Source organism: Aquarana catesbeiana, linkage group LG11 (genome assembly GCF_042186555.1).
Source record: "Aquarana catesbeiana isolate 2022-GZ linkage group LG11, ASM4218655v1, whole genome shotgun sequence".
Taxonomy (NCBI): Eukaryota; Metazoa; Chordata; class Amphibia; order Anura; family Ranidae; genus Aquarana; species Aquarana catesbeiana.
This window is the reverse complement of record NC_133334.1, coordinates 131,595,290-131,667,378: the sequence shown is the minus strand read 5'-3', so window position 1 is coordinate 131,667,378 and position 72,089 is coordinate 131,595,290.

Here is a 72,089-nt window from a genome sequence, read left to right as displayed (position 1 = left end):
GTCATTTGAGTTGGTAAGGAGCCTCATTACTCACTCGGGTGTGCTAAACATTTGGGAGGTTGGACCTATCCTTACCATATTTCTGGATTAGCATCTTCACCATGTTTATGGACTATTTTTTCTTTTAATTTTTGCACAGCTTGTGATGGGACTTTACATACTTTTATTGTTTCATTATGGTGATAAACAGTGCTTGGATGTCATTTAGTGATTTAATTTAGCTGTTTTCACCTATTATCACCATTTTTGTCCTTTTTTGTGGTGGATTAATTTCTTTTTTGTGACACTTATTTTTGATATGATGCTTTCTTTTATATCACTATATTAGCACAAATTTATGTATGTAAAGAAATTAATTTATTTCATGTTTTTCATTTTTTGATAGCTGCTTTAGTTTTCCTTTGTGAGATCATTCACATTATTATTCAATTTATTTTATATTTAGCGCTGCATCGTTTCTCTACTATTGTGTATATATACACATTCTAGTAGGGAGTACACACGGTCGGACATTGTTCGGACATTCCGACAACAAAATCCTAGGATTTTTTCCGACGGATGTTGGCTCAAACTTGTTTTGCCTACACACGGTCGCACAAAGTTGTCGGAATTTCCGATCGACAACCACGCGGTCACGTACACCACGTACGACGAGACTAGAAAAGGCCGGTTCAGAACCAAGCGCGGCACCCTTTGGGCTCCTTTTGCTAATCTCGTGTTAGTAAAAGTTTGGTGAGAGACGATTCACGCTTTTTCAGACTCGTGGCTTTCAGATCGTTTTCTGCCGTTCAGTTTGTGCTTGTGGGTTTGTATCTGCTCTTCAGTGCGTGCAGTCAGTTCGTATCGGAGTTTTCTGTGTGATCTTGCCTGCTCGTTGCTGTTTTTCAGGTCGCTCTTCACAGGCCTTGCTGTTCTTCAGTGCATTCTGTTACTTCGTTCTGAGCAGCCGACCGTTTTCTAGCCATGTTTCATATGCGTACTCCTCGTAGAGTTCGTGCTGTGTGGGGGCTTGGTGTTGGGGTCCTGACCTTGACACAAGTCCAGTCCATGAACAGGGTGAGGAGGAGTTCATGGACCAAGAATTGGTTGCTTCAGCGTGACCAGTTCTGTCATATGCCTTTGCTCCGTGAGATCCGTGAGAATAATCCTGATGATTTCAGGAGCTTTCTCAGGATGACGGACCCCGTGTTTCACCGTTTGTTGGCTTCGCTGACCCCCTATATTAGCAGGCAGGATACCTGCATGAGGCAAGCCATCACTGCGGAGCAGAGGTTGGTCGCTACCTTGCGGTATTTGGCCACAGGGAGAAGCCTGCAGGACCTCAAGTTCTCGAGAGGCATCTCCCCCCAGGCTCTGGGGATCATTATCCCAGAGACCTGTTCTGCCATCATCCAGGTCCTGCAGAAGGAGTATATGAAGGTAAGATTTTTTTCCTTTTATATCACATTTTATTGTATTGAATGTTTGCTAATATATTGTATTTCTTTCCTCATTCCCTAATTACCATGCTTGTAATATGCTGTGAATGTCCCCTTTGTTCTCATGCATGCTGGATTTTTATGTAATTATTATTTTATGTCCTTCATACATATTTGCCCTTCAATAACCTCTCCAGCATGGTGTCTCCTGCCCCTATATTCACCTCATGTAGTCACTTAACAATGTATTTTATCAGCTCTATAGTAGTGCTTTACCCCAAACACCCCCTAAAATGTTTGGAAATGTTATTTTTTATTTAAATTCAGGCAGAGTGCCAGAGGCTTTTTTTGTGGTGTCCCCAAATTTTTTGTAACCCTCCCTCCCCCAACTGCTAAGTCAGCTGATCCCAATTCTCTATCCTCAATCATCTATCTGCTGACTTTGCCAAACCCATACACACTATACCCATCTCTTTAGTGCTCAGATGTATGGATGAATTCCCCAAAGCATGTAGTGCAAGGGCCTGCCTGTATACTTTCCAATGGTACTGTTTAAAGTTTTTGTATCCTATTATTATCTTGATAGGTAATAGCAGAATGTTCAAATGTGCTCAAATGTGTACAGTGTGTATTTATATCTTTGTATTATGACACTTCTTACCTGTCCAGTGGTCTGCCAATAGTGTAACTAAGGAGGGGCTGTTCCAAGTAATACCCTGTATTTAGGCATTCATCTCTCAATGAAGTGAAGAGGGTTACCTGTCCAAGAGTTCCCCCCCCTATAATGTTAGAAATGGCCCATGAGGGGGGGAGGAGGAATATGATAGGTGTACCTTATACTTTGTTGTTGTTAAATTCCCCTTAATAAATGCTATCTGGAGGTTGCCCCATAATGTTTGTGTATAATCTGCTTGCCATGTTTCTGTGAAAAAATAGTAATGTTTATTGTTTTTTCCTCAACAGTTTCCTTCAACGCCACAGGAATGTCAGACTGTGGCCTCCCACTTTGCCCAGCGGTGGGACTTTCCTAACTGTGGAGGGGCAATTGATGGGAAACACGTCCACATCGTCCCACCACCCAACTCAGGGTCATACTATTATAATTACAAGGGGTTTAATAGTATAGTGATGTTGGCGGTGGTGTCGGCTAATTACGAGTTCTTGTATGTGGACGTGGGGAAGAATGGCCGGATGTCCGATGGTGGAGTCATCGCCCAGACGGAGTTCTACAGGCGTATCCAGAATGGCAGCTTGGACTTGCCACCTCCAGAGGACAATGTTGAAGGTCTCCCATTTGTGTTCGTTGCTGATGAAGCATTTGCGCTGGGGGACCACCTGATGCGGCCATTCCCGATAAGGACCCTCACCCCGGAACAGAGGGTTTTTAATTACCGGCTGGCTAGAGCCCGAAGAGTGGTGGAGAACACATTTGGAATCCTGGCCAGCCGGTTCCGATTATTTCTGACACCCATCCATATGGCGGAGTATAAACTGAACCATATAATACTTGCCTGCTGTGTTCTCCATAACTTTTTAAGAAAAGATTCAGCCAACTATGCTGGCTCAGTTGGTCCTGAGGCCGGAATCCCAAATCCATCAACACTGACGGCGCTTGAAAGTGGCCTTCCTGGCTTGCCCTCCCTGAGTGCCCGTGATGTCCGGTTACGATACCTGGAGTTCTTTGCGGGTAGGGGGGCTATCAATATGCCAGACAATCTGTGAAACCTTTTTCAAATAAAAAACAACCCAAAGAAATTCTTTGTGGACATTTACTGCTTGTGTTTGTTTTAGCTGACCCTGACAGAAATGTGTTGAGTGCAGAAAATGTCGTGATTGGGTAACCTTATAAAAAACAGTGTTGGCTGGTACTTCCTAAATGCAAAAACACATTTCACTACAAGTGAACTGCACTGAACCTGCACTTGTAGTGCAAAGTGGATTTGCCCTTAGGAAATAACCCCCATTTTTGCATAAAACAGCAATTACATCACCCCAAAAGTGTTGTAGTGTTGAGACAATAATCCACACATTCTTGAGTAAGCCACTTTTTTATACCTGCACAATCACATGTGCATTTACGAAAGGTTTTTAAAACAAACCAACATGTTTGTTGTATAACAATTTTTGCAGTAGCATTATCAAAAATCGAAATATCCATTTCAGATAAAACAGGCCTGTGTAAAACCAACAAGAAAGCCAAAAAACTTGAACTTACAAAGTTCACATATGGTAAAACCTGAAGGCTATATCAGACATCAGTATTTAGGAACTGGGTTTGATATAGCGTTCAGATGGGTGGAAATCACCCCTGGAAAAGCCAAATTTGGAAGATGCACACCAATTTACGATTGTCAACATGTGCTATCTGCCATCAGGGGGGATCAAGGGACGTGTTTTGGGGGAGCAAGCCCTTCCTCAACGCGACTTTATAATTGAGGAAGGGGTTGCACCCCCAAAACGCGTCCATTGATCTCCCGTGATGGCAGATAGCACATGTTGACACACTGTGTGCATCCTCCAAATTTGGCTTTTCTAAACATTGAAAACATTTTTGGAAGATTGGACCACAATAAAACAGGTGATTTTGTGGGGTTTAAATTCGCCCCAAAACATCAATGATGTTATTATTTTTTTTAATAACATCACTGTTTTGTTGCTGTATGTTGTGCAATTCGAGATTACACCCCATGATCTCCCCGATCAGTATCTGGGCACTTTCAGATGTGAAACGTTCTCTCTCCCTCACATCACGATCACCTAAAAAGAGATAAAGAACAAAAAAAAGGTCTCAAAAATCTGCCAACATCCATCTCTTTTACCTGAGCCTGTGGTCGCAGACACTCACCTGTTGTGGTGCCAATCTCCACCACATCTTCTTCTTCCTCCTGCTCAGCTTCTTGTGTTGGTGTTATTTCCCCTTCTTCCAGAGGTGGGGGGTCTGTGTTCTCCTGGGATGAGGGGTGTCCTCCAAGTCTTTTCTCCCCTATGTAAAACAAAAATGGTATAATTAGCACACAGATATTTGATGGCAGAACTAGAAATAGGAAACATTGCTTGGAAGTGGGGTACAATTGTCTATTTTAGCCGAGTTCCAAGATGTATATTTTTTATTGCCCTTTGTCAAGCTGCAATACTTTACCTGTTTGGTACAAGCTTCACAGATGTAGCCCCCCCATAGTATACACTGGAGCACCTGTGTGCCCCCCCTAATAAAAATGGTGTTCTTGTGTCCCACACTAGTGCTCCAGTGTCCAGATGTGAAAACAGCTGCTCAGTGTCCTCTCCTTACACACAATCTAGTTGGCATTTCATTCTAGTAACAAACCCATCTACACAAACAAATATTTGGCATCCAAGTAGGCCCCAAAAAATGTGTGAAAATGCATATGGCCTAAACAATGGTGTTCTAGAGGCCGAAAGAAAAATGTTTGATACGAACGAATAATGGGCCCTTGAACATTAAAGTTGCCCTTTTAAACGTTACAATTAATAAAAGCATATGGAGCAGAACGAACGGAATAAAGACAGAAAGAATAGGAACACAGCACAACTACTTACTTTTTTGCAGCACTCTCTGGATCTTTCGGTACTGCTCTGGCTCTCTCAACTTCAGGTCCGACCACCGTTTCCTGAGCTGATCTTTAGATCTTCGTACCCAAAATTCCTGTGAAGGCTTTTGATCACTTTAGCAATGATTTTTGCCTTTCGGATGTTGCGGTGGGGGTAAGGCCCATATTTTCCGTCATAGTCGGACTTCCTCATGATGTCGACCATCTCCAACATCTCCCCAAACGACATATTTGTGGCCTTAAAACGTCTCCTTCTGGATCGGGACGTGCCTGGATCCGGGCTTTCCTCCTCCTCCTCCTCGTTGCTAGAATTAGCATGCACCTGCTGTAACTCCGCCATCATGTCCTTCACCCACTGCGCCGAACGAAAAGGGGCGGGGAATAGACTAGAAAGAACGTCAGGGGCAGGCGGAGTTACACGCATGCGCAGTGTGTATAAAGCGTAACACGCGTGCATATTACGTACGATCTGTGAGCGGAGGAAGGAGCATTGGACGCGCCGATCGTAAGAACTAAGGTAAGAGACAAACTTGTGCCTATACTGCTTCTAGATTGAGGCCTATATTGTAACAAGATTAGGAGAGTTTTGTGTGACATTAGGCTTTGTCTTGTGTTGTGTCTTGCAGTGAACATGGATATCTTAATGAAAGACAATGACTTCATGTCAGTATTCGTAGAGATGCTAAGTGAGGTGCCCTGTCTGTGGAAGATTACCCACCCCCATTTCAAGAACCAAGCAAAGAGGAAGGCAGCACTGGAGCAATTGTGTGCAATTGTGAAGCAGGTGATCCCCACGGCAGACATCACCTATTTAAAGATTTTCATTGGTGGCCTGAGGAGCACATATCTGAGGGAGCGCAATAAAGTCCTGGATTCGCAGAGATCCGGAGCAGCAGATGACATCTATGTCCCCAGGATGTTGTACTACGACAGGCTGCACTTTCTGGCAGGCCAGACTGAACCCAGGCCATCCCTCTCCAGTCTTCCTTTCACGCTTCCTTCCCCCCTGGCTGAGGCTTCTGACGCCCAACCTGGGCCTTCCAGGCGATATGTGGAGGATCCCAGCTTGAGCCAGGTATAGCATTCTTCTAAATATTTCTGCTTGTCCAATCAATGATGTTAACTAGATGTTAGTTGGGAGTACTAATTTAGGATTGTGATTGATGAAGCAAAACATTACAACCATGTCCCTTTTTCATACACAGGGAAGTCTCAGCCAGGAGGTGGCCGGGCCGAGCCGGCTGGCTGATCTGCAGGTCCCTCCACCCCCCCTGAAAAGAGAAAGTGGCAGTAGGAGGAGTACCCTAGAGGAGGCTGCTATAGCATTCTTTTGGAGGGCTACAGAGGTCCTGGGAGCACCCCACACCATGGAGGAGAACATTGCTGCCTTCATAGCCTATAAAATGCAGAGGATGGAGGAGGGCCAAAAAGTCTTGTGTGAGGCCCTCATATCGGAGGCTCTGGAGAAAGGTATGAGGGGCCAAATTACACCTCAGACACATCTTTGGGATGGTCCTCCTCCTCCTCCTCCCTCTCCTCCAGGTCCTCCCAGTCCTCCTCCAGGTCCCCCCAGTCCTCCTCCTCCTCCAGGTCCTACTCCTCCTCCTGCCACATCTCCAACTGCACAGCCACAGCCCGGAAGGAAGCATGGAAGGAAGACCAGACAGTGATTGCCCTGGGTTCAGTCTGGTCGGCCAAAAGATGCAGCCTCTTGTGGTACCACAGCCTGGGGACACAGATGTCATCTGCTGCTATCCAGATCTCTGCGAATCCCGGACCAGACTGCCCTCCCTTACATATGGACTCCTCAGGCCACCAATTTTGATGTTGAAGAATTGTTGTCTGCCGTGGGGGTCCCAGGCTTCGCTAATTTCTGCTGTTGATCCAGTGTTGCCTCCCTCTTTGTTTGGTTCTGATCCCTTAATAAAGGATTTTTGTTTTGAATTATACTCTCCTATGTGTTTTACTTCAAAAATGACAGTTGGTTTGTGAGGATTCAGGTACATTTCAAATATACAATGTGAAATGAACAAGGGACACCAACACCAAACAATCTCCTTGAGATTAAGTAATAAAAGATATCAATGGTGTTGGGGTAACTTGACACACAAAACACACACAAAAATATTCGGGAGTAAAAATAAAAATAACGATCGGATTTTGTTGTCGGAAAATATTATCTCCTGCTCTCCAACTTTGTGTGTTGGAAAATCCGATGGAAAATGTCCCATGGCGCCCACACACGGTCGGAATTTCCGACAACACACTCCGATCGGACATTGTCCATCGGAAAATCCGACCGTGTGTACGGGGCATAGGTGTTGTGTATATATATATATATATATATATATAAATATATATATATACACATTGTATTCAGTTTAGCTAGAACCATTCCTGCTATTCTCTTCCTACTGACAGGCAAGCAGGTGTTTTTACAGTATTTACAGCTACCTGAAGAAAATTGCTGGTGTTCTTCTGATCCTATTAGTCCTATTAGCTACAGTATTTACAGTTAGTGTAGTGCGTCCTCTGCTCAGTGTGCACCTAAAGCTACCTGAAGACAATTGCTGTTGTTCTGATCCTATTAATACCACAGGCAGGCAGGTGCAGTATTTACAGTTAGTGTACTGCGTCCTCTGCACAGTGTGCAACTAAAGCTACCTGAAGAAAATTGGTGGTGTTCTTCTGATCCTATTAGTACCGCAGGCAGCTGTAGTATTTACAGTTATGCCCCGTACACACGGTCGGACATTGATCGGACATTCCGACAACAAAATCCTAGGATTTTTTCAGACAGATGTTGGCTCAAACTTGTTTTGCGTACACACAGTCGCACAAAGTTGTCGGAATTTCCGATCGCCAAGAACCATGTCCGACGAGACTAGAAAAGGCCAGTTCAGAACCAAGTGCGGCACCCTTTGGGCTCCTTTTGCTAATCTCGTGTTAGTAAAAGTTTGGTGAGAGACGATTTGCGCTTTTTTAGACTCGTGGTTTTCAGATCGTTTTCTGTTGTTCAGTTTGTGCTTGTGGGTTTGTATCTGCTCTTCAGTGCGTGCAGCGAGTACCATTGACTTGTCATTGTGTTCTTGTTCATTTGTTACTGTTTTTCAGGTCGCTCTTCACAGGCCTTGCTGTTCTTCAGTGCGTTCTGTTACTTCGTTCTGAGCAGCCGACCGTTTTCTAGCCACGTTGCGTATACGTACTCCTCGTAGAGTTCGTGCTGTGCGGGGGCTTGGTGTTGGGTTCCTGACCTTGACACAAGTCCAGTCCATGAACAGGGTGGGGAGGAGTTCATGGACCAAGAATTGGTTGCTCCAGCGTGACCAGTTCTGTCACATGCCTTTGCTCCGTGAGATCCGTGAGAATAATCCTGATGATTTCAGGAACTTTCTCCGGATGACGGACTCCGTATTTCACCGTTTGTTGGCTTTGCTGACCCCCTATATTAGCAGGCAGGATACCTGCATGAGGCAATCGATCATTCCGGAGCAGAGGCTCGTCGCCACCCTGCGGTACTTGGCGATGGGGAGAAGCCTGCAGGACCTCAAGTTCTCGACAGGCATCTCCCCCCAGGCTCTGGGGATCATTATCCCAGAGACCTGTTCTGCCATCATCCAGGTCCTGCAGAAGGAGTATATTAAGGTAAGATTTGTATCCTTTAACCTCACATTTTATTGTATTTTATGTTTGATAACGTATTGTATTTCTTTCCTCGTTCCCTAATTACCATGATTGTAATATGCTGTGAATGTCCCCTTTGTCCTCATGCATGCTGGATTTTTATGTAATTATTTTTTTTGTCCTTCATACATATTTGCCTTCACTTACCTCCCCAGCATGGTCTCCTGGCCCTATATTCACCTCATGTAGTCACTTAACAATGCATTTTATCAGCTCCATAGTAGTGCTTACCCCAAACACCCCCTAAAATGTTTTTAAATGTGATTTGTGCTTTAAATTCAGGCAGAGTGCCAGAGGCTTTTTTTAGGGGTCCCCAAATCATTTTGAACCCTCCCTCCCCCCAACTGCTAAGTCAGTTGATACCAATTCTCTATCTATCCTCAATCATCTATCTGCTGACTTTGCCAAACCCAGACACACTATACCCACCTCTTTTGTGGTCAGATTTATGGATGAATTCCCCAAAGCATGTAGTGTAAGGGACCTTGCCCTTATACAGGCAAGGGCCTGTATACTTTAAAATGGTACTGTTTAAAGTTTTTTATCCTATTATTATCTTGATAGGTAATAGAAGATTGTCCAAATGTGCTTAAATGTGTACAATGTGTATTTATATCTTTGTATTATGACACTTCTTACCTGTCCAGTGGGCTGTCAATAGTGTAACTAAGGAGGGGCTTTTCAAAGTAATACCCATTATTTAGGCATTCATCTCTCAATGAAGTGGAGAGGGTTACCTGTCCAAGAGCTCCCCCCCCCTATAATGTTAGAAATGGCCCAGGAGAGGGGGGGGAATATGATAGGTGTACCTTATACTTTGGTCTTTAAAAATTCCCATAAATCAATGTTATCTTGATGTTGGCCAAGAATGTTTGTGTCTAATCTGCGTTTGGAATCATGGCCAGCCGGTTCCGCCTATTTCTTACACCCATACATATGGCGGAGTATAAACTGAATCACATTATCCTGGCGTGCTGTGTTCTACACAACTTTTTACGGCAACATTCTTCCAACTATGCTGGCTCAGTTGGGCCTGAGGTCAGAATTCAAAATGAACCAACCCTGACGGCACTTAAAAGTGGCCGTCCTGGCTTGCCCTCCCTGAGTGCCTGTGATGTCTGGCTAAGATACCTTGAATTCTTTGTGGATAGGGGGGCTGTCAATATGCCAGACAATGTGTGAAACCTCTATCAAATAAAAAAAAAACATTAAGCAAATCTTTGTTGACATTTCCTGCTTGTGTTTGTTTTAGCTGACCCTGCCAGAAATGTGGTGAGTCCTGAAAATGGCGTGATTGTGTAACCTTATACAAAGCACTGTTGGGTGTTATTTACTAAAGGCAAAGACACTTTGCACTACAAGTGCACTTGAAACTGCACTTGTAGTGCAAAGTGGATTTTCCCTTTGGAAATAACACCCATTGTCACAGAAAACACCAATTAGAGCACCCCAAAAGTGTTGTAGCGTTGAGACAATAATCCACACATTCTTGATTAACAAGCTTTTTAATACCAGCACAATCACATGTGCATTTAGAAAAGGTTTTTTAAAACAAACCAACATGTTTGTTGTATAACAATTTTTGGGGTGGCATTAGAAAAAGTAGAAATGTTCATTTAAGATAAAACAGGTATGTTTCAAACCAACAAGAAAGACACAAATCTTGAACTTACAAAGTTCACATTTGGTAGAACTTGAAGGCAATATCAGACATGAGTATTTAGGAACTGTGTTTGATATTGTGTTCAGATGGGGTGAAGTCACCCCAGGAAACGCCAAATTTTAAAGATGCACACCAATTTACGAATGTCAACATGTGCTAGCTGCCATCACGGGGGATCAAGAGCAACCCCTTCCTCTCAGCTACTTTATTATTGAGGAAGGGGGTGCACCCCCAAAACGTGTCCATTGATCTCCCGTGATGGCAGATAGCACATGTTGACACACTGTGTGCCTCTTTAAAATTTGGCTTTTCTACAATTCTACAAAAAATGTTAAAATTGTAGCACACCATAAAAAAGGGATTTGGAGGGGTTTTAAACTCTCCCCAAAACATCAATGATGTTATTATTTTTTTGAATAACATCATTGATGTTTTTCTTGATATTTTCCAATGCAACATTACACCCCATGATCTCCCCAATCAGGATCTGTGCACTTTCCGAGGTGAAATGCCCTGGATCCACAACATCACGATCACCTAAAAAGATAGAAACCAAAAAAAAACATGTATTATAAATATGCCGGCATCCATCTCTTACCTGAGCCTGTGGTCGCAGACACTCACTTGTTGTGGTGACTAGTTCCACCACGTCTTCTTCCTCCTCCTGCTCTTCTTGTCTTTGGGGGATTTCACCTTCTTCCAGAGGTGGGGGGTCTGTGGTCTCCTCGGATGAGGGGTGTCCTCCGAGTCTTTTCTCCCCTATGTAAAAAAAAATGGTATACTTAGCACACAGATATTTGAGGGCAGAAATATAAATATGAAACATTGCTTGGAAGTGGGGTACAATTGTCTATTTTGGGAGAGTTCCAAGATGTTGAATTTTGAGTGTCCTTTGTCAAGCTTCAGTACTTTACCTGTTTAGTACAAGCTTCACAGATGGAGACACCCCTATAGTATACACTGGAGCACCTGTGTGGGCCCCCTAATAAAAAGGGTGTTCTTGTGTCCCAGACTAGTGCTCCAGTGTCCAGATGTGAAAACTGCTGCTGAGTGTTCTCTCCTTACACAGTATCGAGTTTGCATTTCATTCTAGTAACAAACCCATCTACACAACCCAATTATTTTCATACAAGTAGGCCATAAAAAATGTGGGCAAATGCATAATGCCAAAACAATGGTGTTTTATAGGCCAAAAGAAAAATGTTGGATACGAATGAATAATGTACCCATGAACATGAAAGTTGACATTTTAAACTGTACTGTAGTGGATGTGATTATGAGTGCCATGATGAAATGCCTATTTCTAATATAATCGCATAGATATAAGTGCTTATCTCATATAACCAGCTAATAGCCTTAACCATGCTCAATTAGATATCTGCCAGCTTCCCCTTTTTGTGGAACAGAATTGCAAGAGTTAAGGGCAAGTTAAAAGAAGATTGCGCCTGTTTTCAAGAACTGGAAACAAGACACCCTATTTAGCTATGATAGTCTGCTATTCCCTTATATAGATTTAACCCGGCTAAAAGCTTATACTTTGTCACAATAATGAATATGTATATCTTGTGGTCTGCATATGCTTGTCTTATTTGATATGTGATTTGATAACAAAATATCCGGCTCACGGTATATTAGCCGGGGTCCAGGAAGTAATAAAAGCAGAAGTAACAATTTACTGAATGTTGTACGTGTCAGTGATTTTTGTCTAGTGTGCACACTTTTACATTGAAGGTTAATTTGGCCAGGGGGACAGAAACAAAAGTACCGAACGATTCTGGTTCGGTCCAAAACATTTGGCACCCAATGTGGGGCTCGAGATTGGCCCAAAAGGAAGCCGAACTAAGAGGACACTGAAAGAGAACCAAAATACAGGTGGAGCAGAGCCTGATCAACTCTGGAGAAAACGGTAAGACATGTTCCTTAATAATTTGTCTGCTGTTTGATCCGCATCCATATTTGGTTAATTTCTGTCTCTGCATTGGCTTCCTGCAGTCCACAAAGACGGGTATATATCTTGTCTCGAGCCTATTTATATAGTATGAACCTGCAATTGTTTCTGACCCGCCTGTATTTGGAGTATATTGTGTTTTGTTTTGTTTTGTCGATCGATCTTGTGTTGTGTGACGGCTGTTGGGAATGAGGGATTGATTATATAGTCACGGATGGAATAACTGACGTGGTTAAACTTCTCCTGAGGATTGACATCGGGAGAGGGCGTCAGGACGCGGTTAAACTCCTCCTGGGGGAAATAATTGTCGGTGCGGTGAAGCACGGGTTACCAGGAGGGGGCGTCAGGAATACGCCCAGCGGTGGCATGGGGATCCCGTGAGGATCTGATTAAGTCCAGAATTCACTCCAGTCGTCACATCAATTGTTGTTGGTAATGTCATGTCCTAGATGTGTCTGTGGACTGTTGTTTGGCATTAATGAGGATGCCTGGGGTCTGGTCACAAAGGTAGAGCCAGGTTATAAGAGATCTATTCTCGGTTACAAACCTCTAATGCCAGTGGTCCCCCAAGTAATGGTATTCAGATTGAATGTACATTATCCAGCAAAATTTTCAGTTGGTAAGAAATTGGAAGTTATTGAGGCTGAGGCTAGGATAAGAGGACAGGGAAGTAAAAGTTGTCCCCTACAACCTCAGCAGCCAGAAGACTACGAGGAAGCAGAGAAAGCCAGAGTGAGGAGTTTGGGTCTTGAGTTGGGACGTGTAGAAGAAGTTTGAAGTGATTAACTGAATACCAGCTGTTGATTCTCGTTTTGTGTTTCCTCTCATGTCTCCTCATTAACAGATTTACTAGAGATCTCTTCACTTCCTCATCCTCCACATCACCCTGTCTCTCTATAGCTATGCTTAGTGAGGCGTTCACCCTCATTTCTTTTCTGTTTTGCCTCGATCTTTCTTGCTTTTCCTTCCTTCCACTTAAGTCCAAGAATAGTGTAAAATGGGAAACAAGTTGACTAGGCCCACAGAGGGCAGTCTGGCCTGTGATTTGGTATTAGAACGGGAGCTAGAGGGGGCTGTGAAAAAGGGAAAGAAATTAGCAAATTGTGTGGAATTGATATGCATTTGGGTGGTAGATTACAAGTAGATGAATGGCGTACTGTTTTTTGAAACGTAAATAAGGTCTGTTGTCAGATTATGGGTTGCTACGAGCAGCAGATGCTTGGTTTAAAGTTGCAAACTCTATTCATGAAGAAGAGGGTGGATGGAACAGGAAACAAACCAAAATGGTTGCATTGTGTACGTGTACAAGAAACCTAGAAAAGAGGAAGCTAAGTAGTCAGCCACTGCCCTATAATGGCGTCTGGTCCCCAGGAAGTAGACACTGCCGCTCCTCTGTTCTAAGTGACACTTCCCCTGTGGCAACACGCCCTATGCCACCGCCCCATGAACCGCCCACACCAAAACCCACCCACATGTTTCCAGTGATGGAGCATAGTAGCAACCAATGTAGCATTTTAATTAAATAAATAATTTATGTATAGGATGTATTGAATATTTCTGAATATTTCAGTCAGAGTCTGAATTTAGTTGTAATTGCTTACCCTTGTATTATTGAAGCTAAAAGGTGTTTCTTTTGGTTTTAATTGTGTTTAAGCTGTATTAGCAATAAAGAGGAAGTTTATGTATTCTAGGCGTTATGCCAGAAGAGCAAAAGAGGAAGTGCTTTATTTGCTTAAATTTATGTGCTAGATTTAGGTAGGCCCCATTCACAGCTGAGCGTTTTGTATTCTAAAAAAAAAAAAAAAAAAAAAAAAAAAGACTCAGTATCTAATTAGAATGTTTAGAAAGAAAAATAATTATGTATGTTGTGGAGATCGGCTGGAGCGAGGCTCCCTATAAAAAATTATTCTGTATGGAGATGGTTCACATCTCCACTCTAAAACGCCTGAAGTCAATATGTGTACAAGAAGTTTACTGATTTGGGTTTTAGCGTTCTGAACAGAACGCATAGACACATGTTAGCTGCCGCATTTATTTCAGGTCTGAAAGAGTGATATGACTGATTTCTGATTGGGACTCTAAAACAAAGTTAATACTGCAGCTGCAGGAACAGATTCACAGGACTCAATCACTGTGTTTAAAATGTCCGTTCAGTGAAAAATGTATTATTACATGTTATTTTATACATAGATAAGAAAGGGGTGGTGTGAGATGTTATTAAAAATGAACAAATAGCAATATGTTATTAAAAGCTAACAAATAGAAATATATTATTAAAAACTAGCGAATAGAACAATTGCAAAAGTAAAACCTTGAAAAGGGAGGGGGGAGTAGAGAGCGTTTAGTAGGAGAAGTGTCTGTGTGTTAGGTGAAGGTTACAGAACACATTTCAACAGTGAGAACAAAATGGATTCTCTTGTGCTTAAATGAACAGTACAATGAATGTCCATGTCATTTCCCCCCTTTTGTTTATTTGACACCATTCTTCTCCGCGTTATATTCAGCCGATTGCTGGTAACTCCTGTTACATTGGCGCAGAGAGACGGCGTCCTGTTCAGCTCTCTCCTAGCTTTCTCACAATAATGGGTTCATCAGGGCTGGTGGTACATTTGTTGGTACAGCGGGTAGTCACACAGAGGCATAGCCTGATGAGGAAATAAATAACAAACATGAGAAATAGGAACATCACAATGTAAGCGCCTAGTTTCTGTAACCATGTTGCTATGCCATATAAAAAATCACCAAAACCTCCTAAACCCTGAAAGGGGTTCCATCCATCTTTAGCAATATCTCTGGCCTTATTCTGTAGTTCTCTTATCTTAGCAAGATGCCCTTTAATAATGTCCTCATTATCAGAAATGTATATACAACAGTCAGTGCGAAATATCTTACACATCCCACCTTGAGCTGCAGTGAGATAATTTAGCGTTAATCTGTGCTCTAATACTACTTTTTTAAGCTGAGCCATTTCTTCATTTAATAAACCTATATCAGTGGTAGTAAGGTTAATAATCTCATCTACAATTCTAGTGTAATTATTTAGTCTTTTCATTGCTTCAATTCCCTATCCTGTCCAGGAAGGGAACCATGACCATGGCATGTCACCTTCAGTGAACAGCTCTCTTTTGAACACTTAGGCCTCTTTCACACGGGGCAGATCAGTCATGATCCGCCCCGTGAACACACGCTGGCTCAGCGGGGATCGCTCCGCCGATCCCCGCTGAGCAGGAAGATGACAGGTGCATCGCTGCACGCTGTGCAGCGACGGACCTGTCAGAGCGCCGCTCTCCCCTATGGGGGGATCGGATGATGACGGTCCGTAGTGTCCGTCGTCATCCGATCCGATCCGAAAACGGAGGGAAAAGTAGGTTTTTCCTCCGTTACACTTTTCGGATCGGAGCGGGGTCGGATGTCAGCGGACATGTCACCGCTGACATCCGACGCTCCATAGGGATGACTGTATGTCCGTTTTTCATCCGAAAACGGATGGATGAAAAACGGACATACGGATCATCCGTGTGAAAGAGGCCTAAAGGGTATTCTGGACTTTGATCTGGTCACACTGTATCTTTGCGAACAGCCAAAGCAGGTACTAACTTCCCAATATAACATGTACCTGTAACATTAGTAGGAAGCCAGGCGTAAGCTTTATTTCCACATATATAATATAACCCTCTACGTATGGACGGTATGCCTGCTCCTAAAAAACTGGAAGCAATAACATGGAATCTCAGGAAACCGATATTTTCACATATTGGAAACTGTGAGCAATTTGTACTATAAAGGGTTCTATTTAGTTCTGGATCTGGGATATAATAATATTGACCATAGTTTCCTCCATAAACTGTTACTGATCTGTGCTCATTAGCTGTGGAGACGATGTATGAGCCATTTATTCTGGTCCTGTTTAGATCAGTGAAATTGAGAGGCATTGCTATCATGGGTATTGTTCCTGTTTGGGGATGTAAGTGAGAACACACCCAGCAGTTACTAGCGTTGCTATGGGTTGCATACAATTTTAACATTTGGATGAAAGGGTTATTTTTCCATGTCTCAGTTCTCACAAACAACAAAAAGAAAAGAAACATTATCATCATTTTTTCAAAGGATATCATCACTTCAGGATTTTCTTGCAGTGACTGGCGTGAATCCAGGTGGGCTTTCCTTCCAACTTGACAGCAGAACCGGTTGTCAAAAGCACCAAATGTGGTCCGTCAAATTTTGGTTCTAGTGGCTTTCTGACGTGTCGCTTGACCACCACCCAGTCACCTGGTTGGATTCTGTGAATACCTGAAACAGAATCTGGGTCGGGGATAGATTTATAAACACCTTCATGTATTTTATTCAATGTTCTTTGCAAAATCTGAACATATTCTAACAGATTAGAGTGAGAAGCCTGCAACTGTTGGGGAAAATATAGCCCTGTTTTGGGTGGCCCTCCAAATAAAATCTCATAGGGGGACAGCCCATGTGGTTGTTTAGGGGTAGTTCGTACAGAATATAGGACTATTGGCAAAGCTTCCACCCATCCTTTTCCTGTATCTGCTTTAATTTTTGCACATCTGTTTTTCAAAATTCCATTAAGTCTCTCAACTTTACCACTACTTTGTGGATGATAAGGTGTATGGAAAGCTTGCTGTATGTGAAGGGCTTCCATTACCTCTTTCATTACTTCCCCAGTAAAATGGGTTCCTCTGTCACTCTCAATAGTTTCAGGAACTCCATATCTACAAACTATTTCATTCAAAATTTTCTTTGCTGTTGTTTTTGCATTTGCTTTGGCTACTGGCCAGCTCTCGGGCCAACCTGAAAACATGTCAACACACACTAAAGCAAACTCGTAGGTGCCTATTCTGGGCATCTGAATGTAGTCTATTTGAATTCTTTGGAAAGGGAAATCTGGCTTTGGAGAATGCCTTTGGGGAACATGAACAGGCCTCCCTGCATTGTACAGAGCACAAGTGAGACATGAAGCACAAAACCTGGCTGCAAATGCACTAAATCCAGGTGCTATCCAATAGCAGTCAGTAAGTGCCACCATCGCGCCCTTAGCAAGATGACTGACGCCATGTGCCAGCTGTGCTAAAACTGGGTACAAACTCCTGGGTAGACACCACCTGTTGTCAGCGCTCCACAGGCCCTGCTGATTTTGGGTAGCATTACATTTGATCCACTTATCCTTCTCTTCATCAGGGGCCTGGTTCTGCAACTGAATTAGAGTTTCTACATCCCACTGCTCTTGATGAGGGGAAACTGTCCCCGCTACCTGGGCGACCTCTACAGTGGGTGTGACTCCAAATGCCATAAGGGCAGCATCCTTTGCCGCTTGGTCCGCTAAAGCATTTCCTCTGGCTGTCATGTCACTTCCCCTTGCATGCCCTTTTACCTTCAAGATGGCAACTTCTGCTGGTTTCTGAAAGGCCTCAAATAGCCGCTCTATGACTTTTGCATGTCTCACTGGCTTCCCTGCACTAGTCAGAAAGTGCCGTGCTTTCCAGATAGGCCCAAAATCGTGGGCTATTCCAAATGCATATCTGCTGTCAGTGTAAACATTTCCCCTTTGATACTCTAGGAGATGACATGCTTTGACTACAGCATACAACTCCGCTTCCTGTGCTGACATCTGGGGTTTCAATGCTTCCTGATGTAAAATGGTGTCTGTAGTGGTTACAGCAAACCCTGTGTGTGGCTGACCATCATCAGTGTAAAATCTGGAACCATCTACGAATAAGTGTGTGTCACAATCTGATAAGGGCTCATCTTTTGCTGGTGTGACAGAGGCCCTTTCTACCTCCATAAGAGCCATACAATCATGAGAAAAACTCTCAGGTTCTACATCAGTACCATTTGTTGCATCTTTCTCATCAATTATAGGAAGAAGAGTAGCCAGATTTAAAGTAACACATCGTTTGATTGTTAAATTCGATTGAGCAAAAAGAGCAGACTGGTACTTGTCAAATCTACTGGCAGACACATGTCTAGTATTTACTTGATTCATGATTTCCTGTACTGCATGTGGCACATACAGGATCAGAGCAGAATCTAGTACAAGCTCCGTTACTTTGTCTAGCAGCAAAGAGCAGGCTGCTATGGCTCGCATACAACTGGGGAAGCCCTTGATGACAGGGTCTAATGAGGCTGATACATACATCACAGGCCTCTGTTTGTCTCCATGTAGCTGGGTGAGTACACCTGCAGCAAATCCATTGACTTCATGACAGAACAACGAGAAAGTCTTAGTATAGTCAGGAAGTCCAATGGCGGGAGCTTCAGACAAAATTTTAATAAGCTCCTTCATCTGCAATTCATTGTCCCATGTGAGTTTGAAAGGGTTTCTAGTGGTAGCCTCATATAGAGGAGCCATAAGTTCTGATGCATTTGGAATCCAGTCCCTACAATATCCCACTAACCCCAGGAAGGCACGTAGTTGCCGGACATTTCTTGGCTTTTCAAAGTTTTGTAGAGTTTTAACTCGATCTGGGGTTAGGTGACGGATTCCATGTGAAATGCAGTGACCCAGGAAGATCACTTTCTCTTGGCAGTATTGTAGCTTATCTTTGCTAACTTTGTTGTTACTGTTATAGAGAAACAGGAGAAGGCTTACTGTTTCTCTGCTACAAATGTCCTTTGTATCAGAACAAATAAGCAAATCGTCTATGTACTGAAGCAAAACTGTGTTTGGGTGTAAGGGGGACCATTGGTCCAATACTTGCTTTAACGCAGTATTATATTCAGAGGGGCTACTCACACAGCCTTGGGGCAATCTTGTCCATGCTAACTTTTGGGCATCATGGGTAAATGAAAAAAGGTGCCAGCAATCTGGGTGCAGGGGCACCGAAAAGAAAGCATTTGCAAGATCAATCACTGTAAAGCAGGTGCTGGAGGCAGGTATTCCACTTAGTAAAGTGCGGGGGTTGGGCACGATCGGGGTATCTGCCTCTATTATATTGTTAATGGCTCTCAAATCATGCACCATGCGATATGTCACCTGCCCACCCTTCTTGTCTGGCTTCTTTGCAATTGGGAACAGGGGTGTATTGACCTGGGACTTAATTGGTACAACAACCCCTGCTGCTTTCAGTTGAGTGATTTGATCCTTTATCCCCTCAGTCTGAGCAATACTCAGTGGGTACTGTTTAATCTGTGGGAGATGGGCTCCTGGTTTAATTTTTATCATGACTGGGGTGCAATCCAGCAGACCTACATCATATTTACTGGTGGCCCATAATTCAGTGGGAATCACTTTCAATTCTGGTGGAAATGGCAGAGTGGAGTCTTGGATTAAAAATACTCCACAGGCAGAATTTAAAACTTCTCCTGATAGACTACTGACCACTTGGACTCCTGTAGGAGTGTAGTCTATGTTTGCTAAAATTTGGTTCAAAATGTCAGCTCCCAAAAGATTGGTAGGAACTGTGTCTGAAACTAACACTTTAGTGACAATTTCTGTTTGCTGTCCTAGCCTGAGTTTAAGTGGCTTGGACTCAACCAAATCAGTAGAGGTCCCGGTTAGGCCAACACCAGAGATAACATTTGTAGATAATAATCCTGGAGGTAAGTCCTCTATATTAAAAACACTTTGGCTTGCACCAGTATCAATTAAACAGGTTAATTCTGTTTCTCCTCCAGGATAGGGGAGTTCTTGTAAAAATACTTTTACTCTGGCCTCGGGACCATTGTCTCCCCTATTTAACATGATTGATACTGGCATGCCACTTTCCTATGCCTGATCCACTGCTTTTGGCAGAGAACTGGGATCAGCATGAGGGGCCTCTAAGCTCTTTCCTAGTCTACGGTCAGGAAGATGGCAGAATTTGGCTATGTGTCCTTCCCCATCACAATTGTAGCATATAATTGGTCCCCGATTGCCATGATTTCTGAAATTGCCTTTGCCTCTTCCTCTTCCTTTTCCTCTCTGCTTCCCCATGTACATTACCTTGGGTTTGCTGTCTTTTTGGTTAATCCTGTTTTCTATGGACAACAGGATAGGCAGGACGTCTCGAATAGACATATTGCCTGCCTCAGGCCTTGCTGTGAACAACTTTTCTTTCAACTGGGGTATTAAACCATCAAGAAACCTTTGTTTCACCAGTTGTGTAGATGGACTTGCAGTTTCTCCCGCCTTCTCTTCCTCTATTTTAATGCCTGCTTCCTCAGCCATATCACTTAACCGCCTCCAATAGGCCCCTGCTGCTTCCTCTTTCCCTTGCTTAGCATTCATAAATTCAGCATGTCTGGTTTGTCCATATATTTGGGGCAATTTTTCCTTCAATTTCTCACAAACCTCCCGTCCACTAACCATCTTACCTAGATTTTTGATGTCTACACCACATTCTTAAAGTATATAGCCAGACATGTTGCTTCCCACTGCTTTAATAAGAAGCTGATGAATGTCAGTAGCAGAAGCCTTATATGCTTCCTGTGCAGCACTAAGTTTGTTTGCAAACCCAATTGGATTCTTTCTAGGATCTCCCAATCCCTCTAATATGGCTCTCATATCTTGGGGACTAAAAGGTACATGCCATTTAATTTGAGACTTACTGTCAACAGCATCACCTTCAAAAACTAATTGGGTTCTGACAGGATAAACTGCAACAGATTTCTCTATGCCAGGGGCAGAAGGGCTGGCATCTCCCTTCCTTCTCTCTTAATCTTGCTGCCACAATTTGGAAATTATGGTTTGCTCTGGAAGTTCAGACTCTATCTCTCTTTCTCTGGCCAAAGCCTTAAGTTCAGAGAGATCTAGGTTTGCATATGTGCCTTTTGATTTATGCCAATCATCTGTTTCTAGGATACGAGCCAAATCCCTCTTTGTAGGTTGATATGGGGCTGTTAAACCTCTGCTCTCTACTATATTGCATAGCTCATCTTTTGTGTGTTCCATGTAATCTAATTCTTTTGCTTTTGTGCGTGGAACCCTTAAAGCCAAACTGGCAGCCACATAAGGTGGGGGGTCCTCCTCTACAGAGTCTTCTGGCCAAACGTAGTAAATTTGGGCAGTACTTTTATTAAATATCTCCGTCAAGCCAGTTTGATTTGCTACTTTAGCTTCTGTCTCCCATGTGCAAGCTATTCTCCACGTTCCTTCACTGCACAGTAGTGGGCCATAATCGTGCAGAAAAGTTTGCCATACTTTTAAATCAAAAGTCCCTTCAGATTTTAAAGGTTTAGCTGTTCCCTTTGTCCATTCTACCCATTTATCTAGGGGCTCAGTATAGGCAGAACCGTACCTTCGGTTCATATATTCTCTAGCGCTCATCTTGCGCTGGGCATTTTCTGAAGGCCTCTCTCCCTTCATTCCCTTAATTAATTTAATGCCCATAATGACTGGCCAGTCTTCTCTCTTCTCTACTTGTGCCTATACCCTCTTGCCTCTAAAACAAATAGTACAGCAAATCTGCAGATTTACAAGAATAGTCTCCACTTATCTACGTGGATAGAAGGGGTTTATGACAATAGACAAAACACTCATTAAGAGACCCTCCTCGTCTCTTCTCTTCTCTGTGAGTTTTATCTGACCCTACCATGCGCCTCTGACCCAGGTCGCCCACAAGGAGTCAACGCAGGGAACTGCAGAGGATTTTCCCTATCCACACACAGTCCAACCCGTGAAGGGGGACACAAACACATTCACACACACACGTTACCCAACCAGAAAGGTCCGAGAGTGGTCTGGTTTCCTTGAGAACCGACAGATAGGATACATAGGAAAAGGCAGAAATATAGCAAGCTTAAGGGCAGCTTACCTAGCCGGCATTTGAGGTCTGCGTTTCCCGATGATCCCGATCGAAGCGCGGTTCCTTCTGGAGACTCTGCCAAACTCCTGTTATGACTCGCCAAGACTGATATGACTGATTTCTGATTGGGACTCTAAAACAAAGTTAATACTGCAGCTGCAGGAACAGATTCACAGGACTCAATCACTGTGTTTAAAATGTCCGTTCAGTGAAAAATTTATTATTACATGTTATTTTATACATAGATAAGAAAGGGGTGGTGTGAGATGTTATTAAAAACGAACAAATAGCAATATGTTATTAAAAGCTAACAAATAGAAATATATTATTAAAAACTAGCGAATAGAACAATTGCAAAAGTAAAACCTTGAAAAGGGAGGGGGGAGTAGAGAGCGTTTAGTAGGAGAAGTGTCTGTGTGTTAGGTGAAGGTTACAGAACACATTTCAACAGTGAGAACAAAATGGATTCTCTTGTGCTTAAATGAACAGTACAATGAATGTCCATGTCAAGAGTCAATATGAAAAGGTCTGAGTATAGAGAACCCACAACCTTGGAGCTTGAGACGTTGTTATTAGTAGTTATTAGGTCCAGAATCCTCACAGAGCAGTAGAGAGTAGCTCCTCTCATGATGGACTCTGACACACCCTATCTGCGCCCACCAGTACCAACTCCATGTGTCTGCTACAACTGCGAAAGACCCAGCCACTCCAGAAGGGAATACCGAAGCCCATGGAAATTCACCCACAGTCAACCAAGCCCCAACCATGGTCCACATGAAAGCGCCCAGTACCAGGGACATGACACCTCACCTCGCCTACCTCTCCGGATCACATGGACCTTCTCCACAAGGATTCAGGCAAGCCTGTTTCACCTGCCAGCTACACCTGGACTGTTATGCCCCAAGGTGCCCAGAACTCCCCCTCCCAATTCGCCAAGGCAACAGCCCTCATTCTGGACACCTGGATGAAGTTACACCCAGACATTGTACTCCTTCAGTATGTAGATGACCTCCTGCTTGTGATTGCCTCAATCTACTCTGAAAGCCTCCTCCACTACCTGGTTGAGCAAGGTTGCAAGGCCTTAAAAAGCAAAAAGTCCAGAAAGAAGGTGATTTTCCCAGGCCTCTGCATCTCCCAAGGCACCTGACATCTCACTGAAGAAAGAGTTGCTGCAATCAAGGGCGTCCCTTTGCCTCAAGGTCAAGAATCCCTTTATAATGCCCTGAAATCTGACCCTTTCCTGCTTTCTCCAGAAGCTGTGGACAATTTTGAAACTCTGCTTTGGGACTAAAAGACTTTCAAACTGTTTGTCTCAGAGAGGCAAGGACATGCCACAGGAGTTTTGCCTCAGGCCCATGATAACAGACTCAGGGTATCATTCCTGTCAACTGGACTCAGTGGCCAGGGGGGGGCTCCTGCCTTAAAGCCGTCTGTGCAGCCCAATGCCCCTCATGACATAATTGCCATACTGAACCAAGTACAGCCCAAACACCTGTCCTCAGCAAGACACCTCAGACTTCAGTGTGCCTTGCTTCTCCCCGATAACATCACCATCCTCCGATGTGATACCCTTAACCCATCCACTCACCTTCCTATTCTCGAGGGGGGAACCTCTTTGGAAAATGATTCTCATCTCACCGCTCATGACTGCTTCGAAGTGATGAAGATGGACACAACACACTTACCGACAGTCAGTGAAACAGCATGCAAATTGGCAGAAGGAAATTTTGGGATCATCCGGAAAACCAGAGGGTTCCTGACAGCAGCAGGAACACCTGTAAAATACAGTGCAGCTATCAAGGACTTAATGGATGCCCTACTCCGCTGGGAAACAAGAATGCACCTATCCTAGATGACCCAATAGACACCCCTGAAGAGACTGTACAAACCAATATGATTCTACAAAACCTTCCTGTAAACAGGACTCACCTCAAGGAGCAACAAGAGACAGCTGACAAAGAAGAAAAAGAAGTGTGGATCAAAAAAGGAGCCACAGAAGTTGAAGGAATCACGGAATTAAACAAGAGACTGCGTCTGCCACGTAGGCCGGAAGCCTATCCCGTTACCAACATGACAGTGAAGACTACAGCTAAAAGACTTTTAACAGAAATAGTGTGCAGATATGGTGTTTCAGAGGTTATAGAGAATGATCAGGGGGCGGCTTTCACGGCCTCAGTAACCAAGGAGATATGGACAGCCTTAGGGGTCACACTAGCTTTCCACACTCCATAGAATCCTCAGAGTAGTGGGAAGGTGGAAAGACTGAATAGCACAATAAAGTCTAGAATGCTGAAAATGTCTCAGGAAACGGGAATGAGTTGGCCAGACAGCCTACCCATTGCCTTTGCCATTGCCTTGTTCAGTGTTAGGTACACCCCAAGGGGAAATCATGGTTTGTCACCCTATGAGATATTGTTTGGCTCAGCCCCCAGACTGGGTTGTTATTTTCCAAAACAGTTGCAACTTCAATCTGATGTATTAACTGATTATGTGACTGCTTTATCTCGAGAATTAACCTGTATCCATGCGCAAGTGTTTTCTTCCATTCCAGATCCTGAGTTAGACACAGGATCGCACAAGTTGGTCCCTGGTGATTGGGTCCTGGTAAAGAAGTTTGTGAGGAAACACACCCTTGAACCCAGATATGATGATCCTTTCCAAGTCCTTCTGACAACTACCACATCAGTAAAAGTGGCCGGAAGGAACTCGTGAATACACGCCTCTCACCGCAAGTCCTGTGCCCGAGGAAGAGGCTGAGGAGACCATGATCCTGTTTATCCTTTTTATTGTGATTGTTGTTCAGGCACAATAAGTAGCCATCAAACAGAAAGATGGCATAACCCAATTCTGGTATAGTTCATCCAACACACATGTTGCCACTTTCATATCCCCTTATAGTAAGATACTTCCAGGTACTGATTACAGTGTCAGGTCCAATGAAAGAGCAATAGGTCCCATGACTGTGTATGTATGTGTCACTGACACATATTGAAGTCACTCATTGATAGAATGACAATCAACAAGCACACAGATCAATACTTCACCAAAGTTTATTGTGAGTCTTATAGTGAGGTGTCTGCAGATCTAGTGCAAAATAAGGTCCACTCCTCAGGAGACGTGTACCGGATCTGTGGAGACATGAAAATTAGAAGTAGAATGACAGGACAGTGAACAGGAGAATATGCACTGGCAAAAGCCATAATGCCTCTGCATATTCTCTCAAAAACCCCAGAGCCGGAAGCCAAGGATGTACCCAAACCCAACAAAATACGCAGGAGTGCCCCAGCAGGAAGTTTTGACCCCCACGTATACATAGACGCCATAGGGGTCCCAAGGGATGTCCCAGATGAATTCAAAGCAAAAGACCAAGTAGCAGCAGGTTTTGAGTCGCTGATACCCATTATCACTGTAAATAAGAATGTAGACTGGATAAAATACATCTACTATAACCAACAAAGATTTGTCAATTACACCAGGGATGCACTCCAAGGTTTGGCTGAACATTTTGAGGCAACTTCACACATGACTTTCCAAAACCATATGGTCTTAGACATGCTCCTAGCTGAAAAGGGGGGTGTATGTAAGATGATCCCCGAGACAAGTACATGCTGCACTTACATCCCAGACAACACCGGCCCAAATGGTAAAGTGACTTTAGCCATCCAGAAACTAGAGGACCTGTCCAAAGAATTAAAACAGAATTCAGGGCTCATCAAACCCTGGGATCAGTATTTTACCTGGATAAAGGGAGGATGGCAGGGACTATTGACCTAGATAGGGATAGCCATCCTGGTAATAGCTGCCATAATCTGTTGTCTTCTCCCCTGTATTAGGAAGTGTTTAGAAAAAGCTGTCGATCAAACTACCCCTACGTTCGTGAACCAAGAGATACCAGATGATGATGACGATGTCTATGTAAGGCTTGATGAAAATTATGATGATAATTATGTGTTACACTCCGTTACAGTCAGCCTCCCCCGAGATGCAGCACTGTAGGGCTATAGGGACAGATAGCACCTGGCTACATTTCGCCAGCTGTATCGAGGGGGGTGGTGAGCTAGTCACTGCCCTTTCTCTAAATTCAGCTTAAAAGAGTTGCAGAGGCAAATGGGCCGGGTGGTTATAGGTGGTTTATTAGTGTTAGGGACAGTTTTTGGGAAATAAGTAAATAAGCATTTCAAGGGGGGACTGTAGTGGATGTGATTATGAGTGCCATGATGAAATGCCTATTTCTAATATAATCGCATAGATATAAGTGCTTATCTCATATAACCAGCTATTAGCCTTAACCATGCTCAATTAGATGTCTGCCAGCTTCCCCCTTTTTGTGGAAGAGAATTGCAAGAGTTAAGAGCAAGTTAAGTTTGCAGCACTCTCTGGATCTTTCGGTACTGCTCATACTCTCTTAATTTCATGTCCGACCACCGCTTCCTGAGCTGATCTTTCGATCGTCGTACCCCGAAATTCCAGTGCAGACTTTTGACCACTTTTGCCATTATCTTGGCCTTTCGGACATTGGGGTTGGGGTAAGGTCCATACTTTCCATCATAGTCGGCCCTCTTCAGGATGTCGACCATCTCCAACATCTCCCCAAAGGACATATTTGATGCCTTAAATCTTTTCCTTCTGGATCCAGACGTTTCTGGCTCCGGGCTTTCCTCCCCCTCCACCTCGTTGCTATAATTAGCACACATCTGCTCTGACTCCACCATGTGCTCTTCCCCCACTGCGCCGAATGAAAACGGGCGGGTAATAGACTAGAAAGAGCACCAGGGGCGGGCGGAGTTACACGCATGCGCAGTGTGTATAAAGCATAACACGCGTGCATAGTACGTACGATCTGTGAGCGGAGGAAGGAGTATCGGAGGCGCCGATAGTGATAACAAAGGTAATATCTAAACTTGGGCCTATACTGCTTCTAGATTGAGGCCTATATTGTAACAAGATTAGGAGAGTTTTGCCTGACATTAAGGTTTGTCTTGTGTTGTGTCTTGCAGTGAAAATGGATATCTTGAAAGATAACGACTTTATAGCAATCGTCATTGATATGTTCAGGGAGCTGCCTTGTCTATGGGAGATAAACCACCCTGAATATAAGAAGGTCCAGGATTCCCAGAGATCCGGAGCTGCAGATGACATTTATGTCCCCAGGCTCTGGTACTATGACAGACTGCATTTTCTGGCAGGTCAGACTAAACCCAGGCCAGCACTCTCCAATCTTCCTTCCAGGCTTCCTTCTCCCCCAGCTGAGGCTTCTGACGCCCAACCTGGGCCTTCCAGGCAGCAACATGTGGAGGAGCCAAGCTTGAGCCAGGTATAGCATTCCTCTAAATATTTCTGGTTGTCCAATTAATGATGTTAACTAGATGTTAGTTTGGAGTACTAATTTATGATTGTGATTGATGATGCAAAAACTAAAACCATGTCCCTTTTTCATACACAGGAGGTGGCCGGGCCAAGCAGGCTGCCTGATACCCAGGTCCCTCCCCTACATCTTCAAAGAAAAAGTGTCAGGAAGATGAGTAACCTGGAGGAGGCTGCCATAGGCCTCTTTTGGAAGGCTACAGAGGCCCTGAGAATCTCCCATACTGTGGAGGAGGACTTTGCTTGCATAACTGCCTGCAAAATGCTGCAGATGGAGGAGGGCCAACGACTCCTGTGTGAGTCCTTATTTTGGAAGCTCTCAATAAGGGGTTGAGGGGCCAAATAACATGTTCTACCCACATTTGTGACCTCACACATAGTCCTCCTCCTCCTCCAGGTCCTACTATTCCTCCTCCTCCTCCAGGTCCTACTCCTCCTCCTGCCACATCTCCAATACCAGAGCCACAGGAAGGAAGCGTGGAAAGAAGACCAGAAAGTGTTGACCCTGGGTCCAGTCTGGTCTGGCAAAAGATGCAGGCTCTTGTAGTACCACAGCCTGGGGACACAGATGTCATCTGCTGCTTTCATGATCTCTGGGACTTCTGGAACAGACTGCACTCCCTTAGATAAGGACTCCTCAGGCCACCAATTTTGATGTTAAATAATTGATGTCTGCCCTGGGGGTCCAAGGCTTCGCCAGTTTCTGCTGTTTCTCCAGTGTTGTCTCCCTCTTTGTTTGGTTCTGAGCCCTTAATAAAGGAATTTTTGTTTCAATTCTACTTGCCTATGTGTGTTTTCCTTAAAAAAGGACAGTTGGTTTGTGAGGAGGCAGGTACATTTCAAAAATACTATGTGAAATTAACAAGGGACACCAACACCAAGCAACCTTCTTGAGATTAAATAATATAAGATATCAATGGTGTTGTGGTAACTTGACACACAAAACATGCACAAAAATATTAGGGAGTAAAACTAACCAAAAAATAAAACAAAGATCAGCCTTGAAAAAAATACAAACCCCCCCCCCCCCCCCCACAAAAAAGCCTTTAAAAAAAAAACAAAAAAAAAAACAAAAAAAAAATAATTTTGTCAGATGTGACAAATCAAAATATATTGAGGGAATCCCGATAAATAATAAAGAAAGAAGTTTCAGAGAAGTCTGTGTGAATATGAGCAGCAAAACTACTTCATTCTTCTCACATTATAAAGAAGAAGAGAGTGCGCTGTATTAAACCATTTTTTACATTGCAGCGTGACGAAAGTGCTGTATCCATTCCAAACGCTAATTTTACAAGACCGAGCTGTTCCGTCTCGGAATTTTCTTCTGAGCATGCGTTGCACTTTGTGCATCGGAACTTGCCACATACGGTCGGAATTGACGAGATCGGATTTTGTTGTCGGAAAATGTTATAGCCTGCTCTCAAACTTTGTGTGTCGGAAAATCCGATGGAAAATGTCCGATGGAGCCCACACACGGTCGGAATGTCCGACAACACGCTCCGATCGGACATTTTCCATCGGAAAATCCGACGTGTGTACGGGGCATTAGTGTACTGTGTCCTCTGCACAGTGTGCACCTACAGCTACCTGAAGAAAATTGGTGGTGTTTTTCTGATCCTATTAATACCACAGACAGGCAGCTACAGTATTTGCAGTTAGTGTACTGTGTCCTCTGCACAGTGTGCACCTAAAGCTACCTGAAGAAAATTGGTGGTGTTCTTCTGATCCTATTAGTACCACAGGCAGGCAGCTACAGTGTTTACAGTTAGTGTACTGTGTCCTCTGCACAGTGTGCACCTAAAGCTACCTGAATACAATTGCTGTTGTTCTCCTCCTATTAAAACCACAGGCAGGCAGCTACAGTATTTACAGTTAGTGTACTGCATCCTCTGCACAGTGTGCACCTAAGGCTACCTGAATACAATTGCTGTTGTTCTCCTTCTATTAATACCACAGGCAGGCAGCTACAGTATTTACAGTTAGTGTACTGCGTCCTCTGCACAGTGTGCACCTTAAGCTACCTGAACACAATTGCTGTTGTTCTGCTCTTATTAATACCACAGGCAGGCAGCTACAGTATTTACAATTAGTGTACTGTGTCCTCTGCACAGTGTGCACCTAAAGTTACCTGAATACAATTGCTGTTGTTCTCCTTCTATTAATACCACAGGCATGCAGCTACAGTATTTACAGTTAGTGTACTGCGTCCTCTGCACAGTGTGCACCTAAAGCTACCTGAACACAATTGCTGTTGTTCTGCTCTTATTAATACCACAGGCAGGCAGCTACAGTATTTACAATTAGTGTACTGTGTCCTCTGCACAGTGTGCACCTAAAGCTACCTGAAAACAATTGAAGTTGTTCTGCTCCTATTAATACCACAGGCAGGCAGCTACAGTATTTACAGTTAGTGTACTCTGTCCTCTGCACAGTGTGCACCTAAAGCTACCTGAAGAAAATTGGTGGTATTCTTCTGATCCTATTAAAACCACAGACAGGCAGCTACAGTATTTACAGTTAGTGTACTGTGTCCTCTGCACAGTGTGCACCTAAAGCTACCTGAATAAAATTGCTGGTGTTCTTCTGCTCCTATTAATACCACAGGCAGGCAACTACAGTATTTACAGTTAGTGTACTGCGTCCTCTGCACAGTGTGCACCTAAAGCTACCTGACCACAATTGCTGTTGTTCTGCTCCTATTAATACCTCAGGCAGACAGCTACAGTATTTACAGTTAGTGTACTGTGTCCTCTGCACAGTGTGCACCTAAAGCTACCTGAAGAAAATTGGTGGTGTTCTTCTGATCCTATTAATACCACAGGCAGGCAGCTACAGTATTTACAGTTAGTGTACTGCATCCTCTGCACAGTGTGCACCTAAAGCTACCTGAAGACAATTGCTGTTGTTCTTCTACTATTAATACCACAGGCAGGCAGCTACAGTATTTACAGTTAGTGTACTGTGTCCTCTGCACAGTGTGCACCTAAAGCTACCTGAATAAAATTGGTGGTGTTCTGATCCTATTAATACCACAGACAGGCAGCTACAGTATTTACAGTTAGTGTACTGTGTCCTCTGCACAGTGTGCACCTAAAGATACCTGAAGACAATTGCTGGTGTTCTCATACTAATAATACTACAGGCAGGCAGTTGATTCTGCTAGCTGCAGTATCAGTATATATATATACATCCCAGCGTTGTGCAGCTACATTTCACTACAGGCCATTAGTATGTCTGGAAGGCCAACAAGGAGAGACAGACAGTCACAAGCCAAAAAAAGAGGGCAAGCAGGCTCTGTGTCTAGAGGCAACAGTGCTGGTCATGGAGACGGTGCATCCTCATCAGCACGTGGCAGTGGGACACGCTTGTCCTTTTTTTCAGAAGCTGGCCGTGTTGAGCCGCAACATGAGGAAGACTTGGTAGAGTGGATGACCAAGCCGTCCTCATCCTCCTCATCCTCTCTCACCCAGGCTCAGGGTACTTTGTCTGGCAAAGCAGCTGCCAACGTGGCCTCTTCCCTAGGCTCAATGGCATCAGTCACTCCTTCCCTAGCCCCACCATGTCCTCCTGAGGAGTCCCCCAAACTGTTTGACCACAGTGTTAGGTACATGCTCCAGGAGAATGCCCCGCATTTTAAAGGCTCCGATGATGGTACCCAGCTAGAGGAAGGCAGTAACGTGAGCCCAGGGACGTTACCTATCTTTCACCGCACACTGGGTGACTATTCTGGCAGCTGGAAAGGATGCAGGATGGGGTGCAGTAGTGTTGGAGGTTGTTCCGCCACCACGCCTCCAAAATTCTACTAGTGGTTATTCCACACCTCTCTCCTCCACCCCCTCCTCTTCTTATTCCTCCATGGCCTCTTCCTGTGCTGATTTGTCCTCGGAACCAGCAGTGCTCCGTAGGCGTTCAAGGGGCTACGCAAGCATGCAGGCAAAAAAGATGCCATGCGGTGCTTGAGCTGGTGTGCTTGGGGGACAGGAGCTACACTGGGGCAGAGATTCTGTCAGCTCTGCAGGGGAAGGTTCAGAGGTGGTTGACGCCAAGCTTAAGGCATGTATTGTGGTTTGCGACAATGGCACCAACCTCCTCTCTGCACTCTGACATGGACAACTGACCCATGTGCCCTGTTTGGCTCACGTCCTTAACTTGGTGGTGCAGCAGTTCTTGGGCAGGTACCTGGGCCTACAGGATGTCCTGAGGCAGGCCAGGAAAGTCTGTGTGCATTTCTGCAGGTCATATAATGCCAGTGCTCGGCTGGCTGACCTCCAAAAGGAATTTAACCTGCCCAAGAACTGCCTAATCTGTGACATGCCCACCAGGTGGAACTCAACGTTGGCCATGCTGCAGCGGCTACACACACAGCAAAGGGCCATCAATGAGTACTTATGCGACTATGGCACCAGTAGAGGGTTAGGGGACCTTGATTTTTTTCCCCACACCAGTGGGCTATGATCAGGAAATGCATGCACTGTCCTGTCACTATTTGAGGAGGCAACGAGGATGGTGAGCAGTGACAGTGCATGCATCAGTGACACTGTACTTCTTGTCCACCTGTTGGAGCACACGCTGTGTTGAATAATGGACAGGGCACTTGAGGCAGAACAGAGGGAGGAAGAGGAGGACTTCCTTACCTCTCAAGGCCCCCTCTATCCAGACAGTGTTCCTGCACGCCCGCTGATCTCACAGGAAGAGGACAAGAAGGAGGAGGAAGAGGAGGATTCTGTTAGCATGGAGGTGGAGCCTGGCACTCAGCATCAGCAGCAGTCTTCAAGGGATCATTTACAGTCCCAAGAAACCCATGGACTTGTACGTGGCTGGGAGGAGGTGGCTACAGATCATGTCGTCCTTAGTGACCCAGAGTACTCCGGACCGAATGCCTCAGCAAACCTACGCTGCATGGCCTCCCTGATCCTGCAAAGCCTGCGGAAGCATTCTCGTATTCGTGGTATCAAGGAGAGGGATCAATACTGGCTGGCAACCCTCCTTGATCCACATTACAAGGGTAAGGTTGCGAATCTTATCTTGTCATTGCAGAGGGAGCAGAGGATGAAACATCTTTGGGAGGCCTTGCAGAAAGGTCTGTGCAACACGTTCCCAGAGACTGGGAGGTTACAAACTCCTGTTCCTGGACAACGTGTTGCTGAGGCTTCGGTCAGTCAAAGAAGGAGCGTTGGAGAAGGTGGCCGTCTGACCGATGCGCTCAGACAATTTTTTAGTCTGCAGCCCCAAGGTATGATCAGTTCCAGCAACCATCGCCAGCGTCTGTTTTACATGGTGCAGGAATGCCTAGGGGCAAGATCTGACTTGGACACCTTTCCCAACGAAAATCCTCTGGGTTACTGGGTCTTGAGGATGGATCACTGGCCAGAGCTTGCACAGTATGCAATTGAGCTACTGGCCTGTCCTGTATCCAGCGTTCTTTCTGAATGCACATTCAGTGCTGCTGAAGGCTTTGTAACCGATCACAGGGTGTGCCTGTCCACCTACTCGGTCGATCGACTGACCTTCATAAAAATGAATCAGTCTTGGATCACCACCAGCTACAAGGCACCTGATGCTGATGTAACCAAATAATTTTTTTTTTGAAATGTCAGATGCCTTCAAGACTGCCTATGCTAATGCTGACTGACTATCTTGTTATGCTGAGTGATTATCATCTTCCTCCTCAATGATCATGCTGATAGCTTGTAAGAACATTTTTGGTTCTGGGCGCCGCCACCAGTGGCTAAGGCCCAATTTTTCAGCCCCTGTTTAACAGGGGCATGTAATTACAATTTTTGATGCAATACTTTGCAGCAGGGTTTGTTCCTGCACTCGACAAGAGAATTTGTGAGGGTTTGCAGTGTTGTGGCACCAGTACCAGTGCCTAAGGCCCAATTTTTCAGCCCCTGTTTAACAGGGGCATGTAATTAAAATTTTTGATGCAATACTTTGCAGCAGGGCTCATTCCTGCGCTCCAACTAGAGTATCTGTGAGGGGTTGCAGTGTTGTGGCACCATCACCAGTGCCCAAGGCCCATTTTTTCTGCCCCTGCTCAACAGGGACATGTAATTACAATTCTTGATCTAATATTTTACAGCAGGACCCATTCCTGCGCCCACCAAGAGTAACTGTGAGGGCTTACAGTGTTGTGGCGACACCACCACCAAAGGCCCAATTTTTCTGCCCCTGTTCAACAGGTGCATGTAATTACAATTCTTTTTTTTTTTTGAAAATTTTTGTTTATTAACATTTTAACATGTAATTACAATTCTTGAATATTTCACAGCAGGGCCCGTTCCAGCGCCCACCAAGAGTAACTGTGAGGACTTACAGTGTTGTGGCACCAGCACCACCACCACCATCACCAAAGGCCCAATTTTTCTGCCCCTGTTCAACAATGGCATGCAATTACAATTCTTGATCTAATATTTCACATCAGGGCCCGTTCCTGTACCCACCAAGAGTAACTGTGAGGGTTTACAGTGTTGGGGCAACACCAACACCTAATGCCCCAATTTCTGCAGAGTATATAGGGCAGGCCCCTATTTTCAAACATCCAACTTACAAATGACTCCTACTTGCAAACGGAAGGAGACAATAGGAAGTGAGATTAAATCTACCCCTCGGAAGGGAAATTCTCTCCTGAGTTAATGTGGGAAAAACATGTCTCCTTTCCACTGATGCTTTATCACCAATCCTTGTTTCACTAAAAACCCCAAATTTTCAAAAAACATTTGTCATTGGGACAGAAAATGAGGTGAAATCTTCTGAAGAGGTGCACAGACAGCAAAACAAATGTTACAGGGGTGATAACCCTTCCCTATGTTTTCCAAAAAGCTTAAAAATAGATTTTTTGGCTGGAGCTACACTTTAAAAATGTACCAGTTCAAAATTACAAACAGATTCTACTTAACAATAAACCTACAGTCCCTGTCTTGTTTGCACTGCCTGTATACTGCTGTTCAGAGTATATAGGGCCTGGGGGCCCCACGCCTTTCCTTTTTTTAATTTGAGTGGGGGTTCCCCTTAATATCCATACAAGACCCAAAGGGCGTGGTGATGGACGGGGGGGGGTACCCAATGCCGTTTGTCGAACTGATTTTCATCCATATTGCCGGCACCTGACATTACATTAAGCAGTTTTAAATTACTTTTATTCCTTTAAAAATGTCATTTTGTGCAGGGACTGTTCTAAGCACGGGAAATACGCACCACTTTACAGGCATACTATAGACACCCCCCAGGTAAGATATTTAAAGGAACATTTCACTTTTTTTCACTTTAAGCATCTTTAAAATCACTGCTCCCGAAAAAACTGCCATTTTTAAAACTTTTTTTTTGCATTGATACATGTCCCCTGGGGCAGGACCCGGGTCCCCAAACCCTTTTTAGGACAATACCATGCATATTAGCCTTTAAAATTAGCACTTTTGATTTCGAACGTTCGAGTCCCATAGACTTTAATGGGGTTCTAAAGTTCGCGCAAACTTTCGGTCCGTTCACAGGTTCTGGTGCGAACCGAACGGGGGGGTGTTCGGCTCATCCCTAGTTCTGAGTAATTTTCTAGCAAAAACATGATTTTTACATGTAGGATGTAGGAGAGAAGTGTCAGTGTCAGAATTGGCCTGGGTGGCAAGTGGTTAATTACCATAAGTAATATACAAATAATTATTATATATTGGTTTAAAGGTAATTTGCTATATTTTCAAACACTGTACTCAAGTTAATAACTTCAAACCAGTAATTTCACAGTAAATAGATAAATAATAACTTATTATCTTATAACATATAGCATAATGATATATGATTTAGCTTGATTAAAACATTACCTTTTCAGCAGATTCTCATTCTCCCTCTTAAATGTGTGAGAAAAACATGGGATTATGGGTAAACCTTATATTTCCTTGTAATTAACAGGGCTAGGCTGGAAGGGAGCATTTATCTTTTATTGGACAGCTGGGCCCAATAGAACTTTACCATTGGTCCAAGGCTCCAAGCTGTCCATTGATCTCAGTGTCTCTGACAAGAAATGAGGAGAGGCACTGTGAACTCATCCTCTCAGTCTGCTGCAAACAGAGTGTGCCAGCTTGTATTTAAACTGGCCAGAGCTGTATGTAGCTTCCGAATGTAAATCCAGCCCTGACACATATACTGTACATACATACATACACACATACAGTACATATATATAACCTTTTTAAAAAAATGCAGATCTACTGACCTGCCTGATCCAGATACCTTCTCACTTGGCTGATTTTCCCTTTCATGTTTGGCTTCAGCACACCCGCTGCCCAGAGAAATGTTTATTTACATTCAGTTTAGTTATTTACTCCTACAGTCCTGCCGAGCAGGTCAGCGGTCTTGGGGAAACCTCCAGACTCCTCCACCCAGGGCTCTGTATATTGTCGGCTCTGCTCTTCAACTCTCGCTTTACCGACAGTTCGGAACTCTGCCTCCACATAGTGTCTTTTTCCTTCTCCCTTCTCACACAGCTACAGTGCACTGACAGACGAGCAGGAAGCATTCCATCTCGCAAACCAGGAGAGCACATCCCAGCAAGCTGTGCGGATGTCAGACCAGCCCTTAGCAACCAATGATGATGTCACCGGTTGGCAGGATGTGGACGGCAACCCATACAACTTTCCCAGTGTCTATAGCAGCTGCATTCATGTTTGGGACAGTGGACCAGCACAGCTGTAATAAAAAAAGGTTTAACTGGTGACAAGAATAATCTTTTTCCAGATGCCTGCTTAGTTAGGTAAGTTTTTGGTCATTTTGCTGCGGAACCCCTGGAGACTCCCCACGGCACCCCAGTGTGCCACGGCACACCGGTTGAGAAATGCTGCCTTAGATCACTCATAGGAGGTATATATTAAAAACAAAGCTCATAGTGTAGAAAAACTTAAAATCCACTGTTCAATATATGCAAAGATTATTACTAATGTTCATATAAGAAAAAAACATCTGGGTAGCAGTGACCATAACATAATTTAATTTATTGTAAGCTGTAAGCAACAAGCACATACTGGAAATATAAAAACACTTAACTTTAAGAGTGCTAATTTTCTAAGGATGAGGGCTGCTCTCCAAGACTTAGACTGGGAGGGAATATTGGCATAGATGAAAACAACAGAAATGGGAACTCTTCAAAAAGACTGTATCTGAACACACTGCAAAATATATTTCCATGGGCAATAAGTTTGAAAGGCTAAAAATAAAACCTATGTGGCTCACTGCCAAAGTTAAAAAAGCTATATATAATAAGAAAAGAGATTTTAAAAAATATAAAAATGAAGGAACACTATCATTGTTTAAATGTTACAAAGAATATAACAGAATATGTAAAAAGGAAATCAAGGCCGCAAAAATTCAAAATGAATGACAGATTGCAAAAGGTAGTAGGACAAACCCCCCAAAATTATTCAAATATATTAATAGTAAAAAGGTCAGGTCTGAGCATGTAGGCCCTTTACAAAATAATCTAGAGTGAATGACTGGGAACAAAGAGAAGGCAAATTTATTAAATACCTTTTTCAGCTTTGTGTATACAAGGATGTCCATAATGGGGATGGTATTGACACAGCCCCAAATAATCTACAATGGCTCAACATTGAACCGGTCAAGAAATATTTAGAAAGAATAAAGGTGCATAAAGCACCAAGTTCAGATGGCATACACCTATGGATCCTAAAAGAATTGAGCTCTATCATTTCAAAGCCATTGTTTCTAATTTTTAGGGACTCTTTAATGACTGGAATAGTACCACTGGATTGACATAAGGCCAATGTGGTGCATATGTTTAAAAAGCGATCAAAGACTTTACCAAATAACTACAGACCTGTTTAACTTCTATAGATGGGAAGATACTGGAGAGTTTAATAAAAGACCACATAGATGGATTCTTGCTGGAAAAAAATATTTTATGCAACAGACAGCATGTATTAATGAAAGTAAGAAGTTGACAGATATATCTGCTTTCTTTTCATGAGGCGATAAGTAAAACCTTGGACAGAGGGGTGGCTGTGGACATAGTATACTTGGATTTTGCAAAAGCGTTCGCCACACACAGCTAATGTATAAATGTATATATATAAGGTACAAAAAAAAAAAAAAAAAAAATATATATATATATATATATATATTATAAATATAAAGGTAATAAACATAAATAAAATAAAATATATATTAAAGTTTACAGGCTTGGAAAAATCCATTTGTTAATGGATAGAAAACTGGCTTAAAGGGGTTGTAAAGGTAAAAATTTTTTCACCTTAATGCATTCTATGCATTAAGGTGAAAAAACTTTTGACAATACCGCCGCCCCCAGCCCCCCCGTTTTACTTACCTGACGCCTCGAATCTTCGCTGCTCGTTCTCGTCATCTTCATTGCAGCTCAGCCTGGTCGCTGATTGGCTGCAGTGGATGGATTGAAAGCAGCGCAGCCATTGGCTCGCGCTGCTGTCAATCACATCCGATGACGCGGCGCGCCGGGGGGCGGGGCCAAGTGATACAGCGAGCGGCTATAGCCGCCGGCTGTATCACGGGAGCGCGCCCGCAAGCACTCACCACCATGCGAGGGAGCTCGCATTAAGGTGGTTAATGCTTGCGGGGAGGAGCTGAAACAGCCGCCGAGGGACCCCAGAAGACCAGGTTCGGGGCCACTCTGTGCAGAACGAGCTGCACAGTGAAGGTAAGTATAACATGTTTGTTATTTTTTTTTTAAAAAAAATTTACCTTTACAACCCCTTTAAAGACCATATTCAGAGCGGTGGTTAATGATTCATACTCTGAATGGTCTAAGGTTATCAATGGTGTACCCCAAGGTTCAGTGTTGGGACTCTTACTTTCTAATATATTTATAAATGATATAGAGTCTGGGATTAAAAGTACAATTTTTAGTCTTTGCAGAGGACACCATGCAGTGGAATAATGTCCTTACAGGATGTCTCCAACTTACAAGCCAACTTCAATGCATTGTTTAATTGGACAATTATGTGGCAAATTAGGTTTAATGTTGATAAATGTAAAGTTTTACACTTGAGGGCTAAGAATATGCATGTATCATACATACTAGGTGGAGTACAACTGTGGGAATCCATAGTGGAGAAGGATCTGGGTGTTCTGGTAGATCATAGGCTTAATAATAGCATGCAATGCCAAGCTGTGGTTTCCAAAGCAAGCTAAATTATTTCTTGTATTAAAAGAGGTATGGACAACAGAGAGAGAGATATAATTTTACCCCTGTACAAATTATTATTAAGACCTCATCTGGAATATGCAGTTCAGTTTTGTGCACCAGTTCACAAAAAGGATATCGGGGAATTGGAGAAAGTGCAGAGAAGGGCAACCAAACTTATAAGAGGCACGGAGGAGCTCAGCTATGAGGAAAGATTAGAGAAACTGAATTAATTCTCTCTTGAGAAGAGGAGATTAATGGAGGATATGATCAACATGTATAAATACATAAGTGGTCCATATAGTAACCCTGGTGTTGCGTTTTTCATCATAAGCTCATCACAGAAGACAAGGGGCACTCTTTACATCTAGAGGAAAAGAGATTTAGGCTGGGTTCACACTATTGCAAATTGGCATAGCAGGAGATTGTGACCGGCTCTTTATGGAGCGGGTTCACACATCTCCGGAGCTGCTCCAGTGTGAATTGCACAGGAGTCCTGTGTGTCTTTTGGTTCATTTCAGGTCCAAATTCAACCAAAAATTTGGGCTAAAATCGGACCTGAATTGGTGAATGGAGACACACCAGACCCCCTTCTGTGAGCATCTCCTTGCTCTAGTGTGAACCCAGCTCTCACACTTTGAATGACAATTACTCAGTCATGCTACACTGTATCCAAACAAAATTTTTATAATTTTCTTCTCACAAATAGAGCTTTCTTTTGGTGGTATTTAACCTCCCTGGCAGTATGATTATTTCGGATTTTAGGTGCTGAAAGCGGTACCATTATTTTGCATGGAAATTTGGCGTTTTATATTGTAGGTCTGTAAATCTTAACAATAACACACTTAAATCTGTACAAACCAGAGTCTAGTGGATATCCCGGGTATGATAAAGTTTGAAACACAAAAACATAAATTATAATATAATAAATAAAAATAAATAATTAAAAAAAAAAAAAAAATAGTAATAAAATAAATTTCCCCACAATTCACTATCGCTCAATTCTGCAAGTGTTCTAATTTACTATCGCTGTTTTCTAGCTGGTCTAAAGCCACTTTTGACGTAAAGGGACACTTTTTGGTTGCTATGGACAATCTCCAGTTTCCAGGCAGAAAGAACAGTGTATATCATGTAAAACTGCATGCAGGGCATGGGACAAAGCACTGGGGACAAAAGGGATGTGAAATCATTTCATACAGTACTGTAATCTGTAAGATTACAGTACTGTATGTGTTATGATTTTTACTTTTTTTTTAATTTGCCACCAGGCTCCGCCCCCGTGCGTCGTGCCGCTCGCAGGGAACGGAGCCTGGCACAGAGAGGCTTCAGAGGAGGACGGAGCCCTCGGACACTGTGGGGGACATCGCAGGATCCCGGGGACAAGGTAAGTAACGCCGCCCCAGGATCCTGCAATGCGATCCCGAGTGTGGCTCTGGGTTACCGCTAATGGTACTGAATTTTAACCCCGAGCCACACTCGGGAAAACCGCCAGGGAGGCTACTCACCACTGTTTTTTTTGCGATATAAGTGAAAAAACAGCGAAAATTTTGAAAAAAACACACTTTTTTTAGTTTCTATTGTAAAATTTTGCAAATAAGTAATTTTTCTTCATAAATGTGTGCCAAAATTTATACTGCTACATATCTTTGGTAAAAATAACCCAAATTAGTGTATATTATTTGGTCTTTGTGAAAGTTATAGAGTCTACAAACTATGGTGCCAATCACTGAAAATTGATCATATCTGATCACACCTGATGTACTGAAGGCCTATCTCATTTCTTGAGACACTAACAAGCCACGAAAGTACAAATACCCCCCCCCCCAATGACCCTTTTTTGGAAAGTAGATAGTCCAAGGTATTTACTAAGAGGCATGGTGAGTTTTTTGAAGTTGTAATTTTTTCCCACAATTCTTGGGAAAATTAAGATTTTTTTATTTTTTTTTAATTACACAAACTGGTCCTATTAACAGGTTATTTCTCTCACACAGCATATGCATAATTGCAACCACATCCCAAAATACATTCTGCTACTCCTCCTGAGTATGGCGATACCACATGTGTGAGACTTTTACATAGCCTGGCCACATATAGAGGCCCAACATTGAAGTAGCATCTTCAGGCGTTCTACAAGCATAAATTGCACATATCCTTTCTCAACCACCGATTACAATTTTTAAGGCCCTGGAGCACCAGGACAATGGAATTGTCCACAAAATTACCCCATTTTGGAAAGCACACACCCCAACGTATAGTCTATGAGGCATAATGAGTCTTTTGAACGGTTCATTTTTTTCAGAAGGTTTTGGAAAATGTGGAAAAAAAATGAAAATGCATTTCTTTTACACAAAGTTGTCAATTTATAAGATATTCCTAACACATAGCATGTACATAGCAAAAATGACACCCTAAAATACATTCTGCTACTCCTCCTGAGTATGGCGATACCACATGTGTGAGACTTTTACACAGCCTGTCCACATACAGAGGCCCGACACTGAAGTAGCACCTTCAGGCGTTCTACAAGCATAAATTGCACATCTCATTTCTCAACCACCTATTACACTTTTGAAGGCCCTGGAGCACCAGGACAATGGAATTGTCCACAAAATGACCCCATTTTGGAAAGCAAACACCCCAATGTATAATCTATGAGGCATAATGAGTCTTTTGAAAGGTTTATTTTTTTCCAGAAGTTTTTGGAAAATGTGAAAAAAAATGAAAATGCATTTTTTTTACACAAAGTTGTCCCTTTATAAGATATTTCTAACACATAGAATGTAATAGCAAAAATGACACCCCAAAATACATTCTGCTACTCCTCCTGAGTATGGCGATACCACATGTTTGAGACTTTTACACATCCTGGCTACATACAGAGGCCCAACATCCAAGTAGCACCTCCAGGCATTCTAGCAGCATTAATTACACATATCATTTTCTGACTACCAATCACATTTTTGAAGGCCCTTCATATTTCTAACACATAGCAGGTACATACCAAATAACAAAAGATTACCTGTGGTTTTAGAAGTGCAGTGGTCCACAGAAGAGAGCATCGGTCCAGGCAGCAGGCAGGAATGAGGTCAGTGACAGCAAAAGCAATCATCCAGGCAGAAGGCAGGAATACTGTCCATAGTTCCTACAGGCAGAAATACTGTCAGCACAGCCTGAGCACAGCCAAAGCACAGTCAAAGCACAGGTCCAGGTAGCAGGCAGAGGTGTCCCAGCAGAAATATTGTCCAAAGTCAGTACAAGCAGCAGGCAGATACATGGTCAACACAGCCAAAGTGTTGGTCCAAGCAGCAGGAAGAAACATGGTCCATAATGTCATGGGTCATTACAGGCAGCAATATGGTCAGCACAGCCAAAGTATTGGTCCAGGTAGCAGGAAGGACCATCAAGCTTAGGGCCAGGGGGACAGGGGTAGAGGCTTTTCCCACCCAAATTGGTTTGAAGCCTCTGGGCAACCAGACCCTGTTCTGGGAGCACAGAAAATGAAAAACTGTTTTTCTCTACTCAGAACGCTATTCTGAAGAGCATCACATATGTGAGACCCCTGTGTACTAAAGTAGATCAGTCCAAGTGGCAGGCAAAAACATGGTTGATTAACAGGCCAAGGTCAGTGCACATGGAAGTTAGAAACATGGTTTAAATCAGCAGGCAGAGGCATCGTCGGTAAACAGGCTGAGGTTGGTGCAGGTGGAAGTCAGAAACGTGGTTTAAATCGGCAAGCAAAGACATCGTCAATAAACAGGCCAGGGTCAGTTAATTAACATGGAAGGTAGTAACATGGTAGCAGGCAAATGGGGACATGGCAGTCTGTTAATAATAAGGGGAACTAATATAGGATGTATGTATGATCATTTTTGAAGCAATCTCCGATGCACAGGACAGGTTGGGAGGGACATTGGGGACAATAATAGCTGGTATCTCTTCTTACTTCTCCTCTGCTGCATACACGGAATTTCTTATGGCGTCTTCTTCCAGATTCTTTTTTTAATGAGTTTTATCTATATTGCCGAGATCCGACAATTCATTACAACCGCAATCAGTTTTAAATGACAATTTTTCCTTTAGAAATGTCATTTTGCTGCGGTACTGTTCTAAACACAGGGAAAATGTGCCACTTTACAGGTAGGGATGGACCGAACACCCCCCTGTTTGGTTCACATCCAGAACATGCAAACAGGCAAAAAATTTGTTTGAACGTGCGAACACCGGTAAAGTCTATGGGACACGAACATGAAAAATTACAAGTGCTAATTTTAAAGGTTAATATGCAAGTTATTGTCATAAAAAGTGTTTGGGGACCTGAGTCCTGCCCCAGGGGACATGTATCAATGCAAAAAAAAAGTTTTAAAAACGGCTGTTTTTTCGGGAGCAGTGATTTTAATAATGCTTGAAGTGAAACAATAAAAGTGAAATATTCCTTTAAATTTCGTACCTGGGGGTGTCTATAGTATGCCTGTAAAGTAGCGCATGTTTCCCGTGTTTATAACAGTCCGAGAGCAAAATGACATTTCTAAAGGAAAAAAAAGTCATTTAAAACTGCTAGCGCTAGTGCCGGCTATTAATGAATTGTCGGTCCCGACAATACACATAAAAGTCATTGAAAAATAAAAGAAAAAAATGTGTGCGGGTCCCCCAAAATTCCATTACCAGGCCAAAATTAAAAAAAAAATGGTGTGGGGTTCCCCCCAAAAATCCATACCAGACCCTTCAGGTCTGGTATGGATTTTAAGGGGAACTCCACGCCAAAATTAAAAAAAAAATGGCGTGGGGTTCCCCCAAAATGGGGTCACGTGACGGATGGCCCCACCCCTAGCTACATAAGAGCTGTCAAGCTAGCACAGCGTCATTAGCTGGGTGCCTTCGGTGGAGGCAGGATCCTGTGCATGTTCCTCGCTGGAGTCGCTGGAGATCATCCATCACTGGAGATCGAGAATTGGATTACATTGCTGGAGTAGGAGCATGGATTTATTGGATTACATCACTGGAATCTCCCTTTTTTATTTTTTATTTTTTAATTTTTAATAAAGGACTTGTCCCAAACTGTCTCCACAAATAATGAGATTTGATTGGCGATATGATGGAACGAAACAATGGTAGTGAGGGGAAGAGGGAAGATCATTAGGTTGCTTACCCCAGAGGAACCAGCAGCCAGTGATAGCAGCAAAAGTAAGGCCACCCGATGGTACTCCCCCACAGTGGATACGGGGCAAACAGCAAACACACGTATCTATGGATCACTGAATTGCTAGAAATAGAAAGTTGTTGTATTCCGTGACTAACACATACCTGGTTACAATATATCTCACTATAATGTAAGGTAGAAGATAGAATGAGGAAAATAGAAAGAGGAAGGGGGGGAGGAAGAAAAAATGGGGAAGAAGGAGAAAGAGACTGAATGGGAAAGGGGAAAAGGGGGAGTGAGAAAAAGGAGAAGGGGGAGGAAAAATAGGTAGGGAGAGGAAAAAGGGAGAAGAGGGGGAAGGGGGAAAAAGGGATGGGAATGGGGGGAGAAGGGGTTGGAATAGGGGGGAAAGGGTAGAAAATGGAAAAGAGAAAAGAAGAAAAATATAGGTACTGCCAAAATGAACTAACCTAAATTGTAGCAAACAGCCAGATATACAGCCTGGGGAGGAAAAATTTGTCCAAAGCCACTGGGCACCCCACCAGAGTGGGTGAGTACACCAAAGGTAATTCTTACCATTAGAAAGTCAGTGACACATAATCTATTCACCCGCAACCAGAGTATCGGGCCGCATTGAAGCCCCTAAAAAAAATATTTATAATATACAGTGGGCCTGATGGCAAATAGTTATCAACCAAGAAGAAACAAAAAGAGGCATAAACTCCAATGAGAGCATACAGCACAAAACCAGTAAAGAGTACAAAGCTAGTTGGAGTGAATAGGATTCAAATCATTCCATGTCAATTACAGGCATCTGTCATCTGTGTAATAGAAATATATATTAATGAGGGGCTATTTAAAAAATTAAAGCAATATGGTATAGTAGTGGGTATAGAAGTGAATGTATCTCACCAACAATGCCTCCAGTGACAGGAACCTCCCCAGGTAGCAGCCACCATATTAGGGGCTGCTCTAGGTGCACTGTTTATGTCTATTTTATAGGATATTATATTACCAGCAATATCAATTTGAAAAATATATGTTATGGCAAGCATTGTTTTTATTCATGTACATGGATATATGTCTCTTTTTAACAAACTTTGTATCAATAAAATGTAAGTTCTTTTTATGACGCTCTTGTAATTTTCTGGGTACTGAGATAGTCCATTCTCTAACTTGCCAGGGACATAGTAGGGGGAGCTCCTAGCTTTCCAAATAAAAACAGTGCTACGCTACTAAGTGAATCAAAGCATATATAAGTGACTCAAAGCATATATAACATGATGCATGAATATTAATAATAAAGTCCACTGAATGTGAAAAAATACAATATGTATCAAAAGTTCATGCAAATAATGGTGACTGATTGAAGAGAGTCCAACCGTAAATCAATTCACCCTAAGTGCAGACAATGATAAGTGCTCTCCACCACCAGTATCACAAGCTGCTCACCTCATGAATGAGTGAAAATCAGCACACTATGGATGCAGAGACCTCCTTTGGTCAAAGGCTCCTTATTAGGTGCAAAAAACACAGACCGTCTTGCCCGTTTTATATGCAAGAAAAAGACAACACCTAGTGCTTCCGTTTTAAGCTAATTTAATAGTATAAAAAGTAGTAGTTACACTCACAAATAAAGCACAATCAGTTTGACAATTATATGCTAAAAACGGCCGCAGTGTAACTTCGGTACGCAAGCTCCACCTCTAGACACGTGTCGTCAGAGCATTGACTCCCTCGGTAGGGGTGGAGCTACAGCATCACTACACGGACATATATACTCCCCTTTACTTCCTACACACGTGAGCGGCTCATTAGCTGTCACTCACGCTACCCAACCGGATATATATATATTTATTTTTATTATTTTCACTTTAAAATATTTTTATTCGATAGTATTTTGAGGTAGTATATGCTATTGCAATATTTGTAAAGATGGCTGTGGTGTGGTATATCAGTGTTCAAGCTCCGGTTTAATTTTATGGTTGCACATGTAAGGATAGTTGCACCCTGCCATGTCCCCAGGGAGTTTTCAGTGACCCTCTTCCTGTACACATCATATCCGGTCGGGTAGTGTGGGTGACAGCTAATGAGCCACTCATGTGTGTAGGGAATAAAGGAGAGTATATATGTCCGTGTAGTGATGCTGCAGCTCTGCCTCTACTGAGGAAGTCAACGCCCTGACAACACTAGTCTAAGGGGCGGAGCTTGCGTACTGACATCACACCGTTGCCATTTCGAGATTTGGATGTTCCAATGCCTTGCAGTTTACACAAGCTGATTGCGCTTTATTTGTGAGTGTATCTATGTCAGGGCTGGGCTCAGCCCTTCCTTCTCTGAGCTGGCCACTCAGCTGTTGGCTAATTGCCAGCTCCTATCTCTTCACAGCGACTCACCTGTTGATGATATCCTGCTTGTCAGTCCTGCCTACTTAAGCCATCCAGCCCAGATGATCTCCTGCGTTCCTGTTAAAGACTTGCTTGGCTGACATTCCCTCTGGCTCCAGATCCTCCTTGCTGTTCCACTATGCTGTTCCCTGGCTTCCTGATTTTCTGGCTTGTCTGACTATCCATTCCGGTTACCAAACATTGGCTATGTTTTGACTACGTTTGTTCTATTTACTTTTATTATTAAACAAGTGTGATATAACTGTACTTCTGTCTCGGTTTGATTCATGGTTTTTGACAATCTACTACTTCTTATACTATTAAATCAGCTTAAAAAGCTGAACATTAGATTTTGCTTTTTTCTTGCATATAATACCCAATGGGCAAGACGGTCAGGGTTCTTTGAACCCAATAAGGAGGTCGCTGCGTCCATCGTGTGCCAGGTGTCTTCATTATCCCCAGAGGGGACAACTGCTGATTTTCACTCATTCATGAGGTGAGCAGCTTGTGATACCGGTGGTGGAGAGCACTTATCATTGTCTGAACTTTTGATACTCATTGTATTTTTTCACAGTCCATCTGGAGGATCAGATCGGATGAAAATCATCCGATCCCCCCCCTTAGGGGAGAGCGGACTCTCTGACAGGTCCATCCCAGTACAGAGTACAGAGACAGACTTGTCATCCGCCGGGTCAGCAGACAGCGTGAGGAGGAAAAAAAGCTAATCACCGGCGGCTGTGAGCGGGTCCCACTCACAGTGAGCTGCTGCAGACCCTCAGTGCCCACCTGTGCCCCCTGCCAGTGCCACCTAGCAGTAGGCAACAGTGCCGCCTACCAGTGCCCACAATGCCACCCATCAGTGCCCACAATGCCACCCATCAGTGCCCACAATGCCACCCATCAGTTCCACCTATAAGTGCCCACAGTGCCACCTATCAGTGCCCACAATCAGTGCCTCAACAACAGTTCTGCACATCAGTGCCACCTATCAGTGCCCATCAGTGTCACCTACCAGTGCCCATCAGTGCCACCTATCAGTGCCCATCAGTGGTACCTATCAGTGCCCATCATTGCCACCCATCAGGGCCCATCAGTGCCATCTTATCAGTGGCCATCAGTGCCGCCTTATCTGTGCCCATCAGTACAGCCTTATGTGTCCCCATCAGTACCGCCTTATCAGTGCCACCTTATCAGTGCCGCCTTAACTGTGCCTATCCGTGCCCATCAGTGCAGCCCATCAGTGCAGCCTATCAGTGCCCACCAATGCCGCCTGATCAGCACATATCAATGAAGGAGAAAAATTACCTGTTTGCAAAATTTTATAACAAACTATGAAACATGATTTTTTTTTAATTTTCCATCTATTTTTGTTTGTTTAGCAAAAAACAAAAATCCTAGCTGTGATTAAATACCACCAAAAGAAAGCTCTATTTGTGGGAAAAAATGTATAAAAATTTCATTTGGGTACAGTGTTGTATGACCGCGTAATTGTCATTCAAAGTGTGACAGCGCTGAAAGCTGAAAATTGGTCTGGGCAGTAGGGGGGTTTAAGTGCCCAGTAAGCAAGTGGTTAAAGGCCTCTGGATGGTACCCATGAGCCCTGCACTCTGTACGATGGACTGCATATTACATAGCTTTACCACTGTTCTCTGTGTGCTCGGCTCTATGTTACATATTCCTGACCCCTGCACTCTGTACACAGGGCTATATGCTCCATATTTCTGAGAACAAGGGATGCTTCACCTTGAATGTAAGTACTACCTTCATCCATCGCCGCCTCCCCCTATCCAAGCGTCTGCCACCAAAGGCTCTAATAGGCTTCAAAATAGGGTGGGCTCGGGGCACAGAATGCAAATGGAGCCCACCCAGGTGTGTTACAACAGCAAATGCATATTCGCTATTGTAACACTGATCCTCCTGGCCAATCAGGAAGCTGGTTTTGGGAGCCATCACCCGATTGGCTGAAAGGAAAGGCGATCCTATTGGATGCCTAGGAGGAGGGGAGGAGCCACACGCTGGAAACCGCTGATAGAGGAGAGGACACAGAGCCGATGCATGCTAGGTTTACTAGGAAAGGAAGGCAAAGGAAGTAAAGTCTGGCAGAGGTTCTAACCCTTCCCCACTCCAATAGAAAAAAAGTTATTTTCTTGCTATGTCTTAATTAGAAAGATTTTCCTCTTCCTCTGATCCCTTGTCACTGGGTCAAAATAAGAGAAAAATCTCAACAATGGGAATACAGAGGTGCTAAACCTACCTCACCCAGTCCAAAAGAATAAAGATTTAGCTGGGTTGGGATTTGAAACCTTAGACTTTCCATGGAAATCCCAGGATGGTTGTATTCAAATGCATTCCAAACATACTGTATGCTATTGGCACTGTATGGGCCATCTTTCATGGAAAGATGTAGCAAATGCTTTTTGTCAGATATAACAGGAATTTCGATTTAGTCCACCAGTCAAAATAATGCAAACACTGACACAAAAGGAGAATGATTTAAGGCACAGAAGCAAAAGGTTCAAAGGTCAGAGATATCCATCAAGCTGCTTTAAATTGAGCAGAGGATAGCTCTGGTCCATTGTACCTGTCTAATGAAGTATTAAGTGTTTTGTTTTTTTTCCATTCAGTCAGTCCTGTATACAGTAACAATACACATACAAACAAATCCACATTTAGATAAGTAACAATTAATTACATGCTGTTGTTATTTTTATCTTTTACTGGTATTCACTAAATTGTACAAGATAATGCAACATTAAGAATGTTGAGGATTATTGAAGCTTAAGTAGCATTTCTATTTTAATAAATATTTGGTACTGCAATGGCTGACTTGTTTTGTTTGTCAGTAGAGGTTTTTTCAGGGGATTTCGTGCTTATTATAAATTGAGCTATCATAAATCATCTGTGGACCAAATGATGGTCTTTTTTGGCATAAAACAACGAAACTATGTTACAATAATGTATTTTCAAATATCCGGATGGTCCTGGTCTCAAGTTATACATAATAGGCAACACATAAAAACACAAAAAATCAAATAAATATCTGAAATGTTGTACATACCGGTAATTATTATTATCCAATTTCATAGATTATGTATAATATTTAAACTAGTACTCCCTGACACAATAAACTTCATCACATATCTTTGAAAACACAGTAGCAAATTTGGAAATCAGAATTTCAGCCATTTGCAGACTAGACGATTATTTGTCGGTCAAAAGCAAATTGTCCACTTACTAATAGAATAAACTCGTTTACATGATTGTTTCCATGATCGTAGTGATCGTTGGATAACAATAAAAATACATAAATTATACAAGACAGAATATTATTTTTGTTTCAATTATAATATACATGTATACACTTTAGTTGAAACGGTAAAAGTTTTTGCTTCAGATCCATCGACATTAGCCAGGCCCCCGGTGAAAATCGGCGTAAAGTTGGGCTCACTAACAAATGTCAAATGATCTTTCTAAAAATGACCAGTTTTGGCAGATATTCTGTACGTATATGGCCAGCATTAAGGTTAACTTATGCTATGGCACTGTAGTGTACTTTGAGCTGTTCAAAGTTCCTCTAAGTGGAAGCAGTAATATTTGCTTAAAAGATCAATGTGTTTGTAACCAGTCTTTTGCCCCGTACACACGATCGAACATTAATCGGACATTCCGACAACAAAATCCATGGATTTTTTCCGACGGATGTTGGCTCAAACATGTTTTGTCTACACACGGTCGCACAAAGTTGTTGGAATTTCCGATCGCCAAGAATACGGTCACGTACACCATGTACAACAAGACTATAAAAGGGCAGTTGAGAACCAAGCACGGCATCCTTTGGGCTCCTTTTGCTAATCTCGTGTTAGTAAAAGTTTGGTGAGAGACGATTCGCGCTTTTTCAGACTCATGTTTTTCAGATCCTTTTTCTGTTGTTCAGTTTGTGCTTGTGGGTTTGTATCTGGTCTTCAGTGCCTGCAGCGAGTTACCCTTGACTCTGTCATTGTGTTCTTGTTCATTCGTTACTGATTTTCAGTTCGCTCTTCACAGGCCTTGCTGTTCTTCAGTGCATTCTGTTACTTCGTTCTGAGCAGCGGACCGTTTTCTAGCCATGTTGCGTGTATGTACTCATTGTAGAGTTTGTGCTCTGCGGGGGCTTGGTGTTGGGGTCCTTACTTTGACACAAGCCCAGTCCATGGACAGGGCGAGGAGGAGTTCATGGACCAAGAATTGGTTGCTCCAGCGTGACCAATTCTTTCACATGTCTTTGCTCCGTGAGATCCGTGAGAATAATCCTGATGATTTCAGGAACTTTCTCCGGATGATGGACCCTGTATTTCACCATTTGTTGGCTTTGCTGACCCCTTATATCAGCAGGCAGGATACCTGCATGAGGCAAGCCATCACTTCAGAGCAGAGGCTAGTCGCCACCCTGTGGTACTTGGCGACGGGGAGAAGCCTGCAGGACCTCAAGTTCTCGACAGGCATCTCTCCCCAGGCTCTGGGGATCATTATCCCAGAGACCTGTTCTGCCATCATCTAGGTCCTGCAGAAGGAGTATATGAAGGTAAGATTTTTATCCTTTAATATCACATTTTATTGTATAGAATGTTTGCTAATATATTGTATTTCTTTCCTCATTCCCAAATTACCATGATTGTAATATGCTGTGAATGTCCTCTTTGTCCTCATGCATGCTGGATTTTTAGGTAATTTTTTTGTCCTTCATACATATTTGCCTTCACTTACCTCCCCAGCATGCTCTCCTGGGCCTATATTCACCTCGTGTAGTCACTTAACAATGTATTTTGTCAGCTCCATAGTAGTACTTTAACCTAAATACCCCCTAAAATGTTGAAAATTGTGATTTGTACTTGAAATTCTGGCAGAGTGCCAGAAGCTTTTTCTTTTGGGTCACAAAATCATTTGGAACCCTCCCTACCCCCAACTGTTAACTCAGCTGATACCAATCCTCTATCTATCCTCAATCCTCTATCTGCTGACTTTGCCAAACCCATACATACTATACCCACCTCTTTTGTGGTCAGATTTATGGATGAATTCCCCAAAGTATGTAGTGCAAGGGCCTGCCTGAATACTTTCAAATGGTACTGTTTAAAGTTTTTGTAAATATAAAAGCAAAAAAGCGTAGCGCTAAATAAAAAACAAAAAAACTATAAGAATATAGAATCACCTTGGTGACAAAGTATATGGATACCCCTATAAGGTATAAAACATCGAATAGATCAAATAAACAACTGCTGTGTCAGAGAAATATTACATCTACTCAAAAATCATATGCCGTGTAAATGTATCTCACTTGATGTGACATCAAACAGGGCAGAAGGATAAATGAAAATCAGGGGGAAAGAAAAGGGTATGAATAGGAAAATCAGCCAAAAGTGCTTAAGTGGTCTAGGGAATTAAGTTGGCATATAAAAGAAAAAAGATGGTGACACAAAGCTATTATAAAAATTGTGCCAACAAATATAGAAAATTAACCGGAAATAACAAGACATAAGAGCATGATGTGATAAAACAAGTCCATATGTGTAATAAGGATTCTTGGAAGAATAAAATGTTCCAGACTTGTATGGATGCTCTTCAGCATAAAGTGTGAGGCAGATCAATCTTATAAGACAGGATCTTCTTCAAACACACACTCCATCAGGGGAAAATGTAATGCCCTTACCGGATAGGTTGGACTCACAGGCCGTTGGCGGTGAGTCATACAGGCTTGTACCGTCAAAACGGTAGGGTTAGGTCTGGTTCCAATCCAGAGGATGTGTCTAGTAGACAGGAAAGAACCCACGACTCAGATTTTCAAATCCTAGTAGGGGCTGGGATCATCTACTGGGTTTGCCTCGATCTCTGACAATCCTCAGAATGCAAATGAGGAAAAAGTCAAAAAGGAAAGGAACAAAGGCCTCCACATAGTGTACTTCCCGTTGAACAAGGAAAATGTATTGGCATAAAATATTTCCAACAGTTAAAAAAAGGGCGGTAAAAATTCGGTTTAATTGAACAGAGAAATAGCGCAGTGAGTGGTAGCTGGAATATCACAGAAAAACTGACGCGTTTCATCTTCTGAGACTTCTGCTGGGGTATGGGCTATCCAGCCACCAACTGCGCTTTTTATAAGAATAAGATAGGAACAGTAAAACATCAATTTCCAACATCTGTGCGGCGTGACTTCCGTGTTTGCTGACGTCCATGCTAGTCAGCCGTCATGTGACAATTTGCAGGCCAATCGTATGTGGACTAATGGTATAGAGCCAAGCCTCAATATCAACCTCCAATCAACTACTCCCTCGTGGTCATCAATAGAAAAAGGGATGGAGCACCTCTGAAGATCACTCCAGCTCGTTCAGGGAGTAGAGGGCCTAATATGGGGTCATTTTTTTAACACTTTCCAGTGTCTACAAATGATATCTTTGATCTGCTTGTGTTGGATCGAGAAGGAGGATGTTGTTGTAATGAGCCCCTGCTCGCTCGATTCCACTCTCCCGACACTCCTCTGCGGCTATAGAATCAGATTGCAGATTGCAACATCTGATTGTTCAGTCATCCGATGCTCTGGGATTAGAACTACAGCTATGTGCCATTCGAATCCAGTTATGATAGCTCAGAACAAACACAGGCTGTATGTAAGTTCAAACAGGAATCTCACTTTTATTGGATGCACACAACACACTTTTATATACAGCAGTTTGAATGCCCTGCCCAGCCCCCAACAACCACTTTCCTATTGGTCAATTGTAAAGTACACTTTAGTCTTCAATTAGGTCCTCTTGGCCATGCAAATGAGGACTTGAAACAGGGTCAGCAGGGATTGGTCCGATAGCTTGAATAGGAGGACTGATATGTGTAATGAAACAGAGAAGCCCCAGGGGTAATTAAAGTACATAAACAAACAGTCAAACACAGAACAATGCATTCCTTCCAGACCATGGAGCCGTCTGGAGGGGGTTAGCCTTAAAACAGGGCAGAAGATCCCCCCCACTGTGTAATAAAATCAAAGGAGAAATACTTCAGTATTCCAAGCTTCATGACAGTTGTCAATATACCTGGCCCACAGGGCCAATTGTGGCGTATGAAGTGTATAGACGACATCCTCCTCCCATTTGGCCATGAAGATGTTGGCCAAACTGGGGGCAAATTTAGCCCCCATGGCTACACCCTTCGTTTGTAAGTAAAATTGATTGTTGTACCAAAAGTAGTTGGACGTAGTGGCAAACTGTTGGAGGTCCATGATGAATTTCTTCTGAGTTCTGGGGATAGGCTTGTCCCTCGTCAAGAATAGATCCACCGCTCCTAGGCCCAAATCATGAGGTATACACGTATACAAAGATGAAACGTCAGCGGTAACCAGTATCAGATCATCACTGTATGTAATCTGTTGTAATTTGGCTATAGTGTCTCTAGTTTCTTTTAGGAATGATGGTATAGACTTAACTATAGGTTGGAGGTAATAGTCAATATATTTTCCTATGCAAGAGGCCACTGAGTTGATCCCGCTAATATTGGGGCGACCTGGAGGTTATGTCACACTTTTATGTACCTTAGGCAGGTAATAGATTATAGGGATCCGTGGGACTACCAGAATCAAGTAATACTTTACTTTTTTATCCAGGATGCCCGGCTGTGAACCAGTATCAACCAGATCAGCCAGAGTATTTTTATAATCAAAAGTAGGGTTCTTTGGAAGACGTAGATATGTGTCAGTGTCACTAAGAATTCTAGTCATTTCTGCATGATACTCACTTTTGTCTAGAATGACGACCCCTCCCCCCTTATCCACTGGGCGGATGATAAGGTCTTTGCGTTCACACAAAGATTTAAGCCCAATCTTAATATTAGGATCACTATGTATCTTTTTGTTTGGCAATTCGTCTAGATCTGTGAATACCAAATCCCAGAAAACCTTGATCGAAGGTGCTGTGGGAACTGGTTGATTGAATAATGACGGGTTTGCTAGCCCGGAGTGTACAGTGTGTGAGGTAATCTGTAGGTGAGAAGTCCTACTTGGATTGGACGCAATGTATCTTCTGGACATTAAGTTTCCGCACATATTTGTGTATATCAATAAATGTGGCGAATTTGTTTAATTTCCTCGGTGGGACAAATTTGAGTCCTTTGTCAAGGACCAATTGTTCAGCTTCAGTGAATTCTACTTTGCTCAAAATAAAAATGCCATTATCCTTTATAATTGTTTTCTTTTTCCTGGTGTGCCGCCCCCTCTGGTACCGCGTTTTGATCTGGGTTTCGTTTGGAATTGTCCGTTTCTCTGTGAAAACCCTCCATATGAGACAATCCAGGTGCGTTTTGGTTATAGTTGAAGGGAGATCTATTGGGATAACCATTCTCTCTATCCCTATATGTATATTGGGAATTGTGGAAGGTCCTAGGTCTATCCTCTCTTAACGGTGAAAACCTGTTATGAGTGTAAACTGGGGTCCTCTGAGGGTAGGGCTGATGGTGATAGTAATCACTTTGACTTGTGTATCTTCTATGGGGTGAACAATCCTGTGTATAAGATTCATAATGGGATGATCGATCTCTGTTACCCTTCCCTTTACCCCTGAAGTTTCTCCCTCTGTCTCCTTTGTTGGGGGCTCCACCCCTGTGTTGGGGTGTAGGTGTATGAGGGTGATTGGTATACTGAGTATAATGTTCCACTCTATTAAATGGTGGTGGGTAGGGATGAGCTTCGAGAACATTGGCTGTTCGCAAGTTCGCCGAACAGCGAACAATTTGGGGTGTTCTCGGCAAATTCGAATGCCGCGGAACACCCTTTAAAAGTCTATGGGAGAAATCAAAAGTGCTAATTTTAAAGGCTAATATGCAAGTTATTGTCATAAAAAGTGTTTGGGGACCCAGGTCCTGCCCCAGGGGACATGGATCAATGCAAAAAAAAGTTTTAAAAACGGCCATTTTTTCAGGAACAGTGATTTTAATAATGCTTAAAGTCAAACAATAAAAGTGTAATATCCCTTTAAATTTCGTACCTGGGGGGTGCCTATAGTATGCCTGTAAAGGGGCGCATGTTTCCCGTGTTTAGAACAGTCTGACAGCAAAATGACATTTTGAAGGATAAAACTCATTTAAAACTACCCGCGGCTATTGCATTGCCGACAATACACATAGAAGTTCATTGATATAAACGGCATGGGAATTCCCCAAAGGGGAACCCCGAACCAAAATTAAAAAAAAAAATGACGTGGGAGTCCCCCTAAATTCCATACCAGGCCCTTTAGGTCTGATATGGATATTAAGGGGAACCCCGGCCAAAATTTAAAAAAAAAATGATGTGGGGTTCCCCCTAAATTCCATAACAGACCCTTCAGGTCTGGTATGGATTTTAAGGGGAACCCCGCGCCAAAAAAAAAAAAAAAAACGGCGTGGGGTCCCCCCAAAAATCCATACCAGACCCTTATCCGAGCACGCAACCTGGCAGGCCGCAGGAAAAGAGGGGGGGACGAGAGTGCGCCCCCCCCCTCCTGAACCGTACCAGGCCACATGCCCTCAACATTGGGAGGGTGCTTTGGGGTAGCCCCCCAAAACACCTTGTCCCCATGTTGATGAGGACAAGGGCCTCATCCCCACAACCCTGGCCGGTGGTTGTGGGGGTCTGCGGGAGGGGGGCTTATCGGAATCTGGAAGCCCCCTTTAACAAGGGGACCTCCAGATCCCAGCCCCCCCCTGTGTGAAATGGTAAGGGGGTACAAAAGTACCCCTACCATTTCACTAAATAACTGTCAAAAATGATAAAAATGACAAGAGACAGTTTTTGACAATTCCTTTATTTAAATACTTCTTCTTTCTTCGATCTTTCTTCATCTTCTGGTTCTTCTGGTTCTTCTGGCTCTTCTGGTTCTTCCTCCGGCGTTCTCGTCCAGCATCTCCTCCGCGGCGTCTTCTATCTTCTTCTCCTCGGGCCGCTCCGCACCCATGGCATGGGGGGAGGCTCCCGCTCTTCTCTTCTTCTTCATCTTCTTCTCTTCTTCTTTTCTTCTCTTCTTCATTTTCTTCTCCGGGCCGCTCCGCAGTCCGCACCCATGCTGGCATGGAGGGAGGCTCCCGCTGTGTGACGGCGCTCCTCGTCTGACAGTTCTTAAATAACGGGGGGCGGGGCCACCCGGTGACCCCGCCCCCCTCTGACGCACGGTGACTTGACGGGACTTCCCTGTGACGTCACGGGGAATGCCACAGGGAAGTCCCGTCATGTCCCGTGCGTCAGAGGGGGGCGGGGTCACCGGGTGGCCCCGCCACCCGTTATTTAAGAACTGTCAGACGAGGAGCGCCGTCACACAGCGGGAGCCTCCCTCCATGCCAGCATGGGTGCGGAGCGGCCCGGAGAAGAAAATGAAGAAGAGAAGAAAAGAAGAAGAGAAGAAGATGAAGAAGATGAAGAGAAGAGCGGGAGCCTCCCCCCATGCCATGGGTGCGGAGCGGCCCGAGGAGAAGAAGATAGAAGACGCCGCGGAGGAGATGCTGGACGAGAACGCCGGAGGAAGAACCAGAAGAGCCAGAAGAACCAGAAGAACCAGAAGATGAAGGAAGATAGAAGAAAGAAGAAGTATTTAAATAAAGGAATTGTCAAAAACTGTCTCTTGTCATTTTTAACATTTTTGACAGTTTTTTAGTGAAATGCTAGGGGTACTTTTGTACCCCCTTACCATTTCACACAGGGGGGGGCCGGGATCTGGGGGTCCCCTTGTTAAAGGGGGCTTCCAGATTCCGATAAGCCCCCCGCCCGCAGACCCCCACAACCACCGGCCAGGGTTGTGGGGATGAGGCCCTTGTCCTCATCAACATGGGAACAAGGTGTTTTGGGGGGCTACCCCAAAGCACCCTCCCAATGTTGAGGGCATGTGGCCTGGTACGGTGCAGGAGGGGGGGGCCGCCCCCTCGTCCCCCCCTCTTTTCCTGCGGCCTGCCAGGTTGCGTGCTCGGATAAGGGTCTGGTATGGATTTTTGGGGGGACCCCACGCCGTTTTTTTTTTTTTTTTTGGCGCGGGGTTCCCCTTAAAATCCATACCAGACCTGAAGGGTCTGGTATGGAATTTAGGGGGAACCCCACGTCATTTTTTTTTTAATTTTGGCCGGGGTTCCCCTTAATATCCATACCAGACCTGAAGGGCCTGGTATGGAATTTAGGGGGACTCCCACGTCATTTTTTGTTTTTAATTTTGGTTCGGGGTTCCCCTTTGGGGAATTCCCATGCCGTTTTTATCAATGAACTTCTATGTGTATTGTCGGCAATGCAATAGCCGCGGGTAGTTTTAAATTAGTTTTTTCCTTCAAAATGTCATTTTGCTGTCAGACTGTTCTAAACACAGGAAACATGCGCCCCTTTACAGGCATACTATAGACACCCCCCAGGTACGAAATTTAAAGGGATATTACACTTTTATTGTTTGACTTTAAGCATTATTAAAATCACTGCTTCTGAAAAAACGGCCGTTTTTAAAACTTTTTTTTGCATTGATCCATGTCCCCTGGGGCAGGACCCAGGTCCCCAAACACTTTTTATGACAATAACTTGCATATTAGCCTTTAAAATTAGCACTTTTGATTATTCATGTTCATGTCCCATAGACTTTAACAGTGTTCGCGTGTTCGAACGAACTTTTTTCCTGTTCGCATGTTCTGGTGCGAACCGAACAGGGGGGTGTTCGGCTCATCCCTAGTGGTGGGGCAATGGGTAAAAGTGATGATCCTATCCCAGAAGAACCCGAAGCCTCCATGGGGGATGTTCACTCACCGGAGCGGCCATCACCTGGTTTTTATTTTGCCAACTAAAAACGCTTCCATTTTTGTAGTCACAAATGTCTCTATTATATTTCTTCTGTTTTTTAATCTTTTGTTCTCGTTCCTCTTTTTCTAGGTGGTTTTTTAAATTCGTAGAAAGAGTAGTGTATTCTGTGGTGGATTTATGTGGAAGAAGTTTGTCTCTGATTTCTTTAATTTCCTTATCAATGATGGTCCTTCTTGTTCATTTTCTATCTATGAGAAAGGTAAGTAGTGGAATCCCTGCTTCATTAAAATAATGGAACCAAGACTCGACATCTAGGTCACCCTGTTGTGGATGGATGGTCCACCTCAAACCCCTTGGGACCATGCGCTCCTTGTAATACTGTTCCAGGAAAGCTATGTCCCATTCGAGGTGGAGTTCGGATACCATCAGGTTTTTAAGCCTTAAAAACAGGCCTCCTATTTCAGAGTCTGTATTGTGAACCGAGAACACTCTTTCAATGTTGAAGGTGCGATTGGTGCGATATTTAAACACATCCATATCTAGTGTTGTAAATATGGGGAAAATATATAATTAGTGAAAGTGTAGAGAGGCAGCAGCAATGGTGTCAAAAATAGGTGAATGAATAAGAATAACTGCCGCGCCAACTCTAAAAGCAGCCAACACTACAATCAGAATAATTGTGGAAAGTAAATATAAAAGCAAAAAAGTGTAGCGCTACAATAAAAAACAAAAAACAAAAAAACTATGTGAATATAGAATCACCTTGGTGACAAAGTGTATGGATACCCCTATAAGGTATAAAACATTGAATAGATCAAACAGAAAATTGATGTGTCAGAGAAATATTACATCTACTCAAAAATCATATGCCGTGTAAATTTATCTCACTTGATGTGACATCAAACAGGGCAGAAGAATAAACGAAAATCAGGGGGAAAGAAAAGGGTATGAATAGGAAAATCAGCCAAAAGTGCATAAGTGGTCTAGGGAATTAAGTTGGCATATAAAAGAAGAAAGATAGTGACACAAAGCTATCATAAAAATTGTGCCAACAAATATAGAAAATTAACCGGAAATAACAAGACATAGGAGCATGATGTGATAAAACAAGTCCATATGTGTAATAAGGATTCTTGGAAGAATAAAATGTTCCGGACTTGTATGGATGCTCTTCAGCATAAAGTGTGAGGCATATCAATCTTATAAGACAGGATCTTCTTAAAACACACACTCCATCAGGGGAAAATGTAATGCCCTTACCGGATAGGTTGGACTCACAGGGGACTCACAGGGGGAAAAAGAAGAAATATAAAGGATGGGAATGAGGTATAAAGGACAAAGAAGGCATACTCCACAAAGCTGGATGACAACTGAATAGTCAAACCCAGATTTTCTACGAAAAAGGACAAGTTTAACCAGGGGAAAAAGACAAACATATATATATATGGAAATGTGGATGTATATATCCAGTACTTAGTAAGTAGTTAGTTTTTGTATCCTATTATTATCTTGATAGGTAATAGCAGAATGTAAAAATGTGCTAAAATGTGTACAGTGTGTATTTTTCTCTTTGTATTATGACACTTCTTACCTGTCTAGTGGGCTGCCAATAGTGTAAAGTAAGGAGGGGCTGGCCAAAGTAATCCACATTATTTAGGCATTCATCTCTCAATGAAGTGTAGAGAGTGACCTGTCCAAAACATCCCCCCCATAAAATTCACAGAATGGCCCATGAGAGGGGGGGATCTGATAGGTGGACCTTATACCTTTGTCTTTAAATAGTCCCTAAAAAAAAGTTAGACTGATGTTGGCCAAGAATGTTTATGTCTAATGTGCTTTCCATGTTTATGTGCAAAATGAATAATTTTTTATTCTTGTTTGTATCCACAGTTTCCTTCCAACCCACAGGAATGGCAGACTGTGGCCTCCTACTTTGCCCAGCGGTGGGACTTTCCTAACTGTGGAGGGGCAATTGATGGGAAACACGTCCACATCATCCCACCACCCAACTCGGGGTCATACTATTACAACTACAAGGGGTTCAATAGTATTGTGATGTTTGCGGTGGTGTCGGCTACTTACGAGTTGCTGTATGTGGACGTGGGGGGAAGAATGGCCGGATTTCAGATGGTGGAGTCATCGCCCACATGGAGTTCTACAGGCATCTCCAGAATGGCAGCTTGGACTTGCCACCTCCAGAAGACAATGCGGAAGGACTCCCATTCGTCTTCGTTGCGGATGAAGCATTTGCGCGGGGGGACTGTGACAGACCTAGCCGGGAGAGAGACTTTTGGAGGGGACTGTATGCTAGCCTCTTGCCAATCGATCGTGGGCCCTGGCATTTGGGGGAACGGTGCTCTTTGTGAGCTGTATGCCTGGGGACCCTTGAGGTGGTATTACTGTGGATTCGATCCCCCAGGACACACAGACTCTGGAGACCCTGGATTTGCCATATTGGAATAGTGACTGATTCATACTCCTGCTGTTAAATGCTAATGTCATCAATTCCAGCTACCTGTCTGTTGTCTGCTAAAATGTGTATTGTAAATAAGTCTCAAGTATGGGATCTAAGAGTCATTAGATCCCCATTGTTGTTTGTGTTTAATTAACTCTGCTATTGTAATAATGTTGATTGGATTTTCTGAACTACAAGACGGTCAGTCTGGCCTAAAGGTCATGTCTGAGTCATCTAGGCTGTCTAAAGGGATTAGTTCATTAGCTCATGTTAATTAGGTTAATTAGGTTACAGGTGTATTGTTAGAGTAATATGAGTCGGAGGTATGCACCTCCACTTTAATGTATAAAAGAGCCTGTATATTGCAATAAAAGAGATTCCTCTTTGAACTTACATACAGCCTGCCTGGTGTTTGTTCTGAGCTATCACAACTGGGTTAGAACGGCACATAGCTGTAGTTCTAATCCCAGAGCATTGGATGACTTGAACCATCAGACGTTGGTTCTATAGCTACAGAGGAGTGTCGGGAGAGTGGAACCGAGTAAGCAAGGGGCTCGTTACATCGGTGGCAGCAGTGGGATTTGCTCTCCAGTTACTGGGACACTCCAAACCAGCCTGCAGGAGAGCCACACTGAAAGACTTACTTGAGAGCCGTGGAGGGAATGGTGGGATCGTGCTTCCTTGCCGTGAACACATCTAAACCATCACCTGGATCCAAGGTAGCAGGATAGCAGAAGAGGAGAAATACCAGCCACCATGGATGAGGAATTCAGAAGGAGGTTGCAAGAGAAGCAGATACAGCACAGAGGACCAGTATCAGAGCAGGTCCTGCTAGGATGGTTTGATTCTATCCGCTGCGAACTCTGGAAGGAAGCGCTAGCCCGTGAGCAGCGAAACCAGGGAAAAGTTCTCCCCTCCATCCATGTAAGGTACTGGTCGCAGTATGAAATATGATTGCTGTTATTGGGGGAAGAGCCGAACCAGGAGTGGACAGTTGAGTTAAGCAGGCTGATCCGGGCAGAAATGCAGTTGGACGAGAGCTACAGAGCCCTCCAGTGGTATGTAGCCCAAGTTTGCCCATGGACAGCGGATGACAGCCCCATGGAAGGCTTTGACTACGATGGCCTTGGATTGTTGTACTGGAGGCTGTCCAGGGACCCTGACTTTGGGAGTGATCGGGAGTGGCGTTTGGAGGAAAGAATGGAGCACAGAGAGAGGAGACTGAATGTCTCAGAAGTGCACTGGGCACAGGAAGATTTGGAGTTTCTGGCCGTTCAGGAATGGGAGCTGGAGATCGCCTACAAACAGCTGTTAGACTCTGCTCAGCAGCAGGGTGGTGCTCCCTTTGCCGGGGACTATCAGGAAATACCAGTTGACAACTCTGAAATCCTGGCTGAAGAGTTGACAATGTGGCAGAGTAACGTTGTGCTTTGCCAACCTGCACCCGCAGCTATGGAGGCGGAGGTCTTATGGTGGATGCAGCAAGTGCTGACTGACCTTGATGAACCTGTTTCTGCATTGGATGATCTTGGATGGAGGAATGTGCCTGTCCAGCAGAATGCCAGAGAATCAGCAGTGGAAAAGCTGAAGATTGCCTTCCCCAAACCTTAAGTGCTGACAACAGGGCAGAGCTCTGCTAACCTCTGCCCAGCACTAATAGCATCTTCTGGGTTCCACGGAGAGGAGATGGTGAACCTTTATCCCCAGACACCAGTTGCAGAGACAGGGGATTTGATAAACTTTTCTGCTGAGGAAGAAGAACCTGGTGAGCCTCCAGCAGAAGAAGAGCTGTTATTAGGGCCAAACTTCACTGTGCTCTGCCCAGCACCAACAGAAGTACCTGTGAAGTTACAAGGAACTTCCCCAGCTGAAGCGCTGGCAACCGGACAGAGGGTCCAAGATCTCTGCCCTACACCTGCGTCGGTTCCGGAGGCTCAGGGTGAGAAGGAGGTGGTCACTTCCCAGCAGCAGATCAGGATACAGGGGGAGAAGGGAGAGGAGGTGTTCGTCGTCCCTCCCCAACAGTTAGCTGGAGCAGATGGTGTGGGGTTTCCAGCAGAAGGTCTGGCAACAGGGCCGAGTACTGCTGGCCTCTGCCCTCAACTTACAGAGGATGGATTTCCTGTGAAGGTGGATGGGACTTCATTCTCCACCTATATACCCCAGGGATGCTGGGCAGTCGGCCCAGATCCCCAACAGCATGACGGAGTGAGCCCAGACTAACCTCTGCTAACCTCTGCCCAGCACTAATAGCATCTTCTGGGTTCCACGGAGAGGAGATGGTGAACCTTTATCCCCAGACACCAGTTGCAGAGACAGGGGATTTGATAGACTTTTCTGCTGAGGAAAAAGAACCTGGTGAGCCTCCAGCAGAAGAAGAGCTGTTATTAGGGCCAAACTTCACTGTGCTCTGCCCAGCACTGATAGCATCTTCTGGGTTCCACGGAGAGGAGATGGTGAACCTTTATCCCCAGACACCAGTTGCAGGAACAGGGGATTTGATAGACTTTTCTGCTGAGGAAGAACAACCTGGTGAGCCTCCAGCAGAAGAAGAGCTGTTATTAGGGCCAAACTTCACTGTGCTCTGCCCAGCACCAACAGAAGTACCTGTGAAGTTACAAGGAACTTCCCCAGCTGAAGCGCTGGCAACCGGACAGAGGGTCCAAGATCTCTGCCCTACACCTGCGTCGGTTCCGGAGGCTCAGGGTGAGAAGGAGGTGGTCACTTCCCAGCAGCAGATCAGGATACAGGGGGAGAAGGGAGAGGAGGTGTTCATCGTCCCTCCCCAACAGTTAGCTGGAGCAGATGGTGTGGGGTTTCCAGCAGAAGGTCTGGCAACAGGGCCGAGTACTGCTGGCCTCTGCCCTCAACTTACAGAGGATGGATTTCCTGTGAAGGTGGATGGGACTTCATTCTCCACCTATATACCCCAGGGATGCTGGGCAGTCGGCCCAGATCCCCAACAGCATGACGGAGTGAGCCCAGACACCCTGTCTTCTCTCCAGCGGCAGAAAGGACTCTAGGGAGAAGTGCCAGTCCAGGCCTCTACCCAGCGGCAGATATGTTCTCTGAGAGAGGCAGAGGTTGGCTGGGTGAGTAATACTCTGTTTGGAACAATTTGTTTGGGGTACTGTGTGGGTACAGGCATTAGAGGACTGGAACTACTGACTAACTTCGGAGTCAACCCGTCTGGGGTCTCCTCCTGTGTTAGTCTCCTGCTGAAAGGGGAGAAATGTGACAGACCTAGCCGGGAGAGAGACTTTTGGAGGGGACTGTATGCTAGCCTCTTGCCAGAATGGCAGCTTGGACTTGCCACCTCCAGAAGACAATGCAGAAGGACTCCCATTCGTCTTCGTTGCGGATGAAGCGTTTGCGCGGGGGGACTGTGACAGACCTAGCATGGGATCTAGTATGGGATCTAAGAGTCATTAGATCCTCATTGTTGTTTGTGTTTAATTAACTCTGCTATTGTAATAATGTTGATTGGATTTTCTGAGCTACAAGACGGCCAGTCTGGCCTAAAGATCATGTCTGAGTCATCTAGGCTGTCTAAAGGGATTAGTTAATTAGCTCATGTTAATTAGGTTAATTAGGTTACAGGTGTATTGTTAGAGTAATATGAGTAATATGAGTCGGAGGTATGCACCTCCACTTTTAGTGTATAAAAGAGCTGTATATTGCAATAAAAGAGAATCCTGTTTGAACTTACATACAGCCTGCCTGGTGTTTGTTCTGAGCTATCACAACTGGGTTACATGAGCACATAGCTGTAGTTCTAATCCCAGAGCATTGGATGACCGAACCATCAGACGTTGCGGTCTGGTTCTATAGCTGCAGAGGAGTGTCAGGAGAGTGGAACCGAGAGAGCAAGGGGCTCGTTACAGGGACCATCTTATGCGGCCATTCCCTATGAGGACCCTCACCCCGGACCAGAGGGCTTTTAATTACCAGCTGGCCAGAGCCAGAAGAGTGGTGGAGAACACGTTTGGTATAATGGCCAGCCAGTTCCACCTATTTCTTACACCCATACACATGGCGGAGTATAAACTCAATCATATCAACCTAGCTTGCTGTGTTCTCCACAACTTTTTACAGAGAAATTCTGTGAACTATGCTGGCTCAATTGGGCCTGAATCCGGAATTAATGTAAATGAACCAACCCTGATGGCGCTTGAAGCTGGCCGTCCTGGCTTGCCCCCCCTGAGTGCCTGCGAGGTCCATCTAAGATACATGGAATACTTTGCGGGTAGGGGGGCCATCAATATGCCAATGTCTGAGCCTTTTTGAAAATAAAAAAAAATGTAACTTACAAAATATTTGCTTACATTTACTGGTTGTGTTTCTTTTAGCTGACCCTGACATAAATTTGGGGAGTCCTGAAAATGACGTGATTGTGTAACATTAGAAAGCACTGTTGAGTGTTATTTACTAAAGGCAAAGATACTTTGCACTACAAGTGCACTTGAGACTGCACTGAAACGGCACTTGTAGTGCAAAGTGGATTTGACCTTAGGAAATAACCCCCATTGTCACAGAAAACACCAATTTTACCACACCAAAAGTTTTGGAGCATTGAAAGAAGAATCTACACATTCTTGATTATCAAGTTTTTTAATACAAGCACAATCACATGTGCATTTATAAAAGGTTTTTAAAACAAACCAACATGTTTGTTGTATAACAATTCTTTGGGTCACATTAATAAAAGTAGAAATGTCCATTTAAGGTAAAACAGGCATGTTTAAAACCAACAAGAAATACACAAATCTGGAACTTACAAAGTTTAACTTTGTTATAAATTGAAGGCAATATCAGACATGAGTATTTATAAACTGTGTTTGATATTGCGTTCAGATGGCATGAAGTCACCCCTGGAAAAGCCAAATTTTGAAGCTGCACACAAATTGCCGAATGTCAACATGTGCTAGCTGCCATTATGGGGGATCAAGGGACGTGTTTTGGGGTGCAACCCCTTCCTCTCAGCTACTTTATTATTGAGGAAGGGGTTGCACTCCCAAAACAAATACATTGATCTCCCGTGATGGCAGATAGCACATGTTGACACACTGTGTGCATCTTCAAAATTTTGTTTTTCGCGAATATGTAAAAAGATTTGAAAAATGTTTTCCCTAAAAAAAGCATAACAAAGTAAGGGATTTGGAGGTGTTTTAAACTCTCCCTAAAACATCAATGATGTTCTTCATTTTGCTTTGAACATCATTGATGTTTTGCTTGATGTTTTCCATGTCCCTATTACACCCCATGATCTCCCCCATCAGGATCTGGGCACTTTCACTGGTGAAATGACCTGGATCCACAACATCACGATCACCTAAAAACATAGAAACAAAAACACACCATGTATTATAAATATGCCGGCATCCATCTCTTACCTGAGCCTGTGGTCGCAGACAATCACCTGTTGCGGTGACAATTTCCACCACGTCTCCTTCCTCCTCCTCCTGTTGGGGGGATTTCCCCTTCTTCCTGAGGTGGGGGGTCTGTTGTCTCCTCAGATGAGTGGTGTCCTCCGAGTCTTTTCTCCCCTATGTTATAAAAAATAGGTATACTTAGCACACAGATATTTGATGGCAGAAATAGCAGAAATATGAATATGAAACATTGCTTGGAAGTGGGGTACAATTGTCTGTTTTGGCAGAGTTGCAAGATGAAGAAATATTTATTTACTTTGTCAAGCTTGAATACTTACCTGTTTTGTACAAGCTTCACAGATGGAGACACCCCTATAGTATACACTGGAGCACCTGTGTGGGACCCCCTAATAAAAAGGGTGTTCTGGTGTCCCACACTAGTGCTCCAGCGTCCAGATGTGTAAACAGCTGCTGAGTGTCCTCTCCTTACCCAGAATCCAGTTTGCATTACATTCTAGTTTCAAACCCATTTAGACAAAAAAATGTATTTAACAGAACTATGCCTGAAAAAATGTTTGGAACATGTTCTGCACAAAACATGGTGTTTTCTAGGCAGAACGAACAATGTTTCATACGAACGAATAATGTGCCCAGGAACATGAAAGTTGCCATTTTAAACTGTACAACAGTTAAGAAAAGCCCATGGAGCAGCACGAACGTAATAAGAATAAAGAATAGGAACACAGCACAACTACTTACTTTTTTGCAGCACTCTCCCGATCCTTTTGTGCTGCTCGTGCTCCCTTAATTTGAGGTTCGACCACCGCTTCCTGAGTTGATCCTTGGATCGTCGTACACCAAAATTCTTCTGGAGACTCTTGACAACTTTCGCCATGATCTTGGCCTTTCTGACATTGGGGTTGGGGTAAGGTCCATACTTCCCATCATAGTCGGCCCTCTTCAGGATGTCGACCATCTCCAACATCTCCCCAAAGGACATATTTGAGGCCTTAAATCGTCTCCTCCGGGATCGGGACATTTCTGGCTCCGGGCTTTCCTCCTCCTCCTCCTCCTCCTCGTTGTTGCTGTAATTAGTACCTACGTGCTCTGTCTCCGCCATGTGCTCTTCCCCACTGCGCCGAATGAGAAGGGGCGGGGAATAGACTAGAAAGAATGTCAGGGGGGGCGGAGTTTCACGCATGCGCAGTGTATATAAAGCGTAACACGCGTGCGTAGTACGTACGGTCTGTGAGCGGAAGAAGGAGTTTTTGGAAGCGCCAATCGTGATAACGAAGGTAACATTTAAACTTGGGCCTATACTGATTCTAGATTGAGGCCTATATTGGGACAAGATTAGGAGACTTTCACCTGACATTAGGGTTTGTCTTGTGTTGTGTCTTGCAGATAAAATGGATGGCTTCAATGACCACAACTTTCTCCCCCTGTTCATAGACAAATACAGGGAGCTGCCCTGTCTGTGGCAGGTCAAACACCCCCAATACAATAATAAACAAAAGAGGCAGGCAGTGCTGGAGAAACTGCTGGAGTTGGTGAAGCCGGTGATCCCCATGGCAACCATCCTCTATTTAAAAGCCAAAATTGGTGGCCTGAGGAGCACTTATCTTAGGGAGCGCAAGAAGGTCCAGGATTCCCAGAGATCAGGAGCTGCAGCAGATGACGTTTATGTCCCCAGGCTGTGGTACTATGAGAGACTTTGTTTTCTGTCAGACCAGACTGAAGTCAGGGAATGCCTCTCTACTCTTCCTTCTACTCTTCCTTCCACCCTATCTTCCACCCCAGCTGAGGCTTCCGATGTCCAACCTGAGAATTCCAGCCAGGAAGAAGTGGAGGAGCCCAACTGGAGCAAGGTATAGCATAATTCTACAGATTTCTGGTTAATAAATAAATTATGTTTACTAGATGTTATTAGTGATCACTAATTGCTGATTTAATAAAGTGTTTGACATATCAATAGACAGTAGTGGGCAAAAATTATTGGGACAAGAATGAAAAATGCTGAGCTCAGAATGATAATGTTATATTTTTATATTTATTAACATTCAATTTGCAACAGTCATGAGATGAAAATTGTGTGTGATTGATGAAGAAAAAACTCAAACTATGTATCTTTTTCATACACAGGAAGACCTCAGCCAGGAGGAGGCTGTGGAATGTGGCAGCCAGGAGGAGGCAGGGGTTAGTGGCAGCCAGGAGGAGGCGGGGCTAAGTGGCAGCCAGGAGAAGGCCTGGGCCCAGTAGGAGCCTGACAGAATCGCAGGTCCCTCCCCTCTGCCTTCCAAACAAAAGACCCAGGAAGGGGAGTAACGTGCAGGATTCAGCACTCAGGCTGATTCAGGAGGCTTCTGCATCCCTCAGAGCCTTCCCCACTAGCAAAGAGGCCTTTGCCTGCATGGCTGCCACAAAACTGAAGAACATGCAGGAGGGTCAACGCCTCATGTGTGAGGACATTTTTTATAAAACCTTAACTAAGGGGATGAGGGGTGAAATCACACCCAATACCCATGTGTGTGAGTTGGACCATCCTCCTCCTCCTGCCACAACTCCACCACCACAGACACAGCATGGAAGGAAGCATGGAAGGAAGACCAGAGAGTGATGACCTGGGTTCAGTCTGGTCTGACAAAAGATTTAGGCTCTTGTATGACCACAGCCTGGGGACATACATGTCATCTGCTGCTGTTCATGATCTCTTGGACTTCTGGACCAGATTGAACTCCCTTATATATGGACTCCTCAGGCCACCAATTTTGCAGTAAAATAATTGATGTGTGCCCTGGGAGCCAAAGGCTTCACCAATTTCTCCTGTCTCTCCAGCGTTGCCTCCCTCTTTGTTTGGTTATGAGCCCTTAAAAAATGAATTTATGTTTCAATTATACTCACCTATGTGTGTTTTCCTTCAAAAAGGACAGTTTGTTTGTGAGGAGGCAGGTACATTTCAAAAATACAATGTGAAATTAACAAGAGACACCAACACCAAGCAACCTCCTTGAGATTACTGTAAATAATACAAGATAATAATGGTGTTGTGGTAACTTGACACACAAAACACACCCAAAACTAACCCAAAAAAAAATGAAAATTTTTGAGTCAGACATGACAAATCAAAATATATTGATGAAATCACGATAAATAATAAAGAAAGAAGTTTGTGAGAAGTCTGTGTGAATATGAGCAGCAAAACAACTTCATTCTTCTAGCATTATAAAGAGTGCGCTGCATTAAACAATTTAAAACATTGCAGCGTGATGAAAGTGCTATATCCATTCCGAACGCTAATTTTATCAGACCAAGCAGTTCTGTCTCGGAATTTCTTCTGAGCATGTGTGGCACTTTGTGCGTCGGAATTGTCCACACAGGGTCGGAATTGATGCGATCGGATTTTGTTGTCTGAAAATTTTTTAGCCAGCTCTCAAACGTTGTGTGTCGGAAAATCCGATGGAAAAAGTCTGATGTAGCCCACACGCGGTCGGAATTTTCTAGCTATCATATATATCTATCTATATATATATCCATATATATATATATATGGATATATATATAGATATATCTATATAGATATATAGATATATCTATAGATATATAGATATATCTATAGATATAGATTTATCTATAGATATGTATACTGTATATATATCTATATATACAGTATCTCACAAAAGTGAGTACACCCCTCACATTTTTGTAAATATTTTATTACATCTTTTAATGTGACAACACTGAAGAAATTACACTTTGCTACAATGTAAAGTAGTGAGTGTACAGCTTGTATAATGGTGTAAATTTGCTGTCCCCTCAAAATAACTCAACACACAGCCATTAATGTCTAATCCGCTGGCAACAAAAGTCAGTACACCCCAAGTGAAAGTGTCCAAATTGGCCCCAATTAGCCATTTTCCCTGCCTGGTGTCATGTGACTCATTAGTGTTACAAGGTCTCAGGCGTGAATGGGGAGCATGTGTGTTAAATTTGGTGTTATTGCTCTCACTCTCTCATACTGGTCACTGGAAGTTTAACATGGCACCTCATGGCAAAGAACTCTCTGAGGATCTGAAAAAAAGAATTGTTGCTCTACATAAAGATGGCCTAGGCTATAAGAAAATTGCCAAGACCCTGAAACTGAGCTGCAGCATGGTGGCCAAGACCATACAGCGGTTTAACAGGACAGGTTCCACTCAGAATAGGCCTCGCCATGGTTGACCGAAGAAGTTGCGTGCATGTGCTCAGCGTCATATCTAGAGGTTGTCTTTGGAAATCAGACGTTTGAGTGCTGCCAGCATTGCTGCAGAGGCTGAAGGGGTGGGGGGGTCAGCCTGTCAGTTCTCAGACCATAAGCCGCACACTGAATCAAACTGGTCTGCATGGCTGTCGTCCCAGAAGGAAGCCTCTTCTAAAGATTATGCACAAGAAAGACCGCAGTTTGCTGAAGAGAAGCAGACTAAGGACATGGATTACTGGAGCCATGTCCTGTGGTCTGATGAGACCAAGATAAACTTATTTGGTTCAGATGGTGTCAAGCATGTGTCGTGGCAACCAGGTGAGGAGTACAAAGACAAGTGTGTCTTGCCTACAGTAAAGCATGGTGGTGGGAGTATCATAGTCTGGGGCTGCATGAGTGCTGCCGGCACTGAGGAGCTATAGTTCATTCAGGGAACCATGAATGCCAACATGTACTGTGACATACTGAAGCAGAGCATGATCCCCTCCCTTTGGAGACTGGGCTGCAGGACAGTATTCACCCATGATAACGACCCCAAACACACCTCCAAGACGACCACTGCCTTGCTAAAGAAGCTGAGGTTAAAGGTGATGGACTGGCCAAGCAGGTCTCAAGACCTAAACCCTATTGAGCATCTATGGGGCATCCTCAAATGGAAGGTGAAGGAGCGCATCCACCAGCTCTGTGATGTCATGGTGGAAGAGAACTCCAGTGTCAACCTGTGAAGATCTGGTGCACTGCATGCTCAAGAGGGTTAAGGCAGTGCTGGAAAATAATGGTGGCCACACAAAATTTTGACACTTTGGGCCCAATGTGGACATTTTCACTTAGAGGTGTACTCACTTTTGTTGGCAGTGGTTTAGACATTAATGGCTGTGTGTTGAGTTATTTTAAGGGGATATAACAGCAAATTTACACTGTTATACAAGCTGTACACTCATTACATTACATTGTAGCAAAGGGTAATTTCCTCAGTGTTGTCACATGAAAAGATATAATAAAATAGTTACACAAAAATGTGAGGGGTGTACTCACTTTTGTAAAATACTGGATAGATAGATAGATAGATAGATAGATAGATAGATAGATAGATAGATAGATAGATAGATAGATAGATAGATAGATAGATAGATAGATAGATAGATAGATAGATAGATAGATCTATATAGATATATATCTATATAGATATATATCTATCTATATCTATAGATATATATCTATCTATATCTATATCTATGTCTATATAGATATATACACATATATTGTAAAAAGGGTTACCGGTCTTACAGTATTTATCCACTCTTGAGAGTAGCTAAAGGGGTTGTATAGCGTGTCCCTTTTTTTTTTCAATACAGTTTAGGTCTAAATAATTGTAGAATTTTGAATATGGTCACATCTGTTAATATTTCATTTCATTGTACCTCCCTTTAAATAAGTCCATTCTATCACTAGAGATGACCTATAAATGTGATATTATTTAATTGCATTCATGCTCTTTGCTATGCATTTCCATTTCTAGTACTTTTTTGGTTCTGTGCATCAGATCTGTTTGCCAACTGGCACAATGGCAGATTGAGCTGGAAGAATTTTAGTGGCTAAAGTGAAAGTCATATTGATCCACTTATCCCATCATCTCCCCATATTAGACCTTTAAAATTAATAGGATATGGTAATAATGCTTTTTTCAGTTAAGCAGATTGCTCAGTGCTTTATATAAAATGAATGCTGGCCTAGGCATATATGAATGCTACTGCTCTCTTTGTAGGCGCTAAACATATGTCAAACTTGTGTCACCCATGACATACACTATATTGTCAAAAGTATTGGGACACCTTCCTTTACATGCTCATGAACTTTAATGGCACCCCAGTCTTAGTCCATAGGGTTCAATATTGAGATTGCCCACCCTTTTCAGCTACAACAGCTTCAATTCCTCTGGGAAGGCTGTCCACAAGGTTTAGGAGTGTGTCTATGGGAATGTTTGACCATTCTTTCAGAAGCATTTATGAGGTTAGGCAATGATGTGGACGAGAAGGCCTGGCTCACAGTCTCTGCTCTAATTCATCCCAAAGGTGTTCTGTCGGGTTGAGGTCGGGACTTTGTGCAGGCCAGTCAAGTGCCTCCACTCATTCATGTCTTTATGAACCTTGCTTTGTGCACTGGTGTGCAGTCATGTTGGAATAGGAAGTGGCCATCCACAAA